The 60,948-nt window shown below is 42.2% G+C and overlaps 2 protein-coding genes across 2 annotated transcripts; one reads left to right on the top strand and one right to left on the bottom strand.

The window, feature by feature from the left end:
* Positions 1-7,618: 7,618 nt before the first annotated feature.
* Positions 7,619-22,280, top strand: B4GALT4 (beta-1,4-galactosyltransferase 4; the record flags this gene model as incomplete). Its single annotated transcript, XM_084231794.1, has 6 exons — positions 7,619-7,871; positions 9,986-10,218; positions 12,120-12,307; positions 16,168-16,290; positions 18,253-18,357; positions 22,148-22,280. The coding sequence occupies 6 exons, from the start codon at positions 7,619-7,621 to the stop codon at positions 22,278-22,280; spliced, it is 1,035 nt and encodes a 344-aa protein (XP_084087920.1).
* A 6,310-nt stretch (positions 22,281-28,590) lies between these two features.
* UPK1B (uroplakin 1B) lies at positions 28,591-44,327 on the bottom strand (the record flags this gene model as incomplete). The annotated part of the gene is made up of 7 exons (XM_084230981.1): positions 28,591-28,641; positions 32,614-32,697; positions 38,835-39,014; positions 39,325-39,447; positions 40,144-40,218; positions 42,791-42,991; positions 44,259-44,327. 7 exons carry the CDS (start codon positions 44,325-44,327, stop codon positions 28,591-28,593), a joined length of 783 nt encoding a protein of 260 aa, XP_084087107.1.
* Between the last annotated feature and the right edge of the window lie 16,621 nt (positions 44,328-60,948).

Raw genomic sequence — 60,948 nt, 5'->3', positions numbered from 1 at the left:
TTGTTTCTGATCATAACAACCCTACTTTAGAAAAGTTAGAAATGATGGGAGAAACAAAATTTCCATAATTCTGTAATTAAGGGGTTTCTTTGTGGCTTTACATATACACACAAGACATGCTCACTCATCTATCTATGGCATAATTGGGATTGTATTCCATATACATTTTAATAATTTGTTCTTTTTCCCATTTAGCTATTATGAGCACTTTCCCATGAAGTTAAGTTCTTTAAACACCATTTTAATGAGAGCATATTCCATCCTATGAAGGATCTGTAATTAAGTCAGTTCCTATTAACATTTGGCTTCTTTTCAATTTTTAGTTATTTTAGTAACTGTGATTTGAATATCATGGTCTACCTAGGATTATTTACGTAGCATAAATAAATATATTTTGTAATAAATTTCCAAATGATGGCGTCAAAAGCCATCCAAATGCATTTTTAAAATCTCATTCTCACATATCTTTTTACTACTTTTTTGCACCAGAAGGAAAATGACCGTTTCTGAAGGATCTGTTGAATCCCAGGTCCTTTCTCTTATTTCGTTGGTTCTCAAACTTTAATGTGGATAAGAATCACCTAGGGAACTTGTTAAAAATTCATTTTCCTGAGTCCTAGTTTCTTGTTGTTCTGACCCATTCATTGTGAGGTAGGGCCCAGGAATCTATCAATTTTAACATATTCCCTTTTGTATATGATGAAGATTTTGGGACCTGCTTTCAGAAATGCTTTTTATTTTTATTTATTTTTTTTTTCATTTTTTATTTTATATATTTTTTACACCATTTTTCATTTTTGCACAATGTATGCATTTTCATCTTGGTTATAGTCCCCACTTATTCTTATTTTTTAATTTTTTTAAATTTTATTTTTATATTCCCCATACAATTGCAACCCCCTTATTTTGACCCCAATTTCTCCTTTCCCCGCCCACCCCCCCCATAGTATGTCTCTGGTTCATAGTTGTTGAGAAATGCTTTTTAAATAGCAAAATAAAATTTGAGGTCACTGGCCCAAAGCCATTTATTCATCTGGAAGCAAGATTTGAACTTAGCCCTTTGTGACTTGAAAGCCCTTGTTTTTTCCATTACCTTAAATTTTCTTAAACCTTTTCAAGCCTTCTCACCCATGTGCCCCTAGTGACTGCAGAGAGGGAACCTTGCTGATCCCCTGCAGGGCTCTCAGGCATAGTGGTCAATGACACAGAAGCACACATGATCTCTCCACTAAATTCCCCCATCAAAAATTCTTACGAATTCTGTGATGCTGTATAATGTATACTACATGAAATAATTTCAGTCCTTTAGCTAATTAAATTTACTTTTTGTTCCCTGACCATTTCTTGACAACTCTTGCTATAAAGTGGATGTCTAGGACCACCCACAGCTCTTGTTCCGCACCGTGTTCCCTGGGCTGGGAGGAGTGGGCAGCCAAGCAGCAACGCATTTGAGAGCCAGGACAGAGGAGCATGGCTTGGAGAAGGTGGTGGGTGTGGCCAAGAGAAAGTGCCATTTCTTTTCTCTTTTTTAAAGATTTATTTATTGCTTAGAAGAACTGGGTTGTAGGCCAGAATTGCAGGGGGTGAGAGGATTCACCAGAGATAGAGTGGGGAGCAGAACAGGTGAATATACTGAAATACACAAGGGAAGCAGTGGGTGAGACAGGAGAGGTCTCCTGCACCATAGTGGGTTAGCTCCCTGGCCTTGTACTGAACTCAGGATGCTTGGGTGATAGTGCTGAGACTTAGCCTCTAGGCCACCAGGGAGGCTTGAGAAAGAACCATTTCCTTGAGGTGAACCCTCTACACACAAAATTGAGCCTTGCTCAATTTTTAAACTCTTCCTCAAATGGAATTTTTACACCCATTTAACTTTTTCCCTTTATTAATCTTTATCCCCCCACCCTTACCCCACCCAGCCTCTCATCCTTTTTAGTAAGTAGCCTGGGATTATGGTGTGTCCTTTTGTATTTCAACTAGAATATCCTAGAAAGTCATTCATTAGTTATCAATTTGAGCACCTGCTGTGTGTTAGGTCAGTTTGAGGAGTACCAAAACCAGTGATTCTCTTCAAGAATTAAGTTACGGGCCTCCCTGGTGGCGCAGCGGTTGAGCGCTGGGTTGCGTGCGAAGCTGCCCACAGCCTCTGCAGCGCCAGCTCGATCCCCGGCTGCTCCCTGGCCACGGGAGGAGGGTCCCACATGGCGCGCAGACCTCTCCTGCCGCCTGCTGCTCCCCTCAGCAGTGTACCTCGGTCCTTCTGCCTGCTCTGCTCCCTGCTCTGGCTCTGGTGAATTCTCTCACCCTCCTGCACTTCTGACTGTACCCAGTGCTTGTATAAATAAATAAATCTTTAAAAAAAAAAAAGAATTAAGTTAGGGCCTCTCTGGTGGCACATGGTGTTGAGCACCACACCATGAGGCAGTCCGCAGCCTCTGCAGCATGAGTTTGATCCTGGCTGAGTTTGATCCCTGGCCAGCCAGGGAAAAACCCACATAGCAAGGCAGATCTCTCTTGCTTCGCCTGCTGCTCCCCTCAGCAGTGTTTTTCAGTCAACCTGCCTGTTCTGTTCCCCACTCTGTCTCTGGTGAATCCTCTCACCCCCACCCCCCACCTCTGGCTTGTACCCCATAAATAAATAAATCTTTAAAAAAAAAAGAATTAAGTTAATTTACTCCATATATTGACTTGGGTTATATTCAGTTTCCGGTTTTTATTTTATAATTTTTATTTTTGCATACTATAACTGGGGTGTAGCCAGAGGGTTGCAGGGTTGAGAGGATTCAGAGAGAGGGAGAGAGAGAGAGATAGATAGAGAGAGCGCCATTCTCACTGGTGTAAGGTGGTATCTCATAGTGGTTTTGAACATCACTTATAATAAATACTTGTCAGCCATTTGCATTTCTTCTTTGGAGAAGTGTCTTTTTAACTCTTCTCCCCATTTTTTGACTGGATTGTTTACTTAGTTGAGTCCTGGAGCTCTTTGTAGATCTTTGTGATCAGTTCCTTATCAGTAGTATTGTATGCAAAAATTTCCTCCCTATCAGTAGGATGTCTGTTTTGGTTAATGTCTCTTTTGCTATACAGAAGCCTTTTAGTTTGATGTAATCCCAGCTGTTAATCTTTTCCTTCACTTTCTTTGCTTTGGGAAGGAAATGTGTCTTTAAAGATGTTACTGAGATGTATGTCATGTAGTGTTTTGCCTATATTTTCTTCTATATATTTTATGTGGAACAAGCATATTTGAAAACAAATTGTAGACATAAAATCTAAGAAAGTATTGAAATAAACTCTGAGTGCAAGGATTATACTTTTAATTCCTTTTATGTTTCCTTGTTGCCTACCACTATGCCTGAAATAGCAAGTAAGGTACTCAGAAAAGGTTGGTTGAATTGAGAGGAGAAAAACCAAATTATAAAGCCATTTTGAACTAATTCTAGGCCAGGTTGCTAGAAAGCAAAAAGGTGGTCAGTTCTGCCCTAAATAGCTACTTTCCTGTTACCTGAATTTGTTCTCTACAGCCACAATTCCCTTCACTTCAAGATAGCTTTGATTGAAAAGAATTTTTTTTTTCAGGATCATTCAGGACCTAGATTACTTAAATGTTATTATAAATCAGTCCCATATGATGACCTTTCCTCAAACACCAACCAGAAGTTACCTTACCTAAAAAAAAAAACTTATTTAAAAAAAACATTGTATTTTTTAAATTATAAAAATAATACATAATCATTGAAAGAAAAATAGAAAATTATAAGGAGATAGAAAATAAAAATCATCTATATTTCAGTATGTAATTTGAGAGATAACATTGCTGTGGCAGCACTCTAATAAGATTTGCACTGTGGTAATCAGAGTCAATAACTATTATACAATGTATTTCTGGGAACTTACCTGGTGTGTTGGGGTGCATCATCTCATTAAATTCTTACCCAACAGTGTAAGATAGATACATTGCCTTTTACCATTTTATTTATTTTTTTTAAGATTTATTTATTTATACAAGAACTGGGGTATAGGCCAGAAGCACGGGAGGGTGAGAGGATTCACCAGAGAAGAGTCGGGAACAGAACAGGCAGACAGACCAAGAGCACTGCTGAGGGGAGCAGTGGGCGAGACAAGTGAGGTCTGCCGTGCCATGTGGGTATCTCCCCATCCGGCTGGGAATTGAACTTGCACTGCAGAGGCTGTGGACAGCTTCATAGCACTGCGCTCAACCTGCTGCGCCACCGGGGAGGCTCTCTATTACCATTTCATAGGAAACTTGCTGAGAGTTTCTTAAGTGCTAAGTTTCTATCAATATAACTGAGAAGTAGGCTATATTGAGTGTGTATTAGGCAAAGAAATGTCTTTGGAAAAATGGTTGGATGGGTGATAGAGGCCCTATACCTGTTGGTGTTTACTCCTAGGAACCAAAGAGACCTCTCAATGTAGCTTCCTTCATGCTGGCTCCCTCTTCAGTTTTGAGGGGAGCACTAAGACATAGAAAAGGGAAAAGTAATTAATTTTAACTGATGTCATATAGCCTCAAGAAGTGGAATTAGCAATGACGGGTTAATTATTAGGTAATCATTAATAATGATTGTTTTTGAGTTCTATCCCCAGCCAGGGAACTAACCCACATGTCACAGCAGAACTCTCCTGTCTCTCCTGCTGCTCCCCTCAGCAGTGTTTTTCAGTAGATCCACCTGTTCTACTCCCCACTCTGTCTCTGGTGAATCCTCTCACCGGCCCCCTGCACTTCTGGCCTACACCCCACTTCTTGTATACATAAATAAATAAAATAAATATTTTTAAATGATTGTTTTTATATTAAATTTCTTGTCTTTGGACAAATTCCATGGGCGGAAGCTCTGTAATATTAGTCTCTGACTATTCGCAGCTCACTATTGCTAGGTAGGTTTTAAAATCTCTATAGACCACACTTCTCCCTCTGTGAAATCTGAGAACTAGATATATGTTCTGTCCAGTGCTTTCTGCTTCTAACGCAATAGTACTTGCAGGATCAACAATCCCTTCAGTCAGTTTTCCATTTGTCAGCTCTACAGTGGCTCTTAGAAAAACAATGTTCCCAGGCTAAATTTCTCAAGATTGAGATGTTTTATCAAAAAATGATTGTCAACACTAACAATTAAATCTCCTGCCATAAAGTCCACAAGAATTTGTTTGATTGGCCCCAGAAGCCTGCAGACTTACTGTCACTTGGAAGGAGAACAGACCTCCAGAAAGCCATGTGTGCAGACAGTCCCAAGAAAAGTGACAGGAGGGTGTTGGGCATAAGTAGACTGTCACCAGAAGGAACTGTGCAGATTTCAGGAGTTTGATTTAGATACTCCCAGGCACTAGGGGAGGAAAGTCTATATGAGGGGTGTGGGAGAAGCTCAGACTTTGAAACTGACTAGTGGGCTCAGACCCCTAACTCCACCACTTACCATTTGTGTGAAGGTTTGGGCAAGTTACTTCATCTAAATCTTCCATTTTCTAATCTATAAAATGAGGAGACTAATAACTCTTACTTGACAAGTTGGAGGTAAGAATTAGATAAGTTGATACAAGTGATTTAACCCTAATGCCTGACATAGAGTAAATGTACACATTTCTCTTCTTAGGTGTTGTTACTGCTTTCAGGAAACCTTGTAATACCTGCACAGGGGCCTAAACACAGGCCTCTACTTAACCACTTCCTGGGTCAAATTTTCTTCTGTGGTCTGACCCAGGAACCTCACTGTACCTAGAGAGAAATGCTTTTCCTCACACGAACCAAGATCTCAGTTTTTGAATGTGACTCTTTAGTGAATACGAGGCTATCCTGAAGGCTTCCTAAGATTGTTTGGTTTTGGTTTTGGTTTTTGTAGTCAATTACCACATCTCTATTTTTCCTTAAAAGAAAACTCTCTTTTCATTATAAAAGGACAGAAACATGGCATACAAAATTTCAAAAAGGAAAAAGAAAACATCCCATACTGCTAGTACAATTATTATTAGCTTTTGGTTATTTTTCTTTCAATTTTTCTATTTTCTATAGTTTAAGTGGTAATCTCACATAAGGTTTAGTCTGTTTTTCTTTTTGTCCTAATTCAGTCATGGTTTTTTAATGTTGTTACTTGGCACAGAAAATATTTCAGTCTACATTCTAGCCAGTTAATTGAGGCTGTGCTTTACTGTGGAGATATCAGTGCTCTGGCTTGAGCATTTTCTGTACTGTTCCTGAAAAGACATTTAGAATCTGAAGAGAGACATGGTTTTGGCAATGCAGAGAGGATGTGGGGGTAATCCTGGCTGTGTCCCAAGGGCCCTCGCCAAGAAGTTCTCATCACCTTAGCTTATTCACCATGACCGGGAGCTGACCAGTGGCTGCGTGGCCTCAGAAACTGGAAATTTGACAATAACCAAGCATTTATACTCTCCCACCACATTCTATTGAAGTGTGAAATCAGGATGGCAGTTCATTAGTTGACAGTGAGAAATACAGCACAAGAGCTGTGGTTCCAGCTGCCACCAGTGCATCTGCCTGTCGGCCAGCCCTCGTACAAAATCATTTGTTGTAAAATTACGTAACCACAGTAGCAGTCACCATAGAGTGGTTGCTCACTGTGTGCCAGGTGACAGGCTAACACTCTGTGTATTAATACATTAGGACCTCCAGCCCCACAGTAAACTCACTAGGTAGAAAGTATTGTTATCTCCACTTGACAGATAAGGAAACCAAGGCTCAGGTAAGTGACTACTGGAGTTATGCCAATGAGTGTGGGAGCTGAGTGGGTGAGCTGTTATTTCTGTGTAAATCTACCCTCCTGATCATAAATTGCAGTCTTGTGCTGCAGTTCTCCCTGTCATTACAGATTATTCCCCTCCTGTGTTGGGATTCTGTTGTGTGTCTTGTCCCCTCCCCACCCATTGGGATGAACCTGTGCCAGTGCCACATTGTGAACATAACGTTTATAACTAAAAGATCCTTGACTTTTCTCCCTCATTCAGGAGCTTGGTTTTTTGGCTTTTAAAGAGAAGAGCTTTTTCTCTCCCCTTGTTTCCTCTGGCGCAAAATGCATTGGGAAGCGAGATTTCACGTGTTGCTAACCTTCTCTTAGAGCTGTGCCAGGAGGGGCAATGGAGGGAGAGAACCATAGTGATGTGCCATAGGCTGTGCCCAGCTCAGAGCTGAGGAGGCCAGCACCATCTCTCTTGGCCTTGTCTTCTTAAGCAATATCTGGAAATGGCTTTTCTTCTTGGGTGATAGACAGCCTGGGTGATAACCCAGAGAGAACTTCTGTGATGTATAGACGATTGGAACCTTCTTCCTTTCAAATCTCTGGGTTTTTATTTTTGTTTTTTAATCTCAAAACCTTAGTTGGAGAACTCCTAACTAAAGGGGTGGGGGCGGGGGAAGACTAGTGGGGACAGATTTTCAGTTTGTGCTGAAATGAATCATTTCAGGACAGGATTTGCATTTGAAACAAAACGTCTTTGTTGTTTGTCTTTTAGAGCTTGTTGGTGCAGAACTACTGAGTAAAGCAGGCCTTGCTTGAGCTGTCATCAAGTTCGCAATCAGATTGGAAAAGTTGAAGCTTCCTGCCTGCAGTGAGGTGGAGAGATAAGTTTTGCTCACAGACCAGAAGACATGGCCTTCAAAGTGACTTTTCACTTTTCCTATAAATTCCGGTTACTGTTGCTTTTTACCTTAGGCATGATGGTGGTTGGGTGGGCCACTAGTAACTACATTGTGGGTGCTATTCAAGAGATTCCTAAAGCAAAGGATTTCATGGCTAACTTCAACAAGGCCATAATTTGGGGGACGGAAGGAACTGTGACAGAGGAAGCACCCAAGAAAAAAGCAAACCTGGAGAGCTGCCCTTCTCCATCTCCATACCTCAGTATGTATCTTTTTTTTCACTTTTACAAATGCTTTTGCTTAAATGTATGTGCAGAAAAGTACAAAAGCCAGAGGTATATCGCTTGGCTAGGTATTTCAAAATGTATGTGTAGCAGTATGTAAATTAAGAAATGGCATCTTCCTAGAACCCCAGAAGTTCTCATGCTTTCTCCAGTCACTGCTACCCTTAACTTTAAGATTTTAACACAACCCATGAGATTTTTTCTGTTTTTGACCTTTCCATAATTGGAAATATGTAGTATACACTCTTGTGTCTGATATCTATAGCTCGGCATTATGTTTGTGAAATGTAGCTACATTGCTGGTGTATAGAATTCTATTACGTGAGTAGCCCCAGCTTTATTATCCAGCCATGGCATCTTAGCAACATACATTGATAGGCATGTGCTAGTTCACAGGTTTACTGGCTGAGCTGGGGTTGGTTGATCTAGGCTGGTTGCCCTGCTCCACCTGTCTCTCGTCCTCCTCCTGGAACCACTGGGCTAACCTGGACATATTCCTTTCCTCGCATAGCCAGATTCAGGGGCACAAGTGGAGAAACACAGGCACTCAGGCATAACTTGTATCTCCTGTGTGCATCCTCTTGATCAAAAGTCAAGGGACAGGACTGAGTAATTTTTCATTTTTTAAAAAAATATTTATTTATTTATACAAGAGCTGGGGTATAGGCCAGAGGTGTGGGGGGTGAGAGGATTCACCAGAGACAGAGTAGGGAGCAGAATAGGCAGATTGACCAAAGTATACTGCTGAGGGGAGCAGCTGGCAAGTCAGGAGAGGTCTGCTGAGCCATGTGGGTTGTTCCCTGGCTGGCTGGGGATCAAACTTATGCTGCAGTGGTTGTGGATAGCTTCCTAGATTGTGTCTTAACCCCTTGCGCCACCAGGGAGGTCCAGGACTGGGTAAATTTTCGATGTATCTTTAGTGTTGATTCCTTAAATATGTTGTATGTTTTGCTTCCTCTTTGATGTCTTGCCTTTTCATTTAAAGGGACAATATATTGGTTTTAGTGAGCACACTGATCAGAGAGGCAACCTCCACAACAATATTAAATTTAACCCACAAAGGTTCTGTTAGAAAATCTGATAAATATCTGATTCTCCAGAGCATCAAAGTGCTTATAGCTCTCCAAACACCCCTCTGAGACTTTACTTATATTGTTCTCTCTTTCCAAATGCTTTTCTGCTGTCCATGTCTGCCTGGTGGATTCCTGTTTATTCATCCAAAATCCAGCTTCTATGTCTTGTCTCCCATCTGGGATTGTCCCAGAGTTAAGCTTATGTTCCCTGCGTGCCTGCCTGTATTTCTATTGTGCTGATCGCAGTATGTGGTTCATATGCTTGTCTTTCTTCCCCAGGAGACAGTGGGCAGACAGGGGGAAGGCAGGTCTTCCTTTCTGGCTCTGCAGTGTCCAGCGTGCCTCACCGTGCCTGCATGCACTGAATAAACTTTTGGGGGAGGAGGGGGTCAACGGGTCTCTTTGGAGGCTTCTTGCTTTTAGCTGAACAAAACCCCTCACAGACCCACTTTCCCTTTTGAACCACAGACTTGAACTCTCTTCATATTGGCGTGCTGCTTCCCTTTACTCAGTCACGGAAATACCAAGCTGTTACTCCTGATTAGCTGAGGGAAGTATTCTGCTCACAGGTCACACAAGCTGAGATAGGAAAGCAAGTGTTATTAAATTGCATTTCTGATTGTATTACTCACTTTGCTCAAACCCTCATACCATGTGTAAGCAATAAATGTGTCCATAAGCACTGATGAACAGTGGTACGGCACTGACCTCCAGGAGTCACTAGGACAGAGAACATTTCCTACTCAAGCATGAATCATCGAGCTCGAATCTGCTTACCCAGCCATGAGGAAATGTTCTTATACATGTTATATGTTTTTACAATCAATAATCTGGGCATTTGATCCTGTAGTTATAGTTCATGGCCAAATGAGGCTTTAAAAGCAATAATAGTAAAAGCTAACACTCATATAGAGGCCCCTGTGTGCCTGGCCAGGCTCAAAGTACTGCACATGTGAGCCTGTCAGCATTTGATGTGATAGTTACTGTAGTTGCATGTGCTGTTTTTTGTTTTTTTTTAGAAGGTCAGAACAAGCTCATTTTCAAGCCAGATCTCACACTGGAAGATGTGCAGGCAGAAAATACCAAAGTGCACAGAGGCCGCTATCACCCTGAGGACTGTAAGGCTGCACAGCGGGTTGCCATCCTCATTCCACACAGGAACAGAGAGAAGCACCTGCTGTATCTGCTGGAACATCTCCATCCCTTCCTGCAGAGGCAGCAGCTGGACTATGGCATCTACATCATCAACCAAGTGAGTACAGGGAGAGAGACCAGAGCTCAGACCCTCTTTTCTCTGGGGGATGTGGGTTAAATGAGCATCAAGCTATCTTCAAAAAAGAGCTTTTTCCATGCACTTATTCTTGAAAGAAGTAAAGGAAATTCTTGTCCTAGAATGTGAGGCTGTGGAACTAAGTTCTGGAAAATTTTCTTAAGTGAACCCCTGTAGGAAGCCTGTACTTTGTGAGCCCTTCCATGTTAGCCAGTGACTACCCTGAGATTTACCTTGTTTCTTTCTGCCTTTGCTGTGCATGGCACCATGAGATATTAGAATTATTTTTCGTTATTGAGCATGGCTATTCAGTGGGGCTCTAGACCAAGGATTTGATAGATTACTGTGTGTTAATAGCCCTGGAGTTCTATGACTAACTCTACCTTCTTGCCTTTAGTTTTGCCTATTAAGTAAAATATGTTAAGTTTTTGCTTGCAGATTATGTAAAACATTTTATGTTCAACTTTTTCTTTCTGATTCACTTATTTGACTTGTAGAAGTCTGTCTTAGTAGGAACACAGTAAGGGTAAGTTCGACACTTTTGAGGCGTTTAGCTCTAGGTGGAGTTGGTAGTGAAATATGCCTCTATTTGGTATTGATGTTATTCAGAAAAAAATAAGGCACAAATTTAAACATCCATGTGTAGCTTTTCAAATTGTTCTGAATCATCCAAATTCCCTTCAAATCTTTAAAATTTGCTAAGAAATATAAGCAAAATCATTAATTGTATCCTTAATATTGGTTATTACTATTAATTTGTTTTGAAGAAAATGTTTTTGTAAACCAGTGTGCAGTGTATACATTATAATAAATGGGGCTCTTGGAATTCAATTGTATATCTGATATGTTTATACCCATTTTTTTAGGATTCAAAACAAAATTTTACTATTATATTAGTTTATAATTATTTCTCTTTTGAACATTGTTGTTATTCTGGGTTTTTACTTAATACAGCAGGCTCCAATGTACAATATTTTTATGAATAGAAAGCTATGTCTTCTCTGTGTTACTCTTTTTCAGGTAAGCACTGTGGTAACTGTTGAGAGCTGCCTGTGTTTTTGTTATGATAAGCTATTTACCAAATTGGAATTTATTCTTAAGGAAGTTGATCTAGACAGCCCAGGAAAAATTCATACTATAAGATATTTCTTATAGCATAGCTTTAGTTGTATTATGGTTGAATTGTGCTTCTTACCCAGTGATGAATCCCCTCTAAAGCCATTATGAAGATTAGCCTTCACCATTAAGTGTGATAGCAGGATTCCCTTACAGCCATTCCAAGAAACTTTTAAGTAGCTTAATGAAATCTTCTGTTTATATGGCAACATTTCTTGATCCTTTCTGGCAAGCTCTATCTTTTGGATAGGGTAAGATTAAAAAGTCAACAGTGTAACGATGTTAATTGAATGACATGACTAGTATGTAAGAAAGGTTTTATAGCTTTATGTGGCTTAAGTAAAGGTATATTTAAATTTTTTTGACTTAACTATATTTTAAAACTATGGTTTTTTAAATGTGGAAAAACATACATAACATAAAAGCTATCATTTTAACCATTTTTAAGCGTAAAGTTCAATAGTATGACGTGTAATCACATTATTGTGCAACCAATCTGTAGGACTTTTTTATTTTGCACAATTTAAAATATACCTGTTGAACAACTCCCCACTTAAAGGCATATTTTTAAGTTATGAAATATATGTATGTATAAAACATAAACAACACACAGGCTTTTCTTGTTGCATCTGCTCTTCAGATTTTCATATCATGAGTACAGTCCTATGGGTTGGCAAGAATAATACCAGCTGCTGCATCTGAACTGTAGAGGGACAGTGTGAAACCTGTGTAAGAAGCTGTTCAAATTTTAATTTCCCTATCTATAGGCTGGAAGTAAAAAGTTTAATCGAGCCAAGCTCTTAAATGTGGGCTATCTAGAAGCTCTTAAGGATGAAAATTGGGACTGCTTCATATTCCACGATGTGGACCTGGTGCCCGAAAACGACTTTAACCTTTACACGTGTGAGGATCAGCCCAAGCATCTGGTAGTTGGCAGGAACAGCACTGGCTACAGGTAAGGCAGTTCTGCTCATGGTCTGCTTAGGCGGCGGAGCTTGCCTTGTAATCACTGAGGTTGTGCCCTGTAGTGTGCAGAGTGGTGTCTTAGGAAAATGAGAAATGGGAAAAAAGGTCTACGATATACCAATTAAAGTTCAGAACAGAAATTAAAGAAATTCTCTACTTTCTTTACCAAAAAAATCCTAATTTCTATAAAATAGCTTTTGTAGAGGATCGCAAAGGCACACAGGAAGGAACAAAAAAGAAGTTGTCCAAGCATTGCAAATGTCGGCCAGCCTCACCCGCAGCTCCCGCAAAACAGGATTTTGTGAGCTGTCACACACTGAGCAGAGCTCATAACTTACCTGTCTGTCCCTGATTTCCCCCTCTAGGAGGTAACAAGAGCACACCCTTTAGGTCAACTTTCAGGCCTCTGTAGTGAGAGTGTGATGTCTTTTCCAGTCTGTGACATCTTCCCAGAGTCCCAAGGGAGCATGCAGAAGGCACAGTAGTCTGCACCCAGTAGTCTGCCTGGTAGCCAGACACCAAGGAGAAGTCCCTTTCTCTCAAAGCCCCTGGGGATATGCTGGGAACCATCATTTCTGTCTTCATTCCTCCCCAGTTCACCACCCCAGGAGAAGCAGGGCTGCCTTTTCAGCCTTCTTTAATATGGCTCCTATTGAAGCTTAATAGATGGGAAAGAGTGACCAAGAAAATTCTCTACAAATGAAACTATTCAGTTATGAATGTGCGCACTTACCTCTCGGCTTTCTCCAAGCCCTGCCATCCTCCTGTGCCCACATCTATGTTGCTTGCTGTGTTAGGGACCGTGAGAACAATTGGAATAAAGCTGAGTGCCTGTCCTCAGGGAATACTTTGTATGTGAGTGTGAGGAGATAGGTACCTACAGTGAAGCTGATCAATTTTGTGCTCAACTTCTACATGTTAACTATAAACACGTGGTGATGGGAGGGAGAGATGGAAATAAAAAAAATTATAAGATAATACAGGAGATTGTACCCGTGGATACCCTGGGAGTGGACGTAAGCTGGAGACCTCAAATCTCTTGATAACTCACTTGGTCTCGGGTTCCACGTTGCTCTTGTGTAGATTTCTCACTTTGCACTGTTTAAGAGATTGTCAAGGGTAGCATTGACTGTGGGTGATTTTTGCCTCGGGTTCTGCCTTTAAATTCGATCTCCATGTCTCCTAGAATAAACTAATGAGCAAGAGAGCACAGTGTCTTCAAGAAACACTAAGAGAAAGGTTTAAAGCTGTTCCCCAGGCAACGTGGCACTCTCATCTTGTGGAATCAATGGGAGCGTCCCAGCAGAGTTTCAAAAATTAAAACTTAAGTGTTTCTCATGCATTTTATCAGCTGCTCCTCACTCTAAGAAATAGCCACGGTTTGAATCTTAATGTTTTAACTTTTAATTTTAACTGATCAGGCATTTCTTTTATGACTAAATATGAGAAAACCTTTGTTTTCTTTGCTTAACTGGCAGGTTTTCTTTAAGATTTATTTATGCATATAAGAACTGGCGTACAGGCCAGAGGTGTGGGGGTGGGGGTGAGAGGATTTACCAGGGACAGAGTGGGGAACAGAACAGGCAGACTGAGTGAAATACACTGCTGAGGGGAGCAGCAAGTGAGACAGGAGAGGTTTGCTGCACCATGTGGGTAGCTCCCTGGCCAGGGACCAAACTTGTGCTGCAGTGGCTGCGGATAGCGTCATAGGTTGCGTTTTAACCCCTTGCACCACTAGGGAGGCCCTGGCAGGTTTTCTTAATGTGGCTCAGGTGATGATGGAATGTGCCTCCTCTTTTAATCTGAATGAAAGAAACTTTGGCCCAAATCCATGTCCTTATTTTAGAAACTGAAATAAATCTTATTGAAGATCAGAGTTCTAATCTATTTCCTAGAAAACCTTTTATTCTGATTGAAGTGTCTGCCTAATACTTGTGTGTCATTTCTATCTCACACACAGTGGTTAGTGGCTACATATTAGTTCACTACCAAAACATCAGTGCAGGTGACCCCTCTTGGGTGTGCTTGGCAGGTTATGCCTGGGCCTGGTGTTATTCAGGTGCTGGTTCTCAAGTAGTTAGGAATCCCTTCCTTGTTGAACAGAGTCTGATAACCATGGCAAAAAAACATGTAGTAGATGTCTTGGTCAGTAATAACTGCCTTTTGAAAACTTCTGTTTTCTTTTGTTTTAGATTATGATACCATTTTTCAGAAGTTTAAGTTGGGGTATATAAGTAAATGTTTCCGTTACAGGCTCAATAGGGTCCTTCCCATACATGCTCATAGAAACAGAATCAGTTTAGGGCCTCCCTGGTGGCTCAAGGGTGTTAAATCTCAGTACTATGAAGCTGTCTGCAGCCACAGCAGCATGAGTTCGATCCCCAGCCAGGGAGGTGACCCACATGGCAAGGCAGACCTCTCCTGTCTCGCCCGCTGCTCCCCTCAGCAGTGTATTTCAGTAGATCTGCCTGTTCTCTCCCCACTCTGTCTCTGGTGAATCCTCTCATGCCACTTCAACCCTTGTACCTCTGGCCTGCAACCCAGCTCTTGTATGTATAAATAAATAAAATCTTTAAAAAAAATTAAAAATTAGAAACAGAATCAATTTGTTGTTAAACTACAGATTGGCTTTTAGGATTCTACATGTTCGATGGCAAGTGTCTGTGGATTTATGGGCTTTCCTTTTGGTTTTTCTTCTTTCGAAAAGCAGAAATATTTCATCAGTCTTATAACATTTTAAACTGAAGCTGAAGTGAGAAGTCCTCCAAATTTTCACATCCTTTTATTTAGTAGTATTCAATTAATATGCTGCCTTCATTTGAGTTTCTTAATCGTTGTACTGTTACGTTACATGCAATGTATACCTTTATTTCTTAGGTTTGCTAATTTGTCCAGTAAAAATACACAAGAGTCCTTGTGACTAAGAGGTACTCTCAGTCCGGTGCCTTTCTATCTCTTGTTGGGTTCCCCACAACCCCCCTTTTGTACTCTACTCAGCACTACCTTGTCTTCAGGCATTTCTCCTATTCCTACACCTTCAAGTACCACCTCTTGGTAGCTTATTTCCAAAGCCATATCTGTAGCCATGCATCTTTTGAACATGAACCCTGCATTCCTTTTCCTGACTGACAAAATCCCCTGGGGTATCAAACTCAACTAATCCAAAACAGAATTTACTGTCTTCCTCTTAAAGCATAATTGTTGTTTTGTATACCCTGCTTTTGTGAAAGGCACTATCACCTACCTGGTTGCCCAAGCCAGAAACCACAGGGTTATGGAGGTGTCTGCATTTTTTCAGGTTCTCTGAGAAGTAGATTTGCATGCTCAGTAGACATTCATATACAAAGTGTGTGCAGGAACTGGCTCCTGCTCTCCATCTGACCACCTTAAAAAAAAAAAAATTAAAAGCCAGTATATATATCATGTCACTCATTCATTTTAATCCTGGATGTAGCCTCACAATCCTTCTTAACTCAGTGCCCTTGGAAGCCATTACTATTTATTGGATTGGTGCATGAGATGAAATCAGTCATCCAGGGCTGATGTAAAAGGTGCACATTTACAGTTTCCCCTATAGGCCTCTGCACATAAACATTAATAGTTTCAAGTGTGTAGTACCTTGCTTAGTGAGCAGATGTGAGCATTTGTTTAGATAGGAAAGAAGATCAGAGAGAAAGGGCCTGGGATGCTTGGAATTGGATGCCAAGCAGGAGTGGAGGGGTAACAGTCATGGTATTCAGAGAGTTCCTAGAATGCCAACCCTGAAACTGGAGGTTTCCAAAGTGTACATGGAGAACAAAAAGACTTTCTATTATGTACTTACCTTTTCTCTCTTCTCTTTTGCTCTAGGTTACGTTACAGTGGATATTTTGGGGGTGTTACTGCCCTAAGCAGAGAGCAATTTTTCAAGGTGAATGGATTCTCTAACAACTACTGGGGATGGGGAGGCGAAGACGATGACCTCAGACTCAGGTGAACAACAGAGACAGGTCCTCTTCATGGGGCTCTGCTATCAGTAGTGGCCCTGGAAAAATACGTTTATGAATAACACCTATAGTTGCAAGACCAGTAGGACAGGAGACCTTTTGATTTGGGCCAAACGGTATCAGGGAATGAGAGACAGCAGGATGACCCAAATTGCTCTTTGTCCCACTGATAGTTTTGAAATGATGGAGGGTGGTCTCTTCTTGGCCCCTGGGTGGGTGTCTGGGGTTCAGGCTGATGGTGAAGGCCTTTATAGACTTCTCAGTGGTGTTACTTCCTGAGACAGGGTCTCACCAGTGGATGGAAAGTCCCAAAATGTGGGGTGTCTGCAAACTAAACTTAAAGATAGTGCCTTGTGCTTTCTCTCAGACCCCCTGGCATCCTGGCACATCCCAGTGTCCAAAAAGCAGGGAGCCAGCAGCCTGTGAGGAGCTATACACTGAAACTAAAGGGGACCAGGGTATCCTCTCCCTGCACATTAGCTCACCCCACACATGGGGAGCAACTGCTGGCCTGGCTTCCGGGTCTGGCTCCCGGCTGCTGGCTGTACCTGCAGATTCTCTTGGAGTAATTTCTGCTTGTGGGGGTGAGGGTCAAAGGTGCTTGACCTCCTCTCTCTGCTCTTTCCCCTGAACCTAGGTTTCATGGCCCCATAGTTATAGGTCTCCCCATCTCCCAGAAAGAAATATTCAAAGAATCTGGGGTCAGAATCTTCTGACTTATAAAAACAAAGTCTTTTGCACTATTAGGAACCCCCCTTTCTCCTGCTGTTGCCTCTTGGAAAAGAAGTTTCTCAGCTGAGGTTTGAATGAATAGATATGTGACTGCCAAAAATTTTCCATTGCATCAGTGTAAAGAAGCCAGGGCTCCATGCTGGTCTCATTCCCATGTCTAGGCAGAGAGCCTCTGGAATGTTTCTGGCAGGGGGGAATGGATTTCCCTGACTAAAGACTCCACGGGAGTGACCATAATAATAGGCAGCAGCTCCTCATGGCCCCATCCCTCAGCAGCCTGCATGGCTTCTAAAACATACAGAGGGTGTCTGCTAGGTTTTAGGGCAGGAGTAGCAAGAGATAGAAGCAGACAGTATCCCTCTCCCCAAATACCCTTCACTGCACACTGGATTGATCAGTAAAATTTTGTACTTATCATGAATTTTCGCTGCCTTTTTCCTTGTTCCTCCTTAGCTTCAAGGTAGAGGAGAGCCCCAAGTTTTGCTTGCATTTGATAGGAACATCATGGCTTCCAGAGTGGTTCTTAGCAAATGAACCAAGTAATTTGAGATTTTCTTATTAATATTTGCTCACCTGTGAATAGATTCCACCCCTATTTGCACTTATTTATTTTATTATGGTTTGCAAAGAATGTTCTATGTAGATGCTCTCTTTTGAGACTGTCTAATCAGCTCTCTAAGACCACTGACACTTTACAGATGAGGAAACCAGGACTTGGAATAATGCACTGACTCACCACATTTGTACATAACAAGGTGTGAGCCTAGGTTTGTGAGCTTTAACACTTGTGACCTTAAATGATCATTTGTTTCTTTGCTGAAAGAAGGAAACACTAAGTAAATTTAAGACCCTTAGAGACTCAGTGCTCCTATTTATCATGATGTATTAAATTAAGTAACCTCAATTTTTTTCAAATGCTGAACTGTAAAATTGATATGTCTCATTTTTACCCCAATAGTGAATGTTAAGTTTGATTCTTTTATGGACTTACTGTTAGAGGTCCAGCATTAAAAGATAATTCTTTCTTTCCTTCTTGTTTTTATTATCACTTATTTATTGAATTGATACCATATTATGACAATTTTTAAATCAGGTGACTCAAGTATGACTGTGTGTGTGCATGTGTATAAATTTTTGCAAATGATTCTTTTTAGTGCCTATTATAGGTAGGTGGGGTGATGCTCTTTTTAGAAAAACACCATTGTTATTTTTCTAGGGTTGAACTTCAGAGAATGAAAATAACCCGGCCATTGCCTGAAGTGGGTAAATACACAATGATCTTCCACACTAGAGACAGAGGCAACGAGGTGAATAAAGATAGGTAAGTCCTGCACTCACGCGACTGGCCAGGTACCTGCAGAATCTCTTTTGTCAGTAAGGCCTATGCTGAATTCAGTCAGATGAGCCAGTTTTGTTTAAAGCTTTTTATTAAGGTAATTTCCAAACAGACACAAAAGTAGTGGGGATGAGATATTGAATCTTCACCAGAAACCTCCCCTGTTTCTCTCATCTCTTTGTCCTCCTACATTGGATTATTTAGAAGTGAATCAGATTTCACAGAATTTCCTATGCAAATTCTTGAGTCTGTATCCTTAAAATATAGAAGTCCTAAAAAAAAAACAAACACCGTAGTCCCATAATCATACCTGAAATAAACGATATGCTTCCTTAATATCACCAAAAATCAGTCAGTATTCAAATTTCCCTGATTATTTCATAAATATTATGAAGTTTTTTTTTTTTAAACAGTTGGTTTATTCAAGTCAGAATCTAGACAAGCTCCACACATTGCATTTGGATCAGCTTTCTGAAATCTCTTTTAATCTATCAATTTCCTTTCCCTTGCGATTGATTTGTTGAATGACCAGGTCCACGTCTGATGAAATTTCCTCCATTGTGGAGTTCGCCATTGCATCCAGGGGGTATAACTTGATACATGCCTCTGACCCTTACATTTCCATGTAAAATGAAGGCTTGAGCAGATTCTGGTACTGCTTGGGAGCAAGAACACGTCATCAGTGGTGCTTTGTACTTCCTCTTGGGTCCCAGGCAGAAGACATAATGTCTGGTCCTGTCTTTGTGATGTTAGGATTGATTTGAGGGTTCGAGTGTCGTCAGCAACACTCACTCGTTGTGGTTCCCTCCTCCATTCTTTACTTCCTAGTTTTAGCAGCCTCTGGTAATCATCATCTATTTTTGCTATTTAATTGGGCATTGCAAAATCCTGATATTGCTATTCCTTCTGCATTTATTAGGTTTTTTCGACAAAGAAGGATTTGTCCTCTAAATCTATGTCAGTACAGAGTACTGTTTTTATAGAAAAAGCAGAATAAAGGGAAAGACTGTGCATTGATTTTTGTTTTTCAGAATGATGAGTTGATCCTTCAGATGTAGTTCATAATTCTTTTTTGTCCTCAAGCCTGATTGTCAGGCTGGCTCCTAAATCCATTGACATAGCCAGGGTGGTCATGAGGGTCTCCTCCTGGATCCCTGGTGTGATGGCCTCTGTGCTATGGCGCTCTGGGCCCATCTTGTAGATCCTCCTTCTTCAACAAGGAGTCCTGGCAGATAAGCCATTTCTTTCTTTTTAAAATATTTATTTATTTATTCAAGCACTGGGTACAGTCAGAAGCGCAGGAGGGTGAGAGAATTCACCAGAGCCAGAGCGGGGAACAGAACAGGCAGACCAATGAAACACACTGCTGAGGGGAGCAGCGGGCGGCAGGAGAGGTCTGCGTACCATGTGGGATCCTTGCCGACGGCCAGGGATCGAACCAGCGCTGCAGAGGCTGCGGGCAGCTTCACAGCCCAGCGCTCAACCTCTACGCCACCAGGGGAGGCCCAGATAAACCATTTCTTTTTTGGGGCTGTGACTAATGAAAAGAAGTTACATTAGTAGCCCCCCCCCCCTCCTAAATTTTAAAACGGTATTAAATGGCTGGTAGCTCTTTTGTTAGTCTGCATTTTATAACAATGTTAAGGCATTTGGGCTTTTTGTTAGAATATGCCACTTTAACAAAATGACTTTTTTTTTTCCCATGTAGATTTCTACTCTTTGTCTACCAGTGTGCTTTCATCTCTTCAACTTAAAAAGAAATGTTGAATGGATACAAAAGAATACTTATTAATTATTTGGTGGCTTCCCCAGTGGCGTAGCAGGTTGAGCAGAGTGCTATGTGTGAGCCTCTAGTGGGTTCTGAGACCTGGGACTCTGATCGCGAAGGACCCATCATATGGGGGACTGCTGTCAGCTACAAGCAGTGATTCTCTGTTTTTCTCATTATGGTTATATGGGAATTGTGAATAAGGACATCTGAGTTTTATCATAAGTCAGAGAAAGCAAAACAACCTTGCCTCGCACTCCATGTACGTGAGCTCAAGCATGCCATGTATGTAAGACCTTGGGCTTATCGGCCATTCCTGTTCTTGTGAGCCTCTGTTGCTAAGTTATGACTGAGGAGACTTCCAAGGACAGCACAAGTACAGGGCATTCCTCCCAGGCGGTTTTCCGCCCTGGCACACGCTAGTCTGCGCAGTGTTTCGGTCAGCCCTTTTCCTTGCCATCCTCAAGTCACCTTTCGATCATCCTTGTGCAACACTATGAAGCTGTTCGCAGCCTCTGCAGCATGGGTTCAATTCCCGGCCGGCCAGGGAGATTCCCACATAATGCGGCAGACCTCTCCTATCTTGCCCGCTGCTCCCCTCAGCAGTGCTTTTGATTCATCTGCCTGTTCTGCTCCCCACTCTGTCTCTGGTGAATCTCTCACCCTCCTGCGCCTCTGGCCTGTACCCCAGCTCTTGTATAAGTAAATAAATCTTTAAAAAAAATTATTTGGAAAGTCTAAAGGTTTGTGAAACTATGAACAAGGTGTCCCCACCCAATTTATTTTTTTTAAAGATTTATTTATTTATGCATACAAGAGCTGGGGTACAGGCCAGAGATGCGGGAGGTGAGAGGATTCACCAGAGACAGAGCAGGGAACAGAACAGGCAGACTGATTGAAATATACTGCTGAGGGGAGCAGCAGGCGAGACAGGAGAGGTCTGCCTTGCCATGTGGGTTTCTCCCTGGCCGGCCGGGGATCGAACTCGTGCTGCAGACAGAGGCTGTGGATTGCTTCATAGTGCGGTGCTTACCCCCTTGTGCCACCAGAGAGGCCCCACACCCAATTTATGCCCATTACCTGTGTGGCCCTCCCTAAACCCCCTAAACCACCCAAATGGTAACAGTTTCCTGAATTTTTGTGATAATGATCATTATTTCTGCTATCGGATGGTTTTCTTATTTTCCTATATGTTTGTATCCCTACATAAAAGATTGTGAAATTACACTGTATTATTTTTCTCTGACTTTATTTAGCTCAACATTATGCTTTTGCTTTCTAGCCACAGTTACTGTCACCAAATTGTACTGCTTTTCACTGCCAAGCTCCCTGAGACCACTTCAGTTCACCACCCACTCCTCCCCTACACCTGGGGACTGCAGCCATGCCAAGGGCTGTGCTCCACACGCATGCTGCCCTGTCGCGTGTGCGTACATCTCGCACAGGCTGGGCTCTCTGTCTGGGGGTCCTTTGCACTTACCTTCTTCACATGGCGAATTTCTCCTCTTTTAAGTCTCAGATTTACCTCTCTCTAACCCCTCTGCAGACTCCCTTCTGAAGCCAGGTGCCCCTTCATCCTTCTCCTCTGCTTACCTGACTTGGAGACTGTCCTGAAAGCTATGTGCCCTCCCTGCCCACAGACACAGCCCTGGAGGATTCATAGATCCCTTGAAGCACATCCTAGGGTAGGGCCTGTTAGCAGTGGATGACACATATCAATCTAATCAGTGTCACTTGTACTTCTTCTGTTGACACTGCTTGTATTGACTCCTTTGATCATTAGTTCCTCAGGGTCTTACATGGGGTCTGACACATGAATACATGACCATGATGGTGTCTGTTATGTGCTACACTACATAGGGAAAATAAACCCTTTTTTTTTTTTGCAGTAGAAAATCCAATCGATGAAATAATTACAAAATGCTTTGGCCATATTTTGTGGCAAGGAAAAATGCAATGGAAATATATGTTAAAGTTTTATTCACATTTTTTCTTTTTTATCTTTAGGATGAAGCTCTTACATCAGGTGTCAAAAGTGTGGAGAACAGATGGGTTGTCGAGTTGTATTTATAAGCTACTCTCTGTAGATTACAATCCTCTCTATATTAACCTCACAGTGGATTTCTGGTCGGACCCATGACCCTGAATCTGGTGACGTTCAGAAGAACTGAATATTTGATTGCAATAATTTTGACCCAGAGACTTCCTTTGATCGTTCACATTAAGAACTTGTTGGAGCTAATTATTCAGCTGAATTTTTCCTTTTTGTATTTTCTTAGCAGAGTTCTTGGTGATATGGAATGTAAACACAATTGTAACAAGACTGCTTTCTCAGTTGTTTTGATCATGGGGATTAAATATTGTGATGTAAATACTTGAAGGACTAAGTGTAAAAGGACTACTCAAAGGATATGTGAAGGCTGCTTGAGAAAAAAGCCAAGGGAAATAAAGTAGCTGAATGCCCCCAGAGAACCAGAATTATTCTACTCCCAGGTAGAAAGGTACGAACACACATTTCTGTGATTTATTCTGCATGATCACCTGTGAAGAGATGAAAAGAAGGTCACAGAAGAGGGGAGAAAGGTGAAGAATCAAGATGCAGTGACCTTGGAGATAAAGAGGAGACAGAGGCCCGGGTCAGACGAAGAGGCCGCTGCAGTTACGCTGGCGGCTGCTGCTCCTGCTGTGACTGGGGTGTCCCCTGCCCAGAGGTGCCTTCCAGGACCAGCCCAGCAGAGAATCTACTAGTTTTTTAAGCATTTTTGTAAAACAATTTTGTATATGTAGGGTATGGTGTCGCTGTTTACAAATCACAAAACAATAATAGTAAAAGATGAAAAAGCTTCGGGTGCTCAGTCTTGTTTCTTACTTGAGGCCTAAGATACATTCATTTCAACATTGATAACCCTAAACAGCTTAAAAACAAAACAGGTGAGACCAACCCCTTTTACTCTCTCTTTTTCTTCCTCTGCTCCTCTGCTGTGAGTGTAAGATCCTTTCCTGGCGGGTGCCTTTGCATCTCATTTCCTACATCACATCATGGTTTTCTTCTCTTCATTCTTTTGTCTGCCCCTTTGCCAGGATCAGTAATGGGCACAGCAAGGCCGAACATGGGCACACCTGATAGGTCCTGGCCTCTGGAGGACTGGGCTCCTCTGCCTAGACTTGGGAAGCCTTTGATTTGGAAGTAAGTGGGGCCATGGCACAGACTGGGGCAACAGCAGTGATTTAGGGAAGAAGCCACCAGAACTGCTGAGCTCCCTTGGGCGGGGCAGGGGTGTGGGAGGGTAGGCTAAGGAAGGCAGTGGGAGATGGATACGGGTCAGGACTAAGAGTATTGTGTTTGCACAGAGGAACAGACATGTGTAATGTAGATAGATGTGGATGTTCTTCAGGAAGTATTAAGCAGCTGTGCCCCAGGGTCTCTCCATCCATCATTGTTATATGAAACTTAAACTTTAGCATGATGAGTGCCAACCAGTAAGGGTAAGTAATATCCTTTCCAAAGGGAAGAGGGAAGAAATAGGAGGGCTTGGGGTTACTCAAGAAAGATAAGAGTCATCTCCCAAGTAAGGAAGGAAACTTTGAAAGGATATCTCTGTATCTATCTATCTGTCTCTCTGTCTTTCTAGACATGACAGGTTTACCTCAGACTGGTCTGTTTTATCTTTAATTTGGGGACAAGTAAAAGTGGTGTCTTTATTTAGCAAATACTTTTTTTTATATCCCCCACCCCCACCCCTTGATGTTCACATTCTTTTTTGCAGACTTTTTTTTTTTTTTTTGCTAGAATACAGTCCCAGTTTTCTTAATTAAAACATATATAACTGAACTGTTGTAACTGCCAACAGCCTATGCCAGGCATCCCCAAGCTGGTCTTCTTGGGGATGGAGGGTAAAGCATGAGAATGCTGTGTATAAGGAATTTGAGGATCTATATTTGGGAACTCAATTTGTCATTCAATGGAAACAAAATACAGCTACTACCATGTGGAAAGCTCCCTGTATATTTTCAGTGTTTAAAAAAGCATCTGTGATTTTTAATATGGTAGAACCCACTGTACCATGCCCATTACTGTTCTTTAGATAATTCAGGATAATGTACAAGTCACTTAGATGACTCATTATGAAATTTCTTGATGTGAAAGATAATTTTTACTGCCTTCACTTCCTCACTGTGATGCTTTTCCTGCCCTGGGGTCAGAATCCAGGGTTGGGCTCAAGGCAAGGGGCTGCCTGCCAGCTTCACTGCCACCTTCTGTTCTCGGCTGGACAGGAGAGTTAGTCCTCAGCTGTGCTGAGCCGCCCTAATTCCTGCCCTGTTTTTCATTGTCAGTTGTCACAAAGAGGCCAAGCTTTCTTTACTTTAAAGCTTGTCTACTATTATTGCTGGGGATTATTTGGGTGCAGTCTATTTGGATATCACAAATACTTACAGAGTGCACTAGTTCAAAGTTTTTACTGATTTTTTTCCCACTCATTTATGGTGCTTTAGAGTTTTCAGTGTTTTTAGACACATATTATTCAGTCTATTGACTCTTAAGCAGGGTTAATGAGGGAGTTCAGAACAGGTGCGGGGGCCTGCCAGCCTCCCCATAGCTAGTAGGTGGCGGTGTGAGAGCAAACTCATAGTGGGCTTCTCTCATTCTTTGAAATAGTTTTCCTGAATCTATATAGCCCTGCCCTATCTCCTAGGCAAGTTTGGTGTCTTCTGGATCCTGAAAACTATGTTCCATTCTCATTTGGCCTCCCTAAACTTTTTTCCAGATTTCCTCCCTGGTTTTTTGGCCCTTAACCCCATCACTTCTACTCAAGCTCCTATTGGACATATTTCCTGGAGGCCCATCATGCTCTGTGACTCTTTCTTGGGAAAGATGACAGACATTTCTTATCAGACTTAAAACAGACACTTGCCCCACATTTTATACATATATACACTCCCTATCAAAATCCATTAACATAATTCAGTCTTTCCTATAGGAGGTGGTAAGCAACCAGATGAAGCAGAAAAGAAAAACTAGAGGAAATACCAGATACAGAAAGAAAAAGGAAATTGTTCAGTCAATAGAAATGAGAAACCAGCAGTTTCCAGTTTCTCAACCACAGCCACACTCAAAATAGACACTGTCAAATCAGATTAGTGGGTTGGGGTTGGGGAGTGAAAGGACCTAAGACTGTCAAATTCACCTGACTATTTTTATTCTTTCATTTATGGGTAGCCAGAAGGTACCTGCCCTGCTGCTTTGGATAGTAGTCTATTTATTCCAGCTCGTGTAGAAAGAAAAGATTACAGGGTTGACAGATAGGAACTGAGTGGACTTTCTAATGCTTAGTGTAGACAGCCACCCAGGTGAGCATGGAACCTGAGTGGCAATCTGGGAAGGAAACAACCAAGGGAGCGTGATGACCCCATCCACTGTCGCAATCAAGTAAAACTCTGAGTCAACCTGTCATATTTTTGGTTTAGATAGTAATTGTTCTTTACTACCTGATAAGCATGCTGAATGACTGTTGAGGAAGTGGGAAGTTTCGTAAGACAGTAGACCCGTCCAGCAATCCAGCAGTTCCCCAGAACCCAGCTGTCCTACTCTCCTTCCCCTTCCTGGGGTGGTGGGGCTGGAGATGGCTTTGATGGAACTGGGTCTAGAATTTTCCCTGAACAGCGACTTGTGTCTCACTGTGAACCCCACTTTTAGTTCCTGGAACTAGAAGGAAGAGGGGATGGCTGGGCTCCCTGGGAAGGTAGAGGGGTCAGAAACAGGACTGGTCTTGGCAGAAACCACTTTGAGGTTAAATGAACAGTCCCTGGCTACTAGCGCAGGAATCCTGAATGGTTGGACTCTGCAGGGGAATCCTCAGGTCTGGGTTTGCCTCAGCTGAAAGGTATGTCTTCTTCAAGTATTGAAAGCCTGGACATAGTGGGCACTGAACTTCAGGGTGCTGTTTGGTTTTGGAGGATTAGAGTCTTTCCACATCTATAGTGGGATGTGCATGTTTTATGAAGGATGAGTCTGAGACTCAAGGTAGAAAAATAGCTGGAGAGGTGGCAGGGACAGTGGCTAACTGAAGGCCTGTTCTAGTCACTTGGTAGAGAGGGCAGATGGCAAGATTTAAGAAGCAGCAGGTTGCTATCTTGCCCCATCATAACTCTTTTCTGTTCCCATTGCCGCATTGGGGTCCACCAACTAAGATGAATTTTAGTTATAGGAAAATCTGCAGAGAAAATTTAAAGTGGGGCCTAGTTGTCACTCACCCTTTAGTATGAATTAGATTGAAAAAAGGCTTTCCATCAACCTAGCTGAGAGTAAATCACAAGGATAAAGATTTATACTAAAGAAGATTTTGGAGCATGAAGTCCTGGAGAAGAAGGCAAGAGTGGATAGGAAGGGCCTCCCCGGTGGCGCAGCGGTTGAGCACTGGGTTGCGAAACTGCGCGCGGCCTCTGCGGCGCCGGTTCGATCCCCGGCTGCTCCCCGGCCACCAGAGGAGGGTCCCACATGGCGTGCAGACCTCTCCTGCCGCCCGCTGCTCCCCTCAGCAGTGTACTTCGGTCCTTCTGCCTGCTCTGCTCCCCGCTCTGGCTCTGGTGAATTCTCTCACCCTCCCTCCCGCACTTCTGACTGTACCCAGTGCATGTATAAACAAAACAAACAAATCAGCAAAACAAATAAATAAAGCATGCCTCTATTTAAAAAAAAAAAAAAAAAAGAGTGGATAGGAAGCAGGATTTGCTCAGCTGGAGAGTGAAGGCACTGGATAACCTAGTTAGAAGTAGAAGAGAAAGGACTGAGAACACAGGAGATTATGAAAACAACGATGGGAGGGTGGCATTTCAAAGTCTGCCCAGAGTAAAGGGCACTCCTTCTTCCTCTTCCTCTCCGAACAGATCACAGAGAACCTTCTCAGCCAAGGGCAGCTGCCACTTATCTTGACCACCACAAGCCCTGTCCTGGAGAGAGAAAATGAAGCAGGGCAGGACAAGTTGATTGAGTGCCTATGACCCAGTCTCCTAGGATTCAAGGATGAGAATTGCTACCCCCAGTCTCCTCAGCTTTACCCCAGTACATGAGAGAGGAGTGCCACTCCCCACCCCTACACACACACCCTCCCCAACCCCACTGCTACTCCCTTGTCCCTCCACTGTCCACTGCCCAGGGCTCGGTCTAACTCCCTGGAACATGGTCAGGGTGTGAGATGGGTGGTAGGACCCTGAAATGACAGTTATATTTTCTTCATAGGGGACAGAGTTTGACAGTTGGAGATGGAGATGCTTCCATTGTTTCTAAGTATAGGAGAGAAAGGATTTGAAGAACAGCATCTCCACCACCACTTCTGAGCTAAGTGTAATGGAGTGAAAACTAAAAGTACACAGAAGTTCTAACCATTTAACTGTACAGCAGGGTTACCGGCATTGGCCGGAAACCACCCACTATTGCCTCTCCCGTCTCCTAAATTTGAATTCTCAGGAGCCTGAGAATGCTCTTTGTTGGAAAACTCATTTGGTTAGACTCAGATGATCAATTATGACACTGGAAAAAATAAAAGAAAGTAAACATATTTAAAATTTGCCTTTATTTATAATACTAGTTAAACAAATGTTGAGTTATAACAATCTCTTTCAGGACCACAAATAGAAACAGTTTAGAAAAGAAATATTTTGACAGTAGAAAAAAGTCACCATAAATGATCCACCTACCGGCTGGCTGGTTTCTCCCCTGTTTAAAAGGTATTTCAAGTTGAGACTGGTAAATATGTAACAGGCTCCTACTTGTTCCCCCCCAAAACACATATTTTTTAATTCATGGGAAATTACTAAACACATATTACTAAACACATGGGAGAATTACTAAACTACAGCATCTGAGAGGAAATTTCATCCATTGTTAACTCAAGATGAGCATTGTTCTGCAGAATAAAAGCATCCCAAGGTGGCATTGAGAGATCACCATCCCGTCTCCTTAGGTAGGAGCCACCATAGAACAAAAGGCAAAAGACGTATTTCAGCAACCCTTTCCTTAGTTCTCTTACCCAGACACTGTTAAGCTGCATGCGTCTTTGAAGGCTTCTTTTAGAAAGTATTAAGAAAGAAAGGCACATTTGTTATCCAAATACAGACTTGACTTTCTGTAATAACACAGGTTCCTTTGAATGTCATTAAATCCCGAAATTAAATGTAAGCAGAGATGGGAACTGTTATTTTCTACTTTCTAAACTCTCCCTGTCTCTTCAGTCATGAAAGTGTTGCAGAGTCCTGGTCCAGAGTGAAAACATGAGTGGTGAAACTGCCGGGAGCCCAGGAGTTGAAAGAAACGCCACACCACCTCACTTGGCAATTTGCGTAAGAACGAACACGTTTCCGGGTGGCACGGATGTGGAATAAAAAGAGAGAGCACTTCCAGCACCAGCCCCTGAGTCACTGGGGGAAGGCGCTTGGGCGGTGACACTGTACTCTTAATACTCAATTCTGCTCCAGTAGAACATGGCACCCAGAAGAACCCAAAACTAGAATGCAAAGAGAAAAAAACAAAAAACAAAGGAAAAATGAACAAGGGATTGGTTTCAGAAACATCTCATACTTGGGGGAAAATGTCATCAGGTTTGTTGAGGCTTTAGGCGTATTGGATTTTTAAGATTAATAATTTTTTGTGATGATTTAAAGAGATAATACACAACTGAGCATGATCACAATTAAGTATTGCAGGTGAGGTTGGTCAGGGTCTCCTCCCTCGGCAGGCATGCAGTGCTTTCAGAGGAAGCACAATTCTTTTGTTTTCCCCACCACCGTCCCTCTATTCCCCTGGCCCCTTCCCTCATCCCTGCCTCTTAACCTCAGGGCTCTCAGGATGTTTACTTATGTCTACTTGCTGTTGAAAGAGTCTTATATTATCCAATCGTCCGCTATGTAAAAGTCCAATATTTGTTTTTATCATTCTGATTTACTTTGCTACACACAATTCTCTCAAATTCCCTCCATTCTGTGAGAAATGATGCATAATGGCTAAATAGTTCTCCATAGTGTGGGTATACATCTTCTTGACCCAGTCATCTGTTGACGGGCATTTAGGCTGCTTCCACGTCCTAGCTATTGTTAAAAAAAAATGCTGCTGTGAAGATTGTGGAGCATATGGGGTTTTGTGTTGACGGTTTCATATTCTTTAGAAAGATGCTCAAGAGTGGGATTGCTGGGTTCTACAGTATTTCCATTTTCAGTTTTCTAAAAGGTAAATCCAGATTGCTTTCCATAATGGTTGTACCAGTTTACATTCTTACAGTGTAACAGGGTTTTCTCTGCATCCTTTTTCTCTGCATCCTCTCCAGTACAGAGGTCTGAAGGTCTTTTTCATATGTGCCATTCTCACTGGTGTGAGGTGGTATCTCCTTGTCGTTTTAATCTGCATTTAACTTGCAAGAATAATCTTGTCTTAGACAACATCAAGCCCTCCTATCACTTCCCACTTTCCTACCACAATCTGCACCCTAACTCATTGCTAAATTGCCCCTGGGGAAATTCTTCCTTCTTTCTCTCAGGGCTAATTAGCCTTTAGTGGATTCCTATTTACAGTATGTACCATTTTGGGAAAAAAATTCATGTCTAGTATTGAACCTCTCCTACTAGGGGATGCTTTCTTATCCCAGAAATGCTCATGACCTGGAATGGTTACCCCTAAAGAGAAGAGAACTCAAGCTATGTGATTCAGCTAAGTTAGAATATCTGAGTTTTGTTTGTAAATCTTCCACATACTCCCTGCATTTATAAAATAATAATATCTTCTTCACCTATCTAAGAGAAGATTGGATGAGATAATGAATAATAAAGTTTAATGTTTATTGATAATTCACTATGCATCAGTCATTGTTCTAAGTGCTATGCATGTAGTTCAATTTAATGCTTCCAAGCCCTACAAAGAGACTGAGGCTAGAAGATACGCAATCTACTTAAGGTCACTGAAGTAGTTGTGGTAAAGCTGAGATTTGAACCCAAGCAGTCAGCTTCAGTGTTGAATTTACCATTTTAGGAAAGCACCTCTGTAATCAGTAACGAGCTGGACATGCCTAGAGAGCTTTTCTTAAGCGCAATTCTAAGAAACAATGAATTTTTCATTCTGCAAGATGAGAGACTGGCTACCTACCTAGCTACCATTGTAGAGATTTCGAGTTCAAAGTACTGGATATGATACCTTGTCTGTAGCAGACCCTCAACACATTCAGTTCCCTTCCTTCCTTTGAATTTCAAGGGCATCCAGAGTCCATTTGATGTCTGTGCAAATATTAAAGGTTTCAGCTGGTCTAGAGTTCTAAGAGTCTCAAAAGACTTTAAATATTATCCCCTAGCTCTTGCAAACATGGCACGAATAGAAACTTCGCTGTTAAAATTTTCATTCTTTCAACAAGTCAGCAAGCATGTATTATGTGCTCTGCTAGGTACTGTGGATACAGGGAGCAGCTTGCAGGCTTTGACAGAGAATTCACAGTAGAGTGACTATGACAGAGGGGTACATGGGGTGTCCCAAGGAGGATGGATCCAGGAATCATAGAAGACCTGTAGGAACTGATATTCCCTTTTTTCCTACCTCACCCAGTTTCTCACTCCCAGCCCAGCATTTCTTAAAAGATGCACAAGCCCCTAAAAGACCTGTTCAGGGGTCCGTGATGTCAAGACTGTTTGCATAATAATATAAGACTTGTTTGCCCTTTTTGCTGTTTCCACTTTTTGTACTGAAGGTGCAAAAGCAGAGGTAAGTAAAACTAGAGGTATCTTAGTAAGAATCAAGGCAGAGGCACTAAACTATTAGTAGTCATACTTAAAGGCTATGAGATTGTCTTTGATGTAGTAGTGAGAATTACTAATTTTATTAAATGTTCACCTTTGAGTGAACATCAATTTTATACTCTGTATGATGAAAAGGAAGTATGTATAAAAGCAGTTTTGTTGCATATTGAAATAGGACAGTTGTCTTAAGGAAAAGTGCTGTGTGAACTAACCATTCTTCATGAAACATTATCTTCGTTTGAAAAAAAAAATGACTAATAGACAAGCTATGGCTATTTAGAGTTGGGAGTTTAGCAGACATTTTCTTGAAAATTTATAATCTGTCACTTCAAGGAAAACAACTGACAATATTTGTTGCCAATGATAAATTTGACTTTCAAACAAATGTCAGAAAACTTGCATCCATCACTATGAACTTGATAGCATCCCAATATTGGCTTAACATCTTTTCAATGTAGCAATTTCAATAAATATGAGGTTTGGGTATTGCATAAGGAAATTGGCCAATACTGGGAGTTCTGCATAATATCAACATTTCCCCAAATAGTTAATGCATGATGTTATAGAACCATAACTGGGTAAAGAAGAGTTATGCAAGTGCTTTACAAATCAATGTAATGTATTTCAGTGTCTGAAAAATTTGTTGACATCGTTTCAGATTGCATAGTGCAAATAACCTTTAAGATCACTATTTGTCAAGTTTTTTATAGTGTCAAGGAAGAATAGTCACAATAATCTTTAGGTAAGATGATTTTTTTCAACTAAATATATGTGGGGAACGGGTTTTCTTCAAATCCTTCCACTTAAGCAACATATAACAGACTGAATGAAGAAGCAAATATAAGACCCCTGTTGTCTTCTCTTATGCCAGAAATTGAAGGGATTTACAAAATTATAAAAATATGCCACTTTTCTTGCTATTTTTTTTTGTTTGTTTTGGAAAGTAGTCATCTTTTCCACAAAAATATTTTATTAATGCTAACGGGCAATTGATTCATTGTTATTTTAAATAAATTAGTATGCATTTAAATTTTTTGGTGTTAATTTCTAATAGGTTATACTATCAATAGAAAGTAGCATTTTGGAGGCCTCAATATTTTTGAGAGAGTAAAGGGGCTTTGAATCTAAAAGTTCAGGGCTACTTCCTGAATGTAATGGTTCTTAATACTGATAGCAAATTAGAATCAACTGGAAAATTAAAAAAAAAATAAAAGTGTGGGCCTTGCTATAAGATCGACTGAATCAGAAAGTCAGGTTGGGGTTCAGGAAGGCTCCACTGCCCTCTTTGGGCCCCCAAGCTCCCTCAGGAGGTATTACTGGCAGCTAGGGCTGAGGAAGACCACTCTAGCTCTTGACGCATGTGCATCAGAGAAAGTGGGCAGAAAGACAAATGGCACTGCTGGAGGCAGCTCTTTGGAAGGAGCCATCTAGAGAGATGTCAGTCTTGGACATGTCATGAGAGGGAAGGCAAGGATATCTCAGTCAACCAGGAAGATCTGGGAAGTAGGGTATACCTCTTCCTGGCAGGGGAAGTTAACATCCCCCTCCAAAGGGAGTCTACTGTCTTTGCTCCAGGGCCAGCAGGTTCTTCAGTCAAGGTTTTGTTCCCAGAGAAGCCTAGTGTGGCTGGTTTTAAGCAGGGGTATTCTCAAGGTCTCTCCTTACCATCCTCTCAGAAATAAAACATATCGAGCAGTACTCACAGTCCAGCAGAGAATGGCAAATCCAAACCAGGCAACCCCCCAGGCGTGCCGGTTCATTGGTCCGGAGATCAGTTCATAGCAGCCCTAGAGGGATGGCCAATTTCACACCCATGTGAGAAGAACCAGAAAAAGAAAAAATATGGGCAAGAAAATAGATTGTTAACTGAATCAGCCACTCCAAAATCCGACACTCTGTATAACTAAGCTATTTCCACACCCTGGGAGGCAGCCAGTTTAACATTGCTTTGCTGAGGAAATAGTCTAACAAAGGTGCTGCTATTTCAGCATAGCATTATTTTTGTGTATTGAATACATGGACAGTGTAAAGTATTTTTAAAATGTGAATTGTTTTCTAAAAGATTTTGTTGGTGATTTGCTTGAGCACAAGGTTACTTTTTGATTTGTTTATTTTTTATTTATTAAAAAAAGATTTATTTTATTTATGCATATAAGAGCTGGGGTGTAGGTCAGAGGTGCAGTGGGGATGAGAGTATACACCAGAGACAGAGCGGGGAGCAGAATAGGCCGATTGACTGAAATACACTGCTGAGGGGAGCAGTGGGCAAGACAGGAGAGGCCTGCTGTGTCATGTGGGTTAGTTTCCTGGCCAGGGATCAAACTTGTGCTGCAGTGGCTGCCAATAGCTTCACAGTGCTGAGACTTTAACCCCTGGGCCAGCAGGGAGGCCCATAATTATTTTTATTTATTTATTTATTTATTTTTAAAGATTTATTTATTTATTTATACAAGCACTGGGTACAGTCAGAAGCGCAGGAGGGTGAGAGAATTCACCAGAGCCATAGCGGGGAGCAGAGCAGGCAGAAGGACCGAAGTACACTGCTGAGGGGAGCAGCGGGTGGCAGGAGGGGTCTTCGCGCCATGTGGGACCCTCCTCCAGTGGCCGGGGAGCTGCCGGGGATCGAACCAGCGCTGCAGAGGCTGTGGACAGCTTTGCAACCGAGCGCTCAATGGCTGCGCCACTGGGGAGGCCCTCATAATTATTTTTAGATAAAATTGCTTTCAACATCTCTCTATTGGATTCTAGTGAGAGCTTAAGGAGCCACAGTGTGCTTGCAAGAGTGATTCATTTTTATTCATGGAATCATTCATTCATGCATGCCACAACCAATAAATTTTACATATGGTTCACCCTATTCTAGTCACTGTGCTGAAGTAACACATGGTGGATGACTGACCACCCAGAGTGACCTCTACTAAAGTCCTGAGAACCACAGAGAATGTGTGGGAAATGCAAAACCCAGGCTGAACCACTGAAGTCCACAGGGAATATCCTAGTAAAGAATTTGAAGTGGCTGCAGGTGGTCACTTGAGGTTCTGTCTTTCCTGACTAGTCCCTTGTTAGCCCACCCATATGCCCTGCCTTTGCTATGCCTTGATTTCTCTCCTCATTTACTCTTCTCCATTTATTTATTTATTTTTAAAGATTTATTTATTTATACAAGAACTGGGTTACAGGCCAGATGCACGGGAGGGTGAAAGGATTCACCAGAGACAGAGCAGGTAACAGAACAGGCAGACTGATGAAATACCCTGCGGAGGGGAGCAGCGGGCACGACAGGAGACTTCAGCTATGCCATGTGGGACCCTTGCCAGCTGGCTGGGATTGACCAGTGCTGCAGAGGCTGTGGACAGCTTCACAGCGCTGTGCTCAACCAGGGGAGGCCCTACTCTTCTCCATTTATATTATAGGTACTTCCATTCACTTAGATGCACAAATGGAAAACCTCAGTATTATCCTGTATTAACTGTTTTTCTGTTATCTGAAATCAAACATTGAGCAAATCCTTTTGGGCCTACTTTACAAATACAACTCAAATTCAAACTCTTACCACTTCCTGCTACCACCTTGGTCCACCATGGCCTCATTCCAGGATGATAACAATAGCCTCCTAATGGGTCCCCTGAGGCCTGATTCTACTGTATGCACCCTATTAGTCTTCATACAGTGCCACAGTGATCCTTTAAAATGTATATCAGGTCACTTTTTTCTCTGCTCAAAAAAAAAAAAATGACTTCCCACCACTTTTATGTATTTATTTAAATCTATTTTGTAATGCAGTCCCTTTTTCTTACATCATTGTTCGTTTTTTGACAGTATGGAATTTCTCCTCTCAGGTGTTGTCAACATAGTCCCACCACTTTTATTTTACTTTTTAATTTTTTAAAAATATTTTATTTTATAATTCTTACATCATTTTTCATCTTTGCACAATGTATGCTTTTTCATTTTGATTATATTCCCCATACAATTGCACCCCCCTTATTTTGACCCTAATCCTTCCTCTCCGGTCCCCCCTCCCCACCCACGTAGTGTGTCTCTGGTTTATAGTTGCTTGTTGATTTTGATTTTTTCGTTATTAAAGTTAGTCTTTTTCCTGCTGGTGGGAGTGCAAACTGGTCCAACCACTATGGAGAGCTGTGTGGAGATTCCTCAACCTACTAAAGATAGAGCTTCCATATGATCCAGCAATTCCACTCCCAGATATTTACCCAAAGGACACAGAAACATTAAGTCCCACCACTTTTTTTTTTTTTAATAGAGGCATGTTTTATTTATTTATTTATTTGTTTGTTTTTTGTTTATACAAGCACTGGGTACAGTCAGAAGCGCGGGAGGGTGAGAGAATTCACCAGAGCCAGAGTGGGGAGCAGAGCAGGCAGAAGGACCGAAGTACACTGCTGAGGGGAGCAGCGGGCGGCAGGAGAGGTCTGCGCACCTTGTGGGACCCTCCTCTGGTGGCCGGGGAGCAGCCGGGGATAGAACCGGCGCTGCAGAGGCCGCGGGCAGCTTCGCAACCCAGCATTCAACCGCTGTGCCACCGGGGAGGCCCAAGTCCCACCACTTTTAAAATGAAGCCCTGGTCCTCACACTGGCCTGTGATGCTCTGTAAAATACGGCACCACCTCTCCATGAAGCCAGCTGCCACCACCCCAGGTGTCTCACTATAAATGTAGTGAGCTTCAACACCAGGGCTGCTTAGCTGTTGAACTATGTCAAAGCCCTGTTACTAATTTTGTGTACACATTTTTCATTGTTTTTTCCTTTCTAAATTTTATAAACTTCAGTTCCTACAAAATCTAGGTCCAACTTGACTTCCACTCTTCATTCATTCTACCTTGTCATACTAATCTTTTTGATGTTCCTTCATGAAGCTAAGAATGCTCCTAATTCAGGGCCTTTCCACTTATTTGCTTTCTTTGTTCAGAGCTCTTTCCTAATCTTCTTTAAATGAGGGTCTCACTTCCTCACTTAATTCAGACCTCAGTATAAATATCTCAACTAAGCCTTTCCTGACAACCACATAGAAAAATACTCTTTCCTCCATCATTCTCCATATTCTTAACCCGCTTTATTTCTGCTCATGGCATTTATCACTACCTGGAATTTGCCATATATTTGTTTGGTAATGTTTTCTTTGTGGTCTGTCTCCAAGTACAAACTCTACTAGGGCACAGCTTTTATCTTGTTGTAGGGTAAGGTAAAAAATCAGACTTTTCTGCCCTCCCGCCATCAGGATAGATGAGGGAACCCTGTGATCCTGAATGCATGCCTAATGGCGGGCACCTGAAGTGGGTACACCTGCGCTAAGACTGTGCTTTTAAGGGTGGTGTCACGGGGACGCCAGTAGAAGCCGAAAGAAGCAGCAGCCTGAAGCAGAAGCAGAGAACACCAGAGAGCCCAGATAGTGAAGATTTGCTGGGGGCTGGGAGGACTGCCAGCCTCCCAGCCCCCCAGCACCCCTGCCTGCCACGTACCCACTGAACCCCAATAAAAGACCTGCAAAAAACCACTGAGGACTCTGACTCCTCCTTTACCTGGTCTGCTGGATCAGAAAACCTGCTCAGAGGCCCATTCCTGACTTTACACTTGTGCATTATTGAATCTCTAAATCTAGAACAATGCTTGAGCAGAAGTACACACCTAATAAACACTGATAAGCTAAATGGCACTGTAGGGTAAAGAAAATGTCAGGCTTTTCTGCCCTTCTGCCATCAGGATAGATGATGGATCCTTGTCCTGAATGCATGCCTGATGGCGGGCACCTGGAGTAGGGTGTGGGCATAGGTAGATGGGATTCACCTGGGCTAAGACTGTGCTTTTAAGGGCGGCATCAAGGGATGCCAGCAGCAGCAGCAGTAGAAGTCAAAGCAGAAGCCGAAATAGAAGCCGAGAAGCAGCAGAACGAACGCCAGAGAGCCCAGATAGAGTGAAGACTTGCTGGGGGCTGGGAGGCCTGCCAGCCTCCCAGCCCCCCAGCCAGCACCCCTGCCTGCCATATGCCTGGTGAACCCTAATAAAAAACCTGCAAAACTACTGAGGACTCTGACTCCTCCTTTACCGGGTCTGCATGGGATCAGAAAACCTGCCCTGTGCCCAGTTCCTGCCTCTACAGGCACTTCTAAGGAAGTAGTGATTATAACATAATCACTTGTGACGTGCTTGGTTCACAAACACTCATATCCATTGCCCACTTGATTCTCCCAGCAATCCTGGGAGATCATTCCTCTGTCAGTGTGTGGAATATCCTGCTTAGGTCTGGTGTCAGGCGCTGGGTTTTGCCCTCATGGAGCTCAGACAAAAGCCCTAGTTTTTTTTTTTTTTCACCTCATCTCATTTAGTGCTCTTCACAATGCTTTCTTTTTTTAATCATTTATCTTCCTTAGTTCCACTGTAATGTTCTTGAGGTATAGCGATCAGCAGAATGTATGTATGTATGTATGTATGTATGTTTGTATGTACGTATGTATAACGTGCTATGTGAATTTTGGTTGATTTCTATTTTTAACAAACTTATGATGATTTTCCTTATTCTGTTAGCATTTATTTGTGCATTGTAGCTCTAGAAAAGCACCAAAATGAATGTGAGAAAGAATCACTTACCTCCTCATTCACCTGCCACCAGGTATTTATTTGTGCCTGCTTTGTGCCAGGCATTATGTTAAGTTCAAAAGATAAATCACTGAAAAATGCATGGCCCTCAAGGAAACTCATAGGAAAGAATAGACTTGTGAACAAATAACTATAACATGATTCAAAGTGTCAAATAAAATAATAGAGGTAAGGAATATGAGGTACTGACGTGGCATATTTTGCTTAGTAGAAAAAGGTTGTTATAGGAGGATCAAAGAAATCTATCACTTAGAGGGATGGTGGGGCATGGGAATCTTGGGGACTGGGATAGAGAGAACCAGAAAAGCATATAAAAACAAAATAAAAAAAAGATTATGTCAAGGGTGAAGAATGAGTGATACTGAGAAAGTAGGAGCACAGGGTATCAGAGACAGAGACTTTCAAGATGCTGGAATTTGGTTGGGGAACAGGAAATTGAGTGGTGATGAGCTTGTATTTGTGGTGTATTCCGAAATTAGCAAGCTTGATACTTCTCGTTTATTGAACTGCACTCAACTAACTTTCCTCAAAGTGGCAGTGGACAAAAAGCAGTAGACAGCATTTCTGAGACTTACTACAAGTATATGGGTTCTCAGCAGAGATTTTGGGGGAATATTACCAATTTATTTCTAGGCTTTGAACCTAAGCTCTGGTGCCAGATGGCTGGAACTTGATTCCTGACCTTGGGCAAAGTACTTATTAACATCTCTGTCTCTGTTCCTCATCTATAAAATAAGGATCATAGTGGTACCTGCTTTGAGCACTAAATAAGTTAATGTGTTTGGCACTTGGAACAGTGTTGGGCATTTGGTAAGTGTCAATAAATGTTAGTTTTCACCATCATCATATCATCCTCATCAGTCTAGAAACAACTTTTCTACATACATCTGTATGTAAGCCATCTTCTAATACTTTATGAAGACTTTGCTCCATTACCAACTGACCAAGGAATGAGGATGTATAATTTCTGCAGTTATCTGCAGCAATTGCCAGTACTTTGGAACCAAAAAATGTTGTTTTGCAAAAATTAGCAGAACACACCTTTGTTTAATGGTTTGGAAATTTTCATTTGAACAAAGTTGGTTTGCTATTGCAATGTTTGTGTTCTGTTAATTTTATTAAAATGTAATTTTCCTCAGGTTAGCTCTAGATTAGCATTCACATTTTACTAACAGATGGAAAGAGTTAACATGAGATTTAGGAGAAAGGATGCAGAATTTTTTACTGAGAGGATATTACCCACAGTTAACAGTGATTTCCTCATGAAGAACAGGATCATCTACAGGCCTTGGGAGGAGAGAGAACTCACCTGATCGTGATAATAACCCTGCACTCCCAGTTTGCAGGCCTCCAGGCTGAGAGGTTGTTTAAGATTGTTCATTACACAACATTGGCGAGGCCAGGGATAGTCAGCATCGTTATTCCTAGCGCGGAAGGCAGATGTATATTTCTGCCAGTCTGATGGACCATGTACACCGCAGCAATTGTCCTGTCAGAGGATGAGAGAGACAGAATTGTCTTCCATGGCCCTTGCCAGTTGCGTCAAGGTAACAGCTGAGATTATATGTACAAAGCAGGTATGGAAAATGTACCATATCTTATATTTACTAAAAATCTCCAAATGACAGCTGAATCATGTATACAACTTCTGAGCCCTGCCAGTAAATAAGAGTAGATAAACTTGCCTTTGTCAGGTCTCTTTTAGAAGGAAAGCCCACGGGATGCTGACTTCACCCCCAACCACTCATGCACCCCTGAATATTGGTTTAGCTGTCACCTTCCAAGACAGCAGGCATTACCTGGAGCATGAGCCTGTCCCAGGTTTTGGTAACTCCATTGTTTTTCCATTGGTCATCATTGTTTAGAGGATGGTTGTTTTGGTATCTTTCCAGCATCTGCTTCAGGAAAAGGTTGGGTGTGAACTACAGTGGGAGGAGGAAACGCAAGAGAGAGAGTTGGCAATTAATCCCCAAGGAGGCAAAATGATTTGCTCAACCTGTTGCTGGAGACACTGAACATCATCTCCTGGAGTTAGACTGTGCTCTGTGGGCTGAAGGTTGGTTGTGAGGATGATATGGGTGGTTGAGATGCCCATGAAGGGAAAAGACCCCCATCTTCAAAAAACGTCCCAGTGAGACCAGGTTAGACAGTTATCGAAGGGTGGCTGAGGCCTGGAATGAAGAAAAAGATTGAGCAGACTGCTGAATTGAGAGGATATCTTAGATCAGTGGATTTTGGATCATTCTATTGGGAACTCAGTGGCTAGAGAGTTGTAGAGAGCAGAGGGCTTCCAGATCTGGGTTCTGGTGAGGCCAGGGATAGTCAGCAGAAGTCAGACTGCTAAGATTCAGGATTCTTCTCTTTCACTTACCAGCTATGTAACTTGGAGACGTTAGTTTACCTTTTTAAGTCTCTGTTTTTTAATCTCTAAAATGGCAATATTGATAATAACCTATTTTATAAGGTTATTGTGAGGATTAAGTAAAGTGATATATGTGCTATTACTATACATTTTTAAGTGTCTGGTACAGAGTAAGGTCAGTCGTTACAGTGTTGATCTAATAATGGTGATGATTCATATGGTTATTTGGCTCCATGCTTTTTGAGACTATACTCACAAAGTCCCGTTGTGTTGCTGCTGTGATGCAAGATGCCACTTCAAAGGCATAGACGATGAACATCAGAATGAAATACTGGAAGAGAAACACATGAAAAAATTACATTCACCTCCACAGAGAGAAGTATTGTTTTTACAAATAGTTGTTATGTTGTTCCAGCACATTCATCTAAATATCATCATCCAACCATTCACAGTTATTTAACAAACCTTCATTGATCAACTGCTTGGCTAAGACTTGGTCTCCTTTTAACCAGAGAACAAATGATCACTGAATACAGAGCTTTCTCAGTCTACTATCCTGAATTTCTGTTTTAACAGGGAAAAACAAATATAAGAGAATAAACTGGTGTATCTATATGTGTGCATGGGCGTGCATGTGTGTGTGCATATGTGTGTGTATGTGTGTTAGGTCAATGACTAGTAAGGGAGTTTCAGTCTATCAGACATAAGGTAGAGTCACATAAATTCTTTCTCACTGGGAAAGATTTTCTTTATGGTTCATTGAATATTCAGAAAAAGATGAACAGGATTGTGTTTCATAGCCATTGTCCCTCTGACAAACATAGAAGTCTTATTAGAAAGGACAGGCATCGTCTAGGACAGCCCCTCACTTGCATTTTCTGTCACACATCACCCCTCTCAGTTATATGGGTCAGGTGAGAGAAATGAGCAGCCTGTGTGTTGCTGCTACTGTGTGTTTGTGTGTTTGTGTGTGCCCATGCTGCCTCCACAGCACATTGCCCCCTTTTTTCTTAATTCTTTTTTTAAATTTTATATATTTTGACATCATTCTTCATTTTTTTACAATGTATGCTTTCTAATCTCAGTTATATTCCCCGTGAAATTACCACCACCAATGCAAATTTCTGAACAGCGATGGCCTCTGAATCTGTGCTGGGTCTGTTTGCTGGAGCTCTGTCTTTGCTTTCCTCCGCCTTACACTCAGGCTTGTGGTCCTTGGGTTCTTCTGGAGGAAGGGGCACTGTGGTGAGTGCTGGTGGGGAGCACAGGGAGACTTCTTCCCTGGGCAGGGGAGACTTTCTGAGAAAGTGGCTGCAAAGTTAACAGCAGCGGCAACTTTTAGAGTGCTCATAGCATTTCCCCCCTGTATTAGCTGCTGTCTTGCTCTTTGCCAAGACGTTTGCTGCTGGCTCCCCTTACAGAGGTTCAGGACACTCCCTTCAAGACACCCCATAAAGGGGACATGGGTGTCCTCTCCATCAGCGTCCCACACCAACCCCTGTTGGTGCTCCTGGCTGTGTCAGGCACACAGGGTTGGCCCAGACAGGGTTGTGCTTGAAGCTGGTATCCAAGGACACCTACGCCTTTCCCTGTTCCCTCAATATCTTTTCCCACCCTCCAAAACTGAGAGCTTTTGCCCTAGAACCAAGTGACACAAAGGAATCTGAGAATGTCAATGTTCTGAATTCCTTGGGTACTGGGTCAGTATTAGTTCACGGGCTAAGTAAACCAATAAACACCTTAAGTTGCTGGACTTGTTCCATAAAGGTGGAACTCAGGTCCTGCAGCTTTTGGGGTAGGGATCTATTAGGGGTGAGGAATGGGGGTGGGATCCCCTCACTGTGAGAAACTGCTGTCCTGAGCATGGGCAGAGGGTAGAGGGCTAAACCCTGACCTGAGGATTAACTCTGCTCCTTGCAACTTTACTTCCATTTGCAAAGACAGGGCATGAATCTGCTGTCTGTGGTTTAAGGCAGAAGCCTCTCCAGGGGAGCCTCTCCAGAGACCTCAGAGTTCAGGTCTCCACAGGCAGTTGGGAGCTGAAGCTGCTCTCTACAGTGGCACACATAAGTGTTTTCTAGGGTCCCCCCAAAAGCAGGGAGAGGGCCTTCCTGGTGACTCAAGGGGTTAAACACTGCACTATGAAGAAATCCACAGCCTCTGCAGAATGAGTTCGACTCTGAGCCAGCCAGGGAGAAACCAACATGGCAAGGTAGACCTCTTCTGGCTCACCCGCTGCCCCCCTCAGCAGTGTATTTCAGTCAGTCTGCCTGTTCTGTTCCCCACTCTGTCTCTGGTGAATCCTCTCACCCCCCACACCTCTGGCCTGTACCCCAGCTCTTGAATGTATAAATAAATAAGTCTTTAAAAAAAATACAAAAGCAGAGAGAGAGCATAATGTTAGAAGTGCAGGTTGTCACAGAAAAGCAGCAGCCTTGAGCTCATACTTGGCAAAAAGGTTCATGCATTCTTATACAAATTCAAGTAAAATGAAAATTCAAATGCATATTTTGTATTTTATATCTTACTATATTAGTACCTGATTGATATTAAAATTTTAATATAATTTAAATATTAAAACAATATTTTAAGCTTACTATTACGTTTTTACTCTGTCTCTCTTCTGGCCTATGAAACTCCTGCCTGTACCTTTTGGTCCAGTTGAGGAAGCACAGATCTGGAAAATACTCAACATCAGTGCCTCCAAGTGCCTCCCCTTTGGTTCTCTGAATTGGAATCTCAAACTGGCAGTAGTGGAGGGCACCACCCCCTCCTTCTTGCCCCTCACACTGGTGCTCTCTGCTCCTGTCTTCCCCACTGAAAATCAAAGCATTGTACTCAGGGAAGAAACAATCCATCAAAATTCGTCCAGGAGACAGCTGTAGAGAGCTTTAAGGTCTTACCACTAGGAGAATTTTCCTGTTGGACTTCATGATGCCCACAATGCCTAGAACAGACAGACAGAAGAGGCAGAGGCCAACAAACATGCCGATCCAGGCTGCCCCATAGATGTCATCATTGTCGGTGGCTTCCAGCAGTGGGTACAGGCTGTGCTGGTCTGATACAAAGAAGATGCACTCGGCCGTCAGGGCGATGCCACACATCTGGAGGAGAAGGAGTTCAGTCAGGGTGGTGGCCAGGGGGGTCGTGCTGGGAAAGGGAGTGGAGAAGTGGGGTGGCTAAGATAGACGAACTCCATTCTCTGCAGAACCTTTAAGCAACTGACTTAAACTCCTCATTGCCAGGAAATCAAACAGCTCCTTCCATCTAACTAATTGGTTGTGTGTCTCCTTCTCCATATCACTCTGTTATCTGGGAAAAGACCATTTCAGACGATCTATAAAGTCCTTGGGGTGTGAATCGCTCAAATGACATCTTTTGGTATGAAGGTGACCCCTCACTTCTCCCACAGCCCCATAACCCACATTCTTCTATGGTAATATTTAAATTAGCCCCGTCCTATCAATCAGAGTCACGGCATGTAAGAGCGGAAGGAAGCTCAGTGGTTATCTTTCCAGCCCTCTGTATTGTCCAGATGAGGATCTTGGCCCTGGAAGGCAATGCTTATCTAGAGCTGGAAGCAGAACTGGGCCGAGTGCCTGCGCTCTTGACCCATAGGTGCTCTCTGGCCTCACTGTCCACACAGCCTGGCCTCTGAGACACCCTCACATCCTGGCACTGGGCTCTACATGACCAGAACAAGAGACACTAACATCTCTCTCCAACAACCCGGAGTCCCACAGAACACAAACCAAGGTGAAATAGGAAGCAAAGACCAGAGCATGCTTGGGGTGGGAGTGTTTGGCACTGGCCATATGGCTCCTTTCAGATTCTTGTGCTTGAAGATCGGGAGGAAAATATCTGTTTCTTTAAACCATGGTCTTTAGACACATAGCGTAGTCATATATGGTTACACAATTAAATGCCAGCTAGTATATTTTCCTAATACATTTCTTAAAATAAAGAAAAACTGTTGGGAGCCAGTAATTACATTGTTGTTATTTTTTCTCATACTCTCACTTTTGATTAATCTAAAAAAAAAAAATCACAAGCTTCCCTGGTGGCACAAGGGGTTAAGCACAGCACTGTGAAGCTATCCACAGTCACTGTGGCACAAATTTGATACCCGGCCAGCCAGGGAGCAACCCACATGGTGAAGCAGACCTCTCCTGTCTCGCCCACTGCTCCCCTCAGCAGTGTATTTCAGTCAGTCTGCCTGTTCTGTTTCCCACTCTTGTCTCTGGTGAATCCTCTCACCCCCTGCAGCTCTGGGCTATACCCCAGTTCTTGTATGCGTAAATAAACAAATCTTAAAAAAAAATAAATCACAACTCCTGGAAGAATAGAATTGAAAAAATATTCTTTACTCACACCAATAATCACATTTCCAAAAATCAGCAGGCCCTGGAAGCAACGAACAGGGGAGTCGTCTTTAGTCATCTTCAGGCTGTCCCACAGCTGAAGGCACAATCAGAACATTACATTTAATAGGAAGTAGAGACAAGAACTGCTATGAGTCTCATTCTATGACCACATAGGCTGCTGGGTACTGTCTTTTTGTGTTCCAAAACATCCAAACCGAAGTCTTGCAATCACTTAGCAAAGGAAGAAATTTTGTTACTAAACACAGGAATCACTGTAATTTTAGAAAGAAGAAAAATGAATAAATCTTGCCAGAGTCTGATCAGTAGTTTCTAGGGACTCTTGAAAGTATGGATTGCATTGACGGCATACTTCTGAGGAATGAAGTGAGGCACTGCCAGTCAACAAGGTCACACGTGAAGTGGTGACCACTGGACACCTCCTCCCATCCTTGGCCTTGGCAAACTGGGATCCAAAGGGTAAACACATGGTCAAAGTTGTCACTTACTTCCCATATAAACACCATTATTTTCTTAATATTTTGTTATCTTCACAAAATAATTGGCAAATAAAAATACCCTGACATATTAGGGGAGGGGGAGAAAAGAGGAGATAAACTTTAGTACCTTCTAAGTATGTACCCCTCTACCAGGTCCTTGATACAGACACATCTAATTTGCAGAAACTAATTGCATTTAGCTTGACAGGTGAGGAGGTCCTCATAAAGCAGACAAGGGAGCTAAAGTTTAAATGGTAAATAAGCTCCCTGGTGCCATACAACAAGTGACAGAGTCAGATTATGTTCGTCTGTGGGACTCCAGAGCCTAGATGTAGCCCTACTTCAAATTCCCTCCATCTCCCGTCAAGCCCACACTGACACCAAGAAATAATCTACAGCGTCTAGTGCCACACTCAGCAGAAAGAGGGCTGCTCTTGCCCTGAGGGTTCTCTGCACTAGGGCAATTGTTTGGGTAAATCCTTTTGGCTTTTGCACTTGAAATACCTTGAGAAAAGCTATCCACATCTCTCAGTGTTTTAGTAACTAAATAAATCAGCGAACTACTTTATGCATTTATGCACTAAATCAAAATGCATTGAATGATACAGCTTGTGTTTTGAGGTAGTCAAAGATAGGTAAAGAGAGTGCTGTGTTCTAGGATGTTATGCTTTATCGGGAAGCTAAGATACTGATATGTTTGCAAATACAGCTGGCGAGACTAAGTACCCTGAGAGTTTGAGGAGGGGACTCCTATGTTTTGCAGAATATGTATGATTTTGACAAGCAGACTAGAGGTGGCTGGTTGTGGAAGGAAGGTGGGGCAGGTAGACATTCCAGGTACATCGAAAGGCAAGGTCAGGGAAGACAAACCTAGATGAGCTTGATGCCTGGTACCTGAGAGAGAGGTACTAGGCCACAGAATTCTGGTGCGAATGTGTAGGTCAGTGTGTAACAGGTCCCTAGGAAAAGGGGAGGTTCCAGGTTCCCTGCCCCACCAAGGGAGGGTGGAGCTGAGCAGGGAGGAGGAAGAAGCTTGAGAGGAGACTGGAGAAGGAAGGAAGCAGGATGGAGAGCCAGAATGTGACCTGAAGGAGGCCCAATGAGCAGAGAGACATGTAAGGAAACTGCACTTGCTTTGTGGTCCTGGACTGGTTGAAACAAATATGGGTGAGAGACCCATGGGGAGGTTACCAGTGGCAGCTTTTATCTTGATTTTGATTTTGCTCTTTTCCTCCCAGACTTGTCTGTTTCTGACCCTTTTCTATGGTTCCCCACCAGAAGGTGCTTTCCACTTGTGGCAGGCTTTCGGGCCTTGCTTTGGGCCAATTCTGTTTGGCTAGACTTTTATCTACGAGGGGAAGGGTAACTTTGGGTGCTTAGATTTGGAAACTATATTCTTCCCTTTTGTATTGCACACTAATTGTATTAAAGTTCTTTTTTATTAAAGGTCTATATGGTTTGTCTTGATATAGTGCATTTCAGAATCTATTTAGAGCAGGTAGGTTTGGGGGTTCTGGGGTGCCCCTCTCCCTGCCCTGTAACAAATGTGACATCAGCATTTCATAACCTCTCCTTAGCCACTTGTATTTAGACTAGGTTGGTGTCCAGAGGACCCAAAACATTTGTGGCATCTCCCAAAACAGTCACAGATTTTGAGAGGCTTCCTATGGGTTACTCTGCAGACTGGCCGTGGTCTGATGGTGAGCACGCTGGACTTGGGGTCAGAACGCCAACACTCAAACCCTCTCTTGTCCCAGCCTTACTGTAGAACCCTGGGAAACTCCACTCAGTGGCTACTTCTGCATTTTAATTTTTTAAATGTATAATTTATATGTGTATCTATGAGGATGTATACATATCGTATACACACACATACATAGTTTTTTGAATTACCCCCAAACCCACCAGAGTCATAAACTGTTACAATGCACTGTATGTTTCCCTCCAAGTAAATTCACATTCTATTTTTATAATGAAAACAATAATATCCCTTCTTTTTTGTGTCTACTGCTAGAATCTTAGAGTCATTAAGTCAATTAATGTATAGTTTGTACTGCATTTTTAAAAAGGAAAAAACACTTCTATAGTGTTGTCATATTGATGAAATAAAACACACAGAGTAGTTGATCAGCACAAGATGATAAAGCGTAAGAAGTTAGGACTAATTATTGATGGACTTATTCAGGAAGGGTAGGGTACAGGACTGTGGTTTTGCTTGATGCACCAGTGATCCCCAGGGTGGAGGTGGGAGGTTTTTTTGGCAACTGGTGCCACAACCAAGGGCTGCAAGGTTGAGGTGAACACCCTCTTTCACCTTCCCTCGGCTCCCTTTCCAGGAACTGCTCCACTGTCAGGACAGAGGCCTTATCATTCTGCACTCTATTTATTTTCCTTGGAAGCCTCAGTGGAGGAAATAATCTCTTTGGGAAAGGACTAAAATCTTCCATTTAGGGCTGGGTGTGGTCAGAGTCAGGTACCAAATGGCACGTCCGTGTGGGAGGGCCCTGCATTCCATCAACATTCCTGAGCAGTTAACACCCACCCTAGGGCCTCTGCCCTCTGGCTTTAACCACCTCCTGGGCCTCTGCTCCACACAGGAGGTGAGGCCAGTTCTCATCTGAGCTAGGACTGCTTTGTCCCTGACACAGAAATGACTCATCCAAGACTCTCCCCTAGTGCAGGCCTCCCTCCTGGGATGCACCTTTGATAGTATTCCTGCACTGTGATGCTAGAGTCTCCAAAGGTGGAGAAGGCACTGGGACCCTGTTTTATTTCTCTTTCTAAAGCGGCACAGTGTCTGCATATAATAGGTATTGAGTAAATTATTTTGCTAATAGAAAGGCACATATAATCAAACATCCCCAATTCCTTATATGAGCCCTCAAAAAACTAAAACCAAGAAAATTCTCTCAATATAATAGATAAGTGAGTAAATAAATGGGCAAATAATGCTTTAAAATGTGTATTTGAGTGAATACATAAATATGAATTAGTTATTTATTTGACGAGATCTTTACTGCAGAACTGGTTAGAGTATGATGAAGCAAAGAGCATGGCTTTTCAACAGACCTGGATTTGAATTTTAGCTTCTACCACTTGGCAATTTTGTGACCTCAGGAAGTTACTTAATGCTACAGAACTTTATCTTTATTTTTTTTTTTAAGTACTTTTTTTTTTTTTTTTAAGATTTATTTATTTATTTATACAAGCACTGGGTACAGTCAGAAGCGCGGGAGGGTGAGAGAATTCACCAGAGCCAGAGCAGGGAGCAGAGCAGGCAGAAGGACCGAGGTACACTGCTGAGGGGAGCAGCGGGCGGCAGGAGAGGTCTGCGTGCCATGTGGGACCCTCCTCCAGTGGCCGGGGAGCAGCCGGGAATCGAACCGGAGCTGCGGAGGCTGCGGGCAGCTTCGCAACCCAGCGCTCAACCGCTGCGCCACCAGGGAGGCCCCAGAACTTTATCTTTAAATGGATACCATAATAACTAACCTAAGGGTTCCTGTAAAATTAAATGACACTATATGTGAAGTTCTAGAACAATATTGATTATCTAACCAATATTATTTTGTTTACTTTTGCCGTAGTTTCTTGAAGCAGACAGACAAGAGCTAACGGATTAGCAAATGGTAAAGACATTAAAACCAATGTTTTGAGTCACATTTTCAAAGAAAATATGGAAATATGATTTCAGTATGGAAAGGCAATATATGAAAATAAAGGCAAATCTGGCTGAAACAAGAGTGGGGAACCTGAGTCTCACAGAACTTGCCTTCATCAGCTCTAAACTTCCTAACCACACAGCTAGTCCCAGAGTGAGACTATTCTTTAGAAGTTAAAAAAAAAAAAAGGAAGATATTGGCAAAGTTCTCAGCTTGGAAGGCAGTTACCCAAGAAGTTCGAAATAGAAGTTAGAAGTTGAAAAATTGGTTAAAATGTGAAAGTTGACATTACACAGACTGTGTCAGAGACCCTCATTCAAAGGCTATGTGAAAACACAGGCAATTGAATTTATTTTCATAATAGACAAGCTGGAGGATCCCTACGAAGAGTTGCATTCCTTTTACACTCAAAGGAAAGGTGGCATGATTCCATAAGAAGAAACCATCAGGTCTGGTTAGCTTTTATTGTTCTCTGAGCATCATTAAGTGCCTGTGCATAAGGGAAGACTAATGAACTTACTTAGTTTAAAAAAGTAAACTGGGCCTCCCCAGTGGCGCAGCGGGTTCAGCTCAGAGCTGTGAAGCTCTCCACAGCCTCTGCAGCACCGGTGTGATTTCCAGCGGGCCAGGGAGATTCCCACATGGCACGGCAGACCTCTCCTGTCTCACCTACTGCTCCCCTCAGCAGTGCTTTTGGTCCATCTGCCTGTTCTGTTCCCCTCTCTGTCTCCGGTGAATCCTCTCACCCTCCCGCACCTCTGGCCTGTACCCCAGCTCTAGTATAAATAAATAAAATCTTTTAAAAATATATATAAAAAAAATAAAAAGGAAACTGACAAAATTCCACACCAATTGTTATTTAAAAAAAAAGACATGAATTTGTTGACCTTTCCAGAGAGGACAGGCACAGAGAGTGAACAAAATGGAGTAATAAATAGGCTCTTCTCTAATATACAGTGTAGATGTGTGTGAGTGCACGCACACACATGTATATTATAAATATTAAACTGTGGTGCTCTTTAGGATCTGGTCGAAGCTATACCTTAAGAAACGAATAACTTGAATTTTGTCTCTGATTGCCTAATCAAGCAGTATCATGATGAAAGCCCCGTAATGGCTCATTTTATGTGGCAACTTAGCTAAGATGGCAAGGACATGGTGCCCAGTTGTTTGGTCAAAGACAGGTCTAGATGTTGCTGTGAAGATTATTTTGTAGAAGTGATTAATGTTTAAATCAGTAGACTTTGGGCAAAGCTGATTACCTTCCATAACATCAGCAGCCCTCATCCATCAATGGATTTACCCCTGAATTTTCAGGCTGCTGGCCTGCTTTTCAGTTTTCATACTTGCCAGCCCTCACAACCCACTGAAACAATTCACTAAAGTAAGTCTCATATTCTGTCTGTCTGTCTGTCTCTCTCTCATACACACACACACACACACACACGCACACACACGCGCGCACACACACACATTGGTTATACTTCTCTGCAGAACAATGAATAAAACACCCCCTGATTTGAATGGCTTTCTATGTTTGAAAGAAGCGAAGCAAAACCAACCAATTTACCCTTTCCCTCAGGTCCCCATTCCTGGCCTCTAACTTATCAGATGAAATCAGCATTTCTGTTTCCAATTCACAAGGAGAGTGAACTTTCTAAAGCACAGACTCTGAAACGATTCTACAGAGCACAGCTGTTCCACAGACTGGGACAAGATATTTTGATGACAAATTGAATAATTACAGTTATTTCCTATTTTGGAGAAAAATTAATGATTGAAATTTGTCATTTTAAGCAATTTCCTCTCACAGAATTTTAAAAATCTTGGGTGCCTGCTATCACCATGTTAGATTCTAGTTTACAGTATGAATTTTGGCCAAAATGATCTATTCAATTATTTTAAATTTAGTACACCAATACTTGTATAGGGTTTCACCAAAGTTTATATGCCCTCTAAGTGCCAGTCAACCAATCCACTATCCTTAAAAACAGCTCTGGTTTTGCACCCCTATGTTTATTGCAGCACTATTTACAATTGTTAAGCTATAGAAACAACCCAGATGGCCAAAAATAGATGACTGGGTCAAGAAGATGTGGTATATAATATACAGAATGGAATATTACTCAGCAATCAAAAAAGATAAACTCATGCCATTCGCAGCAATATGGGTGAAGCTGGAAGGGAATCATGCTCAGTGAAATAAGCCAGAATGAATAAGAGAAGCACCGGGTGGTTTCACTTACAGGAGGAGTATAGGATCCAAGTAAGTGATGGGGGTGGGGGAAGAGGGGGAAGTAATTATAATAAAGTGAAAATAAAAATCAACAAGCAGCTATAAACCAGAGATATTTTGCAGTGGGGAAGAAGAGGGTAGGATCAAAACAGGGGAGGGAAGAGCACAAGGGACTATAGTGATGGTACATGGGTGAATTGGTGGTGGGAATTTCATGGGGACTATAACTGAGATGAGAAAGCATACATGTACAAAAATCAAGAATGATGAAAAAAATAAATTAAATTTTAAAAATTGAAAAAAAAAACCCATAAAACCAGCTCTGTTTTTTTATCACTTCTTTTTTGTAACTTCGAGTACTCCCTATAGTCTTAATCTAAAGGAGAGCCTAGAATTATTCCCTCTCCACCCCCTAGCCCTGCAGCCAAGAACTTCTTACTTCCCATGGAGGATGGCTCCACTGTCCACTGTTCTCTCTTGGTTACCAATCTCTTCACATCCATATTTCTCTTGTCCTTCTCTGTTGTACGTGAATTTGAGAACTTTTTTTTTTTTTTTCCATTTTCAGCCAGGTTCCAAAAGGCCTGCCTGTCTATTTTCTTCTCTCCTCTCAGTGTCCTGTTGATGCAGCCAGGCGGGGCTTAATTTGGCCCCTCCCCCCCCACTTTGGGAATTCCTTCTCTTATTTTTGCCTGTTGAACTCTATACCATCTTCTGAAGTTCAACCAAAAAAATCTCTTCTTTCCCCAGCTAACCTTACTCAGAATTGTTCTCCCGGCAACCCCTGACACCCTCCCTCTGTCACAAGCAAACAGCTCTCCAGGAACACTCACACCAAGTGCTATTGTGTGGAGATGTGTGGCTTTCCTTCCTACCAGCCTGGCTACCTCAATTTACTCTGGTACTTTGCTACCTCTTTTCTTTCTTTCTTGTTTTTGTTATCATTTTTCTTTATCCCAGTTTGTTTGATAAAGCTATTCTGGACCCATTAGGGAATAGACTGCTCTAAAAAAAATTGACAAATAATTGTACTAAAAACCATAATCATATATTTTTAAATTAATTGATGATTGACACACCTAGACGACAATGACTACAAGCTTGGTAGTTTTGTTTTACCAAGGAAGGTCTACAACCATTAGGGAGTAATTAAGGGCTCATTTATGCTAGGGTCATTATTGACCATATGTCCATTTCATAACACGGTATTCTCTGGCTGCAAACCTAGAGATTTTGTAGTCAGCTTCCTAGTAGTACAGATAAGGAAACTAAGGCACTGTAAGAGGAAGTGACTAGTTCAAGATCATTCATATACCATTTGCAGAGTCAATATTTAAGGTCAGTTCTGACTCTGAAGCAGGTTTATAGTGAGTTTCTTGTTAATCATTCTCTTGAAAGTAGTGAGATATTAACTCCTATAACATTGCTTTGAAATTAAGAGAAACTGGGCCTCCCTGGTGGCGCAGGCAGTTGAGCGCCGCACTGTGAAGCTGTCTGCAGTCTCTGCAGTGCCGGTTCCATCCCCGCTGGCCGGCGAGGGTCCCACATGGCGCAGCAGACCTCTCCTGTCTCACCCGCTGCTCCCCTCAGCAGTGTATTTTGTCAGTCTGCCTGTTCTGTTCCCTGCTCTGGCTCTGGTGAATCTTCTCACCCTCCCGCACATCTGGCCTGTACCCCAGCACTTGTATAAATAAAAATAAAAAATAAAAAAAAATAAAAAAAATAAAATTAAGAGAAACTTCCAATGCTTGCCTTTGAGTCTGCCCTTTTCCCTTTCAAATAAGCTACAAGGGAAGTCACATTAACAAAGTTGGCAAGGGGAGCCTTCCTTCCTTGCCCTCCAACAATCTTTCTCACTCTTCACCGTAATTTCTGAAATTCCACAGGGAAAGAATCACTCCTTTGCTCCTGATTAGAATACAAACACACATAAAAGCACATTGAGTCTCATCAACCATCGATGTCAATGTATCATAGTGAATGTTTTTATTAAATTTCTTCTTCATATTTTCTACTCCCTCACAGGGAGAGAGTAGACACTTTGAGAGGGAAAGTGACCCAAGGAGAAGGTAAAATCTATACAGGCAAACCTAATTCATGATTTGGGGACTTGGAGTTGTCTGCCTGGATAGAGACTGGCTTCTGATACAGATTAGGGGCTTCCTTCCCAGCCCTTAATCTGTATGAGCTATTTCAAACATGGGGTCTATTGAAAACTGTGCTTCCTACATGTACATTGGATTTCTTTTTTTTACATGGCAGGGCTAGAAAGAAAACAAATGGATGGGTGATTTTTTAAAAGTGAGATTGGTAGAGAGAGCAGAGTAGTGACTGTGCACTTCAAAAACAATATTGACCCTGACCGAAAGTGCATAGCGCACCTCAAAATATTTTCCATATACAGGAATACCCCTGTGTGTCCCACCCAGTGGGAAAACTGCCCAGTGGCCTGGCACTCACATCACTCAGCCTCCTGGGAGTTCTTTTGCTTTGACAAGTGCAGTTATTTTTTTTCTTTAAAGCTAGAGATTTCTTTCTTTTTTTCCTAGTGCCTCTATTAGGTTTGTTTTCTTATAATGATTATTCATACCCATAGTGTTGATGTTTCCAGACTCATTGAACAGGCCTCCAAATGACTGCTCACTAAACAATCCAATTTTCAAAGCAGAACAGAAAGAAGTGTGACCCACCCAGCAAGCATGAGATCATTTTTCAAGTTCATTACTTTTTTAATTCACCCAAGTTTGTTGCTCCAGAGAACATGCAAACCACACCTGAAACTCTAAAAGCTCATGAGAGAGGCATGTGGATTAACAAAAGAAAAAAAAAAAAAAAAAAGAGGGGCAGTGGAAGAGAAACAGGAGAGGAAGAAACAAGAAGCATAATACATTGCTGTGTTAGCACTGACCCAGAAACCCAGAACAAGAGTTGAGGGTGGGCAGTGCATGTATAAACAAAACAAACCAGCAAACAAATAAAAAATAAAGCATGCCTCTATTAAAAAAAAAAAAAAAGAATTTAAAAAAAAAAAAAAAGAGTTGAGGGTGGGAAGATTTCAAGGTAAGAATAAAGATGGGTGTAGAGGTTTTTGGCTGGGACAACTTGTCAGCTTAAATTTAGAATACATAAGTCTCTGGGAATGATGGAAAGAAGAGCCTGTTCTTAAGACTGTGACAGCCACAGCTCGCAATACCCATTAGTTGTTATATTTCTTTTTTTTTTTTTTAGTTGTTATATTTCTAAATTCTAAACCAGCTCTGATCAGTTAGTAGCTGCATAAAGTTATTTAAATTCAAACCAATTCAATTAAATAAAACAGAAAGTTATTCAACTGTGCTAGCCACATTTCAAGTGCTCAGTCCCCACATGTGGTTGGTTGGTGGCTATTTTAGAGGACATTTCTATCCTCACAGAAAGTTCTACTGGAACTTTCTGCATTGCTTTAGACTCCTGTCTAGAGCTGTGACATCAGCCATTCACCCACCTGAAATCAGGGACGAATGATGGAAATAAGGCTCAGACTTTCTCTTCCCAGTGAGGACCTCCAGCATGGGTGAGGCCCAAGAGATGCTCAGCCTGACTGGAATACACAAGAGAATCTTTGGGGGAAGAGAGATTAGGGAACCTCCTCATGACCTAGGTCTCTGCCCTAGTTAGGAAGCAGTGGTCAGTCACGGAGGTGGGTGGTCTGCATGACTGTGATTCCAGCATCAGGGACCTGCACTTTCTAAGGCTAGTCAGTGTTTGCTCTCAGTAAGAATGTAAGCAAAAAAAAGAAAAAAAAAAAAAAAAGAAAGAAGGAAGGAAGGAAGAAAGAAGCTCTCAGATGTCATTGTTTTTCTGGACTAGCTTGTGCCTAAGGTGTCCTCTGGATCTAAAAATCTATGATTCTTTGCAGGTGTTTAAAATATAGGCAAGTAGATTTTTAAGCCTATTCTAGCAGCAAGCAAGATAAGAAATTCTTTTCTTCATAGAGAACAGTTCATCAAAAGGAAAAACAGTTCATATCATAAGGTTTGAAAACTAAGCCACTCGATTTATATATGTGTATATAAATTTATATATACATTTCATATATACAGTTCTGAGAATAGGGCAATGTCAAAGGTTTTAAGAAAGTCACACAGTTATATATAAATATAAATATATATATTTATATATAAATATATATATAATCTAAATGAATTTTTTCTTCTTGTGCTAAAAGATAAGCAAGATAAGAAATCATCAGTAAATATTGTTTTTAATTTTAAGAACATTAAAATTAATAAAATTTCAAGATGTCTTAAAAATCTTTAAAACCAGTTAGAAATGGTATTTTAAGCTTAAAAACATGAGCATAAACTAATATTTAATACTGTCTGAAAGTCAATTTGCAGCTTGTAGAAAAATGTTGTAAAAACAAAAAGTATAGGCCTCCCCTGGTGGTGCAGCGGTTGAGTGCTGGGTTGCGAGGCTACAGCACCAGTTCGATCCCTGGCCACCGGCGAGGGTCCCACAAAAAACCAAAAACCTAACAAAAAGTATATTTAGGACTACAGATCTTGGGGATCAACTAATTGGTGAAGACTAATGTAAAAATAACATTGTATAGGTAAAGTTAATTTGTTGATTTATTTTGACTGGCACATTTATTAATCAGGCCGTTTGCAAAGAACAAATATGAGTAAATTGAGTCACAAATCCTATTACAAGTTGGCAGGACCAAATGATTTCTGACAAGACCAGAAAACTTTCTGCTAGGCAAAGACACAGATTATTAAGAAACAGATTATTAAGAACACAATAATTTCCTTCAGTTTTCTTTTGATTTTCTGACTCCCTGATTAATGGGGTTGGGGTTTGGCGTTGTCTACAAAGCTGTTTACCTGAAATTTAATCTGTAGATACAGAGTTTTCCCAGGGTTTTTGGATTCTCCTAGGTCTGTTAGAAAATTTGAGGTTGAAATCAGGGTGGGCTGAATAATAGCCCAGAAGAACTTTAAGTTCAATTCTGAGGCTAGGACAATATCACAGAGTTTAAGAAAGTTGTACAGTTTAAAGTAAAAGACAATAGAACAATCAGTATCCTAAATCACAACAACAGAAATACAGCCTCAATTTATTCATCAAGAAATTCCCTTTCAGACCACTGACTCCCCCAGAAAAGCAACTCAACCATTGAAAGAGCAATTGGCTTCCCAGCAGAATGAAATCCCTCTACTCACAGCGCCTCTTCTCTTGCGCTGTGCGAATGTGGGTCCTCCTGCAACCTGCACTGGGTGAGGAGCTTTTCTACCCTGTGGCAAAATGCTTCCACCTCCCAGAGGGTGGTCTGTGGTTGGGAGGAGGGATCTCACAGGCGCTGAGCCTGATGCGGCCTGAGCCTGCCTCACCCAGGCCGAGGCCGGAAGTTAGGAGGAAGTTTTCAGTCTGTAGACTTCTGCAGCTTGGAATGTGTGCTTCTGACGGATGGATGGACGCACCTTGGCAACACTCAGCTGATCTCTGCTCTGGGTTCTTGCTGGCGCTGGCTTTCCTCCAACACAAAGGTTTTTTTGCTTTTCTTTTGGTTTGATTGCTTCTATTAGTCTGATCCTTAATTCTGCTTCTTTAGTGTTTGAAATACCTACCCATTGTCGGAGCGCTCATAATTGTGCCGGTACATGTTTATCTGTTTAGGTCATGTCGAATTTCAGTTTCTAGAACTTGCTTTTGCTGCATTTACCAGTATAGCAGTTACCCAAGTGATGTTCAAATTGAGGTGGCCCCTAGATTAATAAGGGGCAAAAGATCTGGAAACAGAGTGGGAAAAATTCAGGCATAGAGAGAAGGCTCAAGGAACTATCCTATGATGTCCAATTCCTCCCTACTCTTCCCCCACCCCTAAGTCACTCTGTGTCACGCACAGCACTTTTTACTTCCTTTTGACTTTATCACAACATTCCTTTTAATGACTACTTAGCATAGCATGATGTACATGCACCATACGTTTACTTAGCCTCTTAGAGTTGAGTCAGGGCAGTAATGTTAGAATTTGCTGAGTGTTTTAATCAATAAACTGGAAGTCTTCATTGGTGAGAACCATCACTGTAGCTGGTTCAGTTCTTCCAGAAGCACATTCTGAGACAGAGCTTAGTATGCGGTAAATTAGGGAATGCCCTTAAGATGAACACCCATGGAAGGGAGAGGGAAGAAACCGGACTGGGGAGAAAGAGAAGTAGAGCTCTATGCAGGTATGACAGTCCCACTGGGAAACTCTGGAGGAAAGTGATCAGTCACAGCTGGGCCCCTTTGGGGCCCCCATGATCCTTAGTTATGGGTCATCCTGGGAGGGAGCTCTCTGTAGCTAGGGGGATCCCTGAAGGGGACTGAGAGAGAGCCTGGAGCTACAGCTAGACAGCACCCCCACACCCTGACAGGAACCAGCAAGGCACATCTCTGTGTCCATCACACACTTTATTCTTCCTCAGCTCTCCAGAGCCCAATGAAATACAATGTCATAGTTCACACAGTGGAATTCTACAGCGTTCTAAAAAGTGCTGCCACAGAAAAATATTTTGTAACATGGAAATATGTTCACTCATTTATTCAACAAATACTTTTTGAGAACTTACTCTGTACCTGGAATTCTTGTGCCATTGTGAAAAAAGCAGCTTACCAAATAGTTTGTACAATTTAACACATTTCTATTTTTTAAAAAGTGTGTGTACATCTGCAACAATATGAATTAAAAAGGAAGAATATAAAGACAGTATCAGCAGGATTATATCTGGATGATGTAATATAGATGGCTAATTTTATTTTATTTTTTTGCCATTCATATGTTTACAAAGAATCTATATTATAATTATAAAAAGATAAACAAATTATCAAAAATATTCTTTTTTGAAAATTAGTGATAAAGTAGCATGGGAGTGAGCAAGGACATGTTTCCATTCATATTTTAGGCATTTAAAATCTATTGCTAGGGGGCCTCCCTGGTGGCGCAAGGGGTTAAGACACAACCTATGAAACTATCTGCAGCCACTGCAGCACTAATTCTATCCCTAGCCAGGGAGCAACCCACATGGCACAGCAGACCTCTCCTGACTCACCTGCTGCTCCCCTCAGCAGTGTATTTCAGTCAATCCACCTGTTCTGTTCCCCACTCTGTCTCTGGTGAATCCTCTCACCCCCCACACCTCTGGCCTGTACCGGGTAATATAAACACAAAACTCAATAACAGCAAACACAAGACTAAGTAGAAAGGAAAGATTGCTTTTCAGACAATAACTGCAACTGATTAAATGTGGGATTTCAAGCCCTTAATGTATAGATATGGTTGGTTCTACTGATTCCCACCTTCCCCTCTAGCTGGGGTGCTCCCTTAACCATGCACATCTGAACCCACTGCCAAAGCTCATCAGTGAATTGCCATCACTAAATCTCTCAGTTTAGTTTGGAAGACTTAGATATTTTCTTCCTATCACTGCAATTTAGATTTGTGACTCCAGTGATTAGATAGGTGAGAGAGAGTTTTGGGGGTCTTATTTTCAATAATCCCAATTACCTGTTTATTGATCAGGGAAAGGCTGCTGCCTCTTCCTTTGTGTCATTGATGGATGACAGGAATAGAAAAAAGCTGAAAAGGAGGCACCACCAGACTGGAAACCTGGCTCACACAAGGAGTTGGGGATAGAAGAGATTAGCAGAGCCATTGACCCAGCTATAGAAACCAAGATCCTTAGGTGCCAATGCCTAGATCACAAAACATAAGACCCGAGCAGTATCAGACTGCTGTAGGGAGTGTATAAAGCACTAGCCCAAGGGTAAAGTGATGGAGATTGAGCGCATTGTGGAACCTCCAGTCCCTTTCAGATTCTGCATAGTTATCCAAAGTCAGCAACTAACTCGAAGGCTCACAAGGAGTGAGTGCCTCCCAAACAGAAGACTGTATTAGTGCAGTCTCTGCACAGGCTGGGGGCAGCACTCCTTCTGCCCACCTGTGACTATGCAGGTGCTTCTTTTCACCAACTTTCTCCTCTGCAGAGGAGCAGCCTTCCTACTTGCCCATCACCTATACCATGTGGGTACTTCTCTCCACTGACCTCCCTCAGCAGAGGCAGCTCTCCTCAAGACTGCCTGCCTGCAACCACGCCTCTCTCAGCAAACCTGTCCCTTTCGGGGCAGCTCTTCCTGCCTGCTTGTCTCTATGCAAGTATCCTTTATTCTTCTATCTCTTTCCCTAATATGTCTCCTCCCTTTAAATATAACTAATGTTTCAATCTCGTGGAAAAACTCACCTGGGAAACTCGCTGCGTGCTGCTAAAATGGGAACTCTGGTGAAATCTTTCCCAGAGTAAACCAAAGGACCCCACACTCCAAACCCACAGACTCCAAAATGACAACATAATCATTACCATTAACCATCTGGCTCACTGCCAGCAGCCTCTGTCTAGACAGGAATAGTATACAGGGCTCACGCAACCCCAACGTACAATCTTAACAGCCAGGGGTGTTTTGCCCCCTTTATTGCACTCTCCTGTTTCACCTGTACCCCAGTTGTGAAGCCAGGTCCATCCTCTCTACATCTCAGGAATCTGGAGCTGAAGAGCGTGTGGATGGTCCTCTCTACCTGGCCATTCCACTGTACCATCACCCTGGGTGCTTTTCCTTCTCTGTGGTAGTTTTGTAACAGGATGGTCCCCAGGAAAGGGGAGGTTCCAGGTTTTCTGCCCCACCCAAACGGAGGGTGGAGCTGAGCGGGGAGAAAATAAGATGCAGAGGAGACTGAGGAAGGAAGGAAGCAGGATGGAGAGCCAGAAGGAGACCTGGAGGAGGTACATGGAGATGAGAGACATGTAAAGAATCTACACTTGCCTTTTGGTCGTGGACTGGGTGAAACAGATGTGTGTGAGAGACCCGTGGGGAGAATAACAATGGCGGTTTTTATCTTGATTTTGATTTTGCTCTTTTCCCTCCAGACTTGTCTGGTTGTTTCTGATCCTTTTCTGTGGGTCCCCACTGGAAGATGCTTTAGACTTGGGGCAGGCTTTGGGGCCTTGCTCTGGGCCAATCCCATTTGGATGAACTTTTACCCATCAGGGGACTGGTTACTTTGGGTGCTTGATTTAGAAACTATATTCTTTGCCTTTCCTGTATTGGTTCCTAATTGTATTAAAGTTCCTTTTCATTAAAGTCTCATATGTTTTGTGTTGATGCGGCAGACAGCAGAACCTATTTAGAGCAGGCAGGTTTGGGGGGTCTGGGGTGCCCCTCTCCCTGCCCTGTAACAGTTTCAGGCCGAGCTAACAAGCCTGGTCACTAGCGTGATACCTATTCTGACGACAGATGTTGGTCCTATCTCTACCTTCAAACTTTATAACCCTCTTGGGCTTCTTTCTCTCATCTCTGGGCATAAGACCAGTGGGATATTTCTCTTCTAAATACTATGATTCCTGAACAGACCCCTCTCTTCAAATCCTGTTTTGTTTTGTTTTGTTTTATTTTGTTTTGTTTAACAGAGAGGAAGTTGATAGTGCAAACTCGGTAGGAAAGTGACCGGGTAGGAAAATGAATGGCCCCCTATCTGGAATTTCTCTGAATTAGGAATGCAGGTTACTAGGTGTCTTTTGCTTTAATCACTAGTTTTGGGACAAGAGACTTCAGTACTCACTAAAGTCCTAGACAAAGTCAAATGTACTCTTCATAATGGTCCTGTGAAGTACATACCATATTAACACTCCATTTTATGAATGAGGGAGCTGGCAGTTGCCCATGGCTACAGAGCTAAAGAGCGAGGAACACTCCAACCTTACTGTTCTCACTGCCTACATTTTTTTTTTTTTTAAGATGATTTTTTTTTTTTATAGAGGCATGTTTTATTTATTTATTTGTTTGTTTGTTTTGTTTATACATGCACTGGGTACAGTCAGAAGCGCGGGAGGGTGAGAGAATTCACCAGAGCCAGAGCGGGGAGCAGAGCAGGCAGAAGGACTGAAGTACACTGCTGAGGGGAGCAGCGGGCGGCAGGAGAGGTCTGCGCGCCATGTGGGACCCTCCTCCAGTGGCCGGGGAGCAACCGGGGATCGAACTGGCGCTGCAGAGGCCGCGGGCAGCTTCGCAACCCAGCGCTCAACCGCTGCGCCACCGGGGAGGCCCTCACTGCCTACATTTTTAACCACTACGCTGTATATCCTGTTTGAGTGTAGTCAGACAATCAGTATTACTTTGAAGATGGTATTAACATTTTTAATTGCTAATCTGATTTTTTCAATTAACAAATTAATGAGGTGAATAGAGAGTAGAATGTTGTTCCTGTGATATGTAAAAAGGTATTAATCT

This window comes from Talpa europaea (genome assembly GCF_964194135.1).
Source record: "Talpa europaea genome assembly, chromosome: 4".
Taxonomy (NCBI): domain Eukaryota; kingdom Metazoa; phylum Chordata; class Mammalia; order Eulipotyphla; family Talpidae; genus Talpa; species Talpa europaea.
This window is presented reverse-complemented; position numbering and strand designations above follow the sequence as displayed.